The sequence below is a fragment of the Papaver somniferum genome, chromosome 1 (assembly GCF_003573695.1).
Source record: "Papaver somniferum cultivar HN1 chromosome 1, ASM357369v1, whole genome shotgun sequence".
Taxonomy (NCBI): domain Eukaryota; kingdom Viridiplantae; phylum Streptophyta; class Magnoliopsida; order Ranunculales; family Papaveraceae; genus Papaver; species Papaver somniferum.
The window spans coordinates 173557085-173629173 of record NC_039358.1 but is presented as its reverse complement, the minus strand read 5'-3'; the positions used below and the strand labels follow the sequence as shown (position 1 = coordinate 173629173).

The 72089-nt window shown below is 39.0% G+C and overlaps 3 protein-coding genes and 1 long non-coding RNA gene across 7 annotated transcripts; 1 reads left to right on the top strand and 3 right to left on the bottom strand.

Moving 5' to 3' along the window:
* Window positions 1–37119: 37119 nt before the first annotated feature.
* Window positions 37120–38530, bottom strand: LOC113308299. Its single transcript, XR_003339650.1, has 2 exons — window positions 38065–38530; window positions 37120–37764 (listed from the first exon to the last, which is right to left on the bottom strand). It is a non-coding gene; the product is annotated as an uncharacterized LOC113308299 (long non-coding RNA).
* Window positions 38531–39130: 600 nt separating this feature from the next.
* On the bottom strand, window positions 39131–44644 carry LOC113308277 (uncharacterized protein HI_0077-like). 3 transcript variants are annotated; one of them, XM_026556772.1, is made up of 8 exons: window positions 44076–44644; window positions 43671–43912; window positions 43461–43557; window positions 43122–43305; window positions 42941–43022; window positions 42787–42835; window positions 42580–42690; window positions 39131–39354 (listed from the first exon to the last, which is right to left on the bottom strand). In XM_026556772.1, the coding sequence occupies exons 1-7, from the start codon at window positions 44487–44489 to the stop codon at window positions 42628–42630; spliced, it is 1131 nt and encodes a 376-aa protein (XP_026412557.1). In that variant the 5' UTR covers window positions 44490–44644; the 3' UTR covers window positions 39131–39354; window positions 42580–42627. The 3 variants fall into 3 exon arrangements, with proteins under 3 accessions (XP_026412557.1, XP_026412553.1, XP_026412561.1); XM_026556768.1 differs by lacking the exon at window positions 39131–39354 and adding an exon at window positions 39610–40019 and having other exon boundaries at window positions 44076–44643; XM_026556776.1 differs by lacking the exon at window positions 39131–39354 and adding an exon at window positions 39610–40019 and having other exon boundaries at window positions 44082–44639.
* A 119-nt stretch (window positions 44645–44763) lies between these two features.
* On the bottom strand, window positions 44764–50518 carry LOC113308263 (transcription factor GTE4-like). 2 transcript variants are annotated; one of them, XM_026556751.1, is made up of 5 exons: window positions 48090–50518; window positions 47926–47983; window positions 47725–47832; window positions 47526–47596; window positions 44764–45296 (listed from the first exon to the last, which is right to left on the bottom strand). In XM_026556751.1, the coding sequence occupies exons 1-4, from the start codon at window positions 50115–50117 to the stop codon at window positions 47541–47543; spliced, it is 2250 nt and encodes a 749-aa protein (XP_026412536.1). In that variant the 5' UTR covers window positions 50118–50518; the 3' UTR covers window positions 44764–45296; window positions 47526–47540. The 2 variants fall into 2 exon arrangements, with proteins under 2 accessions (XP_026412536.1, XP_026412543.1); XM_026556758.1 differs by lacking the exon at window positions 44764–45296 and adding an exon at window positions 45682–46047.
* Window positions 50519–53300: 2782 nt separating this feature from the next.
* LOC113354249 (proline-rich protein HaeIII subfamily 1-like) lies at window positions 53301–53678 on the top strand. The gene has a single exon (XM_026597650.1). It carries the CDS (start codon window positions 53301–53303, stop codon window positions 53676–53678), a length of 378 nt encoding a protein of 125 aa, XP_026453435.1.
* The last annotated feature ends 18411 nt before the right edge of the window (window positions 53679–72089 follow it).

Below are 72089 nucleotides of genomic sequence, written 5' to 3'. Positions count from 1 at the left end.
ACAATTCAGCACAAAGTTGTTCATATCATCTGAAGTGTTGGTTGCTGCTTGGCAGTTCATACCATCTATTTGGAGATGATTACAACCTAGAAGTTTATAAAATGTTTTGGTAGAGGTAGTTGCAGTACTGGTTGTTCATACTACCTAATAATGAGATGATTGTTACTTCTTCGAGATAATTCATACTATTTGATAGCCATACAGTCCATTAGACAAGAGATGATTATTACCATTCAAGGTAATTCATATCATCTGCCTCGGCTAGTGAGTTAGGCAATGGTGATTATCGTGCGAGGTAACTTATATCATCTGAAAAGGGATGGCTACTGCAAGGCAGTTCATACCATCTACTAGGCCATAATTGGCACCCCCACTACATCTGGATCACCCATCTGATGCAGTGTGTGTTGTCAGGCCCACTGGGGCACCCCACCACCTCGGTGGCTACCCGGAAGACCATTGGCACTGGTCGATGGTGGCTGGTATCCAGAACTACTCTGATAATTCTAACATTTACTTGACCCTTAATCGAATTGGTCCGAAATTTTGAAAGTCTAGTTTCTTGAATGGCGTATCAGTCCGAAATTTTGAAAGTCTAGTTTCTTGAATGGCGTATCGGAGAGTCGGAGCGGGCCAAGCGGGTCGTAACCCAACCCGTTGGAAGCGAAATTCTCTGGTCTGCTACAACCCCTTTGTCTTATTTTTTTCCAAGGAAATTTAATGTGGGAACTTCATGAACCCTAGAAAGTTCTCGTAGGCGGGCTGATGGGATGAAGAAGAAGGTACGCGTAATTCTTCTTTATATCCCTCACTAATGGGCTTGGACCCGTTTATGAACCGCGACCCACAAAAGAAATGTGGGATTTTCTTTGATGTTCACACACCAAGGTTCTGCATCCCAAGAAATCACAATTTGTGAGAGGAGATGGATGCAGTAGAAGGCTCATTAGAATATCCTAGAACAGAAAGATATGTTCAACCCAACTGTACACAAATCAAACCATTTTTTTCCCTATCTCAAGATATGTACAAATGGGGTAGTGTCAGGTTTGTTACCAAGAGGCATGATGTCTAGAGGAATCCTCATGCACCATTTCGCTTGTTACCAAGAGGCATGATGTCTAGAGGAATCCTCATGCACCATTTCTGGTTGATATTTGTGAGCAGTCTCAGTGATATAATCAAAGTAATGATGATAATCAGGGTTGTCAGAGCTTTCTAACTTCCTTTTTATATGACTAGAAAGAAGATTCTTCCGATATCTTGAACTTGTGTCAAAAACATGAGAACCTGATTTGGATGTACTTGTGTTGACAACATGTTCAGTTCGTTTTACATGTAGAAAACTTTTATCGGGTTGATTCTTATTAAACTTAACAGAATTAAGTTTTCTAAGAATCTAAAAACGCTTTCAAAAGCTCTAAATGGATCTTTGTCAATTGATCCATTACGATAGTATTTCTCAAAAAGATTAAGAGTTAATCTCGTGAGAGTCCATATCTTTGAGCGTAACGAACGTTTTCTCAATCTTCTCTTCTTTTTAATTCTTCCTTTAGATTGTCTCTCATCATCTAAGTTTTCCAAGATCTTATATGAAATGAGATTATTATGAGAAACCAGAAGTTTTGTCCATAATAATCTTTGAACAATTTTTAAGGATTTCTGGCGTGCGTTACAGATGTCAAGAGCAAGTTTTCCAAAGAAATTTCCCATAGGGCAATTTTTAAGGATCAAACAAACACAAACTTATCAGGTTTAAAGTGTTTGCCTGCTCTAATACCAATTGAAAAAAACGGGGGTACAACAACCACACCCAATATTTCGCTTAGCAATCTGTATGGACTAACTACAATATACTTTTAAGAGAATCAACTAGACAGTTAGACTCAATCTTAGTAAAAGTATATCAAAGAGTTATATCTCACTTTCTCGATTCAATACTTACTCAAGCAAATCGAAATCTGCGAGTCTAATTGAATATAAGAGAAAACACTTGAACGGTACCAAAGACCAATTTTTAAGGATCAATCAATTTCAATCAACAACCAAAGAATGAATTTCCCAATTGATCTATTCAACGCACAACCTGTGTTATTTCAATTATATAACAAAATATAATGCGGAAAATAAATAACACAGACACCAAAAGTTTTGTTAACGAGGTAACCGCAAATGAAGAAAAACCCCGGGACCTAGTCCAGATTGAACACACACTGTATTAAGCCGATACAGACACTAGCCTACTATAAACTAACTTCGGTCTGGACTGTAGTTGAACCCCAATCAATCTCACACTGATCCAAGGTACAGTTGCGCTCCTTACGTCTCTGATCCCAGCATGATACTAAGCACTTGATTCCCTTATTTGATCTCACCCACAACTAAGAATTGCTACGACCCAAAGTCGAAGACTTTAATAAACAAATCTGTATCACACAGAAAAGTCTACGGTAATAGATAAATCTGGCTCCCACAGAAATACCTACGAGATTTTGTTCCGTCTTTGATAAATCAAGGTGAACAAGAACCAATTTTTAACCCGGAGTTATATTCTCGAAGAACAGCCTAGAATCATCAATCACCTCACAATAATCTTAATCGACTAGCGAAAGAAGATATTGCAGAATCACAAACGATGAGACGAAGATGTTTGTGACTTCTTTTATATCTTGCCTATCGGAGAAATCAATCTCAATCCAATCTTACGATTGTACTTAGTACGATAGAAACAACAAGATCATATCACGCAACTACAAAGAGAATATTTGGGTCTGGCTTCACAATCCCAATGAGTTCTTCAAGTCGTTAACCTACAGGGTCTCGATAGAAACTTAAGGTTAAAGGAGAATCGACTCTAGCTTATACAACTAGTATCTCACAAGAGGTATGAAGATTAGGTTTCCCAGTTGTTAGAGCATAGCTCGGTCAACCTCGCATGCGTTGCTATCTCAAGCATGTTTGTCAATGTTAGTGATCAAAACTATAAGTCTTGATTTCTAGCCTACATAGCTAAGTCTCGGACTAGGATAGAAAAGTGTGGTTGAGCTCAAGGACTTCATGGCGATTCGTCATACAACGACGAAGATCTATACAAGGAACCGTGGAACTTCATCAACAAAAAGGTATGTGGAGACTTGAACTTATCTATCACTCAATAGTCTATCTCTTCTATCTCCTACTTCTTATGAGACAAAAGTCGTATGCTATATAGACTAGATCATACACATTTGATATTTCGAGCCGAGTATATCTCGCCTATCTATATATCGAAACCATGTGTTGGTAAAGCGTTTCGCTTTGATCAAGTTTATCTTCACCTAGTGACGACGGTCATGAAAAGTTTCAATCACTTTGAGAATTGCTCTGACGTGAATCGGTCTGTGAATAACGGCTACATAGCGTCCTCTGAGAATGTCTCAATGATTGAAATAAGAGTTTATATTACATAGCCATGTATTCCTTGAACCGAAGTTTTCGATCTTTGTTGATCAAGAGAAATCGGGAGGATTATGGAATTGGCTTGCCAAGTCCGCGAACCCAGTCCGCAGACTCAGTCCGCGAACTGGTGGAAGTTCTCGACCGAGAATCAAGTGCGCAGTATTCTGCTGGGATCAGAGGCGTAGGAGTGCAACTGTACGTTGGATCGGTGGAAGACTGATTGTGGTTCAACTATAGTCCAGTCCGAAGTTAGTTTGCAGTAGGCTAGTGTCTGTAGCGGCTTAATACAATGTGTATTTAATCTGGACTAGGTCCCAGGGTTTTTCTGCATTTGTGGTTTCCTCGTTAACAAAATTTTTGGTGTATGTGTTATTTCTTTTCCGCATTATATTTTATATAATTGAAATAATACAGGTTGTGTGTTAAGATCATCAACTTCTCTAATCCAACTTTTGGTTGTTGATTGTAGTTGATTGATCCTTGGATATTGATCTTTGGTACCGTCCAAGTTATCTCTCTTTGATAAAGACTCGCAGATTTCTATTTGCTTGAGTAAAGATCAAATCGAGAGATTGAGATATAAACTCTTTGATATATATTTTTATTGATTGAGTCTGACTGTCTATTTGATTCTCATAAAAAGTATATTAGAGTTTGTCCATACAGATTGTTAAGCGAAATATTGGGAGGTGTTGTTAGACCCCCCGCTTTTTCAATTGGTATCAGAGCGGGAAAACACATTATAGACCTCAAAAGTCTGTGTTTGTAGCGATCTGACTAGATGGACTATAAAGTCTTAATTGACGCTTCACCAGGTTTAAAAAACAACCGCAAGAAGAAGTCTGACAAACTGGTATCTCTTTAAAAAGGGTTGGATGAACAAATACGTATCAACCATGATCTTGTTGTAGAAATTGCAATTCTTAAGGGTTTGGTATCTGGAAATACTCCTTTTAAGAAGTTGAGAAAACTCAGTTGTTCCTCTTTCCAGAAAAGTCATAGGTCAGATAGTAATCAACGACAGGAAGTTGAGAAAACTGATATGACAAGGAACCATTCAGACAATCTTCAAAGCATAGGCTCATGTTGTGATCCATCCAATCATATACAACAAGCGTGTATGTCCTTTCAAAAGAGTCTTAACGTTGCAAGTAATCTTTGTAAGAAAGCTAAACAACTGTTTGATTCTCTTAAGGTCCATACAACACTATCAGGAAACTCCAAACCGAGAAGTACTAGTAGTATGGGTGCCTTCGCTTTAAGATATACATCTCCCTTGTACTAGTAGTATGGGAGCCTTCGCTTTAAATCGAGAAGTACTATTAGTATGGGTGCCTTCGCTGTAAGAAGGTTTATTGCTTATGAGTTAATCGATCATCTTGTCGATTCACGACAACGCTACCTAAGTCTATGAGAGGAATATGAATTAAGAAGTTGTAGTTGACTAGTTGGTAAATAAGGTTATACATGCTAAGTGGGTATGGAGGTATATTAATGAAAAACAAGTTTTGTGAAGAACAATAATGAACCAGAATTTTGGTGGTGCGACTAATGCTCTTTTCTAATCATATTAACAGATCTGTGTGTTACAGCTTGTGAACAAGTATATTGAAAGCCAGTGATATTGGGGAAAAGAGGATTTTTTTGTCCTGAAAAAATCACGAGAGCATTCTTTTTTGGCATGACACTTTGCCAGGTAATCATCATTTTCTTAAAATAACTTGTCCAACTCTCTTTAACTTTTCAAAGAAAAAACGGCACTGATGAAGGATATGATTTCTCCTAATGTTGCTTCAGATTTTGGTTTTTTAAGAAACCTGAATAAACAAGAACTATTACAAGTGGCTCAATTTTTTGCGGATAATCGGTGAGCCAATCACAGATAACAAATAAGATATTATGAAACAGAGATACAAAGATAATTTTTTTGTAGCACATACTTTAAAGATGAAAGGCTTTTTATCTTTTCCGAACAAACAACTGTGAAACTCTAAGGTCCCATTAAGGTTTCTTTTTTGGTATGGATAGTTTGTTATAATAAAGACAATGGAGTTGGAAGTGGTCAATACATGGTAAAGGGTGGAATTGGAGACGAAGGGGATCAAGGTGAGACGAATTTTCCAACCAATGTTGTTTGAAGCCGTGAATATCCTCACAAAAACGATTTCTTTCTCATGATAGGATAATGACGACGGATAAACTTCTAAGAATAACATTCCGGTTGCTATATGGTGATGTATATGGAAAGAGCGAAATGCAACAATCTTCAATAAAGAAACTTTGGCGAGTGTCAAATTACAAACGTTCTTTTGGACGAAATCGAACACAAAAATGCTAAGGCTTACGACAAATATGGTGATTTATTTATAGGATTCCTTATACCGGAGTCCGTATTTTTTTTGTTTCTTTTCTTGAGTAGACGAATCCCCTTTTTGTTCCCTTTTTTTTCTTCGGTTGTAATCATTGGATTGAGGTACCCCTCTTAAGTGTCTCTTTTTCAATGAATTTTCTACTTGACGGATCAAAAAAAAAAAGTTTGTTATAATAGAGCTCCAACTCTTTTATAAAGATCCCAAGTGTTTGTTTTTGCATTGTGCTACTTATTCTAAGTTTTGGTCGTACTTCCTAAATAGCTTTAGGATCAAGCGAAGATTGTGAGAAACACCTTATTGGAACGGGGTGTTAAGAAGGGTAAGATCAGATTCCAGAAGGATTTTAGCTTATCGCATTTTTCCATATGGTTGACTTTGTGGAGAGAAAGGAATAACGGGTATGGCTATCCCTCGGGTTACATGATGGCTTTTTAAGAAGCATTAAACAATTGGATCACATTGAATTTATGGAAGTTGCAAGCACCTCACCTGCTGAGCTCGTTATCCCCCGGGTTTCGAATCCCTTAACAGGTTTCATGGTTTCGAAGAAGAAGAAGAAGCCACTTCCCAGTTAGCTCAGAAAGATCCAAAAGCAAGCACCGCAAAGCCGTCTTTGCCCAAACCAATTATTAGGTATTGGTATGAAGTTGAGTATGAAATCTAAAGGTACAGGTATGTTTCCAAATGGTACTCTTTCAAGTTTAAAAAGAAAAAGCCCCTTAAAGCTCCTAACAAAGTATCCGCAGATAAACTCGTGGAGTTTGCTTCCTCATGGGGATTAGAGTTTCCACCTTTGAAGACTAATCGTGAATAAATGTTTAGTGATCTAGACAAAACCATGATGATTTAATTACAGAAGATGTTGACATGTCTGCTAAATGACTTTAGGCATTGGTCCTCATTACGGTCTGCAAGTTGCTCTTTATTTTTTAGGTTTCACAAGTTTTCTTCTTTTGTTGACACTCTTTGTTCTCTTAGAAATTTCTTTGTATTCTTAGAAATCTCTCTGTCACTCTTCTATGGCTTTTCTCTCTTGGTTTTTGTATTCACTCGCACACGGCTTGTGTGCATTTTAATCTATTCTCTTTGATTGATAAAAAAAAGTGCATGTTGTACAATTGGGCTCTTAATTCTATTTTTTTTTCTGATTTTAACTTATCAACTCTAATTTATAATTGGGATGGTGTGGTAAGTACATCCATGATCCATGTAACTTGATTTGCTCAAGTCACCTCTTTTGTGACATATCTTTATGAAAATTGCCCTTTTCTTGTAAAGAAAATAAATAAAAGTCCTGACAACATATAACCTTTTTGCTCTTGAGACTGTTTGGCAGTTCCAAGAGGAAGATATTGATACACCCAGAGTAAACTAACACCAATCTACAAAAATGAGAACTAGTATTCTTATATTTTCTTCAATGACTAAACTGCAACGAGTCGCTGAGAATCAATTGACTTCAACACTTCTTCACCTATCTCCTTGCACCCCATCAATCTCTGAGGAGAAAGAAAAAAATGGAAAAACTTCAAAGCTCTATCAGAATACAAAATAAATAAACTTTGCAGCTTCTCTTCCACATGCATGATCTCCTTGGTTCTTCAACATTACTCAAAATCTTCGTCACTTCCAAGTACTCCAATGATTCCAAAGGTTTTAAGTTCAGCATCATCGTTGTTGAAAATCCATAGCCATAACAATGAGAAAACAAAAGCTCTCAATCATTGTTCCACAATGTCATAGTATTATTACACAACAACAAAGTTCAATTGTATCACAACTTCGACAACAATACCATGGTGATATGTATCACTCCCCCTTAGTAAATACTCCATCTCACATGGAAACCTCCCCCTTACATAATGATCCGAAAACCATATGTATTTGTAGTGTGAACTACACATTAATTCTCCCCCTTTTTGTCAATAAAATTGGCAAAGGTACGAAAACTAGTGGGATCCTAATGAAATTTCCATAGAGACACTTCATTACCAAAAGAAAGTGCATATCAACTTTTTAGATGCAATCATATAGCCGAAACTAAATGCATTCATCAAGGAGTTTATAAAGATACAAGATAACCCCTATAATATTCCACAACCGCACTCCCCACAAAGATTTGGCAATTAAGCACAAGTTCAATTAAGAACTCTCCCCCATAATATGTCATTCCCAAAACAACAACAAGAGCGACCTTACTTTCACAAGAAAAGAAGGATTTCTTTGTACAACAATAAAACTCATAAGAATATGAATTTGTATCCAAAATACTCAATTAAATTAACCACAAGAGAACTCATGATTAATTTAATCAGAAATGCTCAACATAAGAGCACTTACGGAGCCGCACAATATATACATAAGAAATATGGATCAGGGAAGATCAATACTACGGAATAAACAAAGATTCATTCTATCTTTCATCACTATTTGCACAATGACATACAATAGACTTAATATTTGTAAACAAAAGTTTATCCTTTCTTCCATAAGTATTTGCATAATGACATAAAAGGCTTAACTTTTGTTTGTCAAAAGTTCATTCAAGTACGGGACACTCATAGTTCACAGACGCAAACACACTTATCCCATAAAAAATTGCAATATATAAAACCTTAAAGATTAATACTGCAAAAATCATCTTCCAAACCAACTTTAGAATTAAAACAAATAAATCTAAAAACATTGAAGATGAAAATCGTTGGACATAGCTATGTGTAACCACAATAATGGCTATTCCAAACTCTAGTTATTCTTCTTAAAAACACAAGAATAAAATTCTCATAAGAAGATTTACTAGAAAAAATAAAATCAACAAGCTAATGAACAAAGACAGACTCATAAGCCAAAGCCGAACAAGAACAGAAATCACATAGACGTTCCGGAATTCTCACGAGCCTTGAGGTCTTTGAGCTTGTGATTGACAGCATCTACTGCTTTTTCAGAGAAGATATCCTCATTGAGAAGATCTTTAACATGTGTATTTATGAGACCAAGGTCAGAAGTAACCTTTTTCAACTCAGTTCTTAACACATCAAGACTCTTCAAAGTATCAACGAGTTGCAGTTTCGCATCCTTTTCAGCAGAGACCATATCCTCATTCTCAATATCCTGATGTGTATAGGCATAGTAAATGAGGCATTAGGATGATCATCTTCTACAAGGGTTATTTTCTTCCTCCCATTGGACTCGAAACCAATACCTTTATCAAGAAATCCTCTTGCAAAATCACCTGAGTGAGAAGATGAAGACATTCTTGACAAATCACAAAACAACCCAGAGTATGCGTACATGACTCAAGGAATTGGTATTTAAAAGGTTTCTTAGGGAAGGTAACTTTTAGGGTTTCCAAAATTGATTCATGACAGTAACACGTGTATCCGTACGAACACAACTTAACCCAAAAACAAAGGTACGCAAACGGTCGTATTTTTACGACATGACAGAATTTCTGCTATGTGAAAATTATCACAAGATTTTTGGCTCAATAAATTTTATATCTCCGTAGAGAACCAATTTAGAGCAAACAAGTAGCAGACAACATAGTTGCAACGAAAACAAAAGAAGAACAACATCAGACACGACCAATACTTAAGAAAAGTTGTCTGCAGACAATAGTTTAGCTATGGACGATAAGAAAATAGCCCAACTAAACAGAAATTTTTCCAACAATATACCTGAATAACACATCTTACTCAACAGGATTTTTATGAGTAAGTTTTCAGCCCTTGTGATTAATTAGCACAAGTGTGAGCCCTAAGCTCATTAAGTGAAATGTGTTTATGGTTGAGTCTTTTTTTCCTTTCGAATCTATGAAAGAATCCCTTTTGATGTGATAAATTATCATAAAACCTACTGTCATCAAAATATGAGACATAGTTGGAGTTCTTACCAGAAGAATTTTGACTAGAGGCGGTTGACATCCTGTTGACGATTTCTTTATAACCTTCAATTATCACCTTTTGGTTATTTCTCATATCATCATTTTTGCTTCCTTATCCTGACACTATGTTCACATCAAAAGCGACATTATCTTTTTTTTTACAGAAGAAAATTCCTGATCTCTTCTTAGTCTATTTTTGTTGAGACGTCTGTTATGCTTCTGAGCATTTGAGGAACTCATAGAACTGACTTTCCTGGTAGAATACATAGAATGAGTACTGAAACCAATTGGTTTATACATACGAATTTCAGTTACACCTTTGAGGATTAAGTCTAAGGTGTGTTGAAGTCGAACAATGGAATTGTTATTCAACCTAGAGTTTTTTTTTTAACATGCCCTTTTGAATCACAAAAGAGACATACTTTCTGATCATGAGAGTGATTAGAAGGTACCGTCTTAACATCATCGTTTAGAGATTTCTTCCTTCCATGTGATGTGCAACATCCTTGATTAGAAGAGGCTATAGGCACATCTTTTCCAATAGAAGGGAATTCTGGTTTTACTTCTGGAACTGGAACTCTCTCAGTTGTAATAGAAGTTGATAGTATAGAGGATTTTTTGGAACATCCTTGAATTGAGAGTTTACTCAAGCGATGTTCAATTTCCAAAGCATCCTTTTTGAGGCTTGCCTCAAGTAAGATACGTGAAGACTGAACTTCAACATTTTTGGAATTATAATCTCTTACTACACCGAGAAGAACATTGACATTGTTTTTCAACCAATTAAATCTATCAGCTTGGATTCTAACAAGATTTAGAATCAGTTCACTCTCTTCAGCCGTTTCCCTTTCATCAACGGAGATAGACTCTTTTGAAGGGTAATCGGAATAACACATGTCAGTGTCTGTCTATCTCGTTAGAACACTGGGTTCTTCTATATTTGAGATTGACAAATCTTTCTCTTTGATAGACATTGTCGAGACAGAGTTTTTGTTTCTGGTGACGCGTTTGTCAGAGATATTAGTGTCGTCTATATAGTCAGATCACTACAAACACAGACTTATAAGGTATTTAAATGTGTTTGCCTACTCTGATACCAATTGAAAAAGTGGGGGTCTAACAACCTCACCCAATATTTCGCTTAGCAATCTGTATGGACTAAATCCAATATACTTTTAAGAGAATCAACTAGACAGTCAAACACAATCTTAATAAAAAGTATATCAAGGAGTTATATCTCAATTTCTCGATTCAGTACTTACTCAAGCAACCAAAAATCTGCGAGTCTAATTGAATACAAGAGAAATTAACTTGAACGGTACCAAAGACCAATGTTCAAGTATCAATCAATTTCAATCAACAACCAAAGGTTGGATTTACCAATTGATCGATTCAATGCACAACATGTGATATTTCAATTATATAACAAAATATAATGCGGAAAAGAAATAACACAGACACCACAAGTTTTGTTAACGAGGAAACCGCAAATGTAGAAAAACCCCGGGACCTAGTCCAGATTGAACACACACTGTATTAAGCCACTACAGACACTAGCCTACTACAAAATAACTTCGGACTGGACTGTAATTGAACCCAAATCAATCTCACACTGATCCAAGGTACAGTTACGCTCCTTACGTCTCTGATCCCATAAGGATACTACGCACTTGATTCCCTTAGCTGATCTCACCCACAACTAAGAGTTGCTACGACCCAAAGTCGAAGACTTTAATAAACAAATCTGTGTCACACAGAAAAGTCTACAGGAATAGATAAATCTGTCTCCCACAGAAATACCTACGATTTTTTTTCCGTCTTTTAATAAATCAAGGTGAACAGGAAACAATTGATAACCCGGACTTATATTCCCGGAGAACATCCTGGAATTATCAATCACCTCACAATAATCTTAATCGACTTGCGAAACAACATATTGTGGAATCACAAACGATGAGACGAATATGTTTGTGACTACTTTTCTATCTTGCCTATCGGAGAAATTAATCTCAAGCCAATCTTACGATTGTACTCAAATACGATAGAAACAACAAGATCATATCACACAACTACAGAGAAAATAGTTGGGACTGGCTTCACAATCCCAATGAAGTCTTCAAGTCGTTAACCTACAGGGTCTCGGTAGAAACCTAAGGTTAAAGGAGAATCGACTCTAGCTTATACAACTAATATCACATAGGAGGTGTGGTCATTAGGTTTCCCAGTTGCTAGAGTTCTCCTTTATATATTCTTCAAATTATGGTTTGCAATCTAAGTTACCTTGGTAACAAAGCATTCAATATTCACCGTTAGATGAAAACCTGATTAGATTCAATCTAATATCTTTCAACCGTTAGATCGAACTTAGCTTGAAATGCACGTTCGTTTAGGTTTGTGTAACCGTACCTAAACGTGTACCACTAGTTGGTTCAACAATAGTTGACCAAATGGTTAGCCATATGAGCACTTTCATATCAACCATATTCATCTTCACCATAACTAGTTCAAATGACTCAAAATAACTAGTTAGAGAGTTGTTCAATTGCTTAGATCTCATAGAAGTATACAAGACACAATCGAAGCAAAAACGATTTTGATTCACTCGAATCGATTCATGAACTTTATAGCCACGGTTTGCAAATATGCATTCCTTAGTTTAAATAAGTTTAAGTTCACGAATAAACCGATTTTGTAGAAAATAACCCACTCAAGTATGCATACCAGTACGCATACTTAAGTACCCGGATTTAGTTTGTTTTCAGTTCACAAACTCCATCAGAAATTCACGGGACGTGAACTTCCGACAGTATGCGTACAGGTACGCGTACTTTAGTTCCGGTTATCCTGAGTAGCAAAGTACGCATACTTTGGTTCAAGAATTATGGACTTACACAAGTATGAGTTCACATACAATGTTTATATCCATTCATGGTTATATATCCTAAACTCTCATTCAATCATTGAAACATTCTTAGAGGATGTTAAATAGAGGTTACTCACACACTATTCTTCATCAAAGCGATTTTCAAGATATTAAAATAATCAACATAACTTTCGTCACTTGTGTAGATGGTGGATTTTCGACAAGGGCTAAAATCATAAAATCATAATTATACATGCTCTGATGCAGCAATCAGATTAGTATTGAGGCTCATGTCTCTCATCGAAGCATGAAAGCTCATGACGCAAGAACATCTGACTGAGAATACTGTCTCTCGGAGTATATGTAGATGTGTAGTCTCTCAGCTGAGGCAACTGCATATCTCATAAATACTGAGCAATTTTAGTAAATATTTCTATATAGAATCGAACGATTGGACGGCTCCTAGACAGCTTACCTGCTAGTATAGAGCAATAACGTCTTCAGGATGTAACAATGTTTTCCCTGACTATATAAAAGAAATATGGCTTCAACAAGCTCATATTACTCTACTCTCAGATAATTAATGCTCCTAGACAGCATGCCTGCTAGTATAGAGCCATCAATTAATTATCTCTAATCCTTAAATTTATAACTGAATATTTGGAAATATTCTACGTTTTTCATAATATTTCATTACTTCAATTCATGGTTCTTCCCAGCAGAATTCCATGGGTTACTGATAAATATTCAACGTACGGGCATATGAGCCGCTATCGAGTAAGCCCGACCAAAATGGTGCAAGTGTACTCAGCAATAATGCACTAACGAGCACCTGAATGCACGAACGAGCATTCCAAAATACGAAGGAACAATGAACCTATGCAAAATAGGAAGAAAAATAATAATAATAAAATATTAGCTAAGGCGCTAGGGGACTGGGCCCACTAGCCGTCCAGTCGCGCTGTGGCCAGTCCCAAGCCTAATTCTCTATTTTATTATATTTTTATTATTTTTCCTTGATCTCATGAAAATCCCTTCATTTGAACAAATATCCTTTATTTTAAGGAAACTCCTCAGTTTCATGGTGTTTCCTCAGTATCAAGGAAATAATAAAAAACTAAGAAAGGTGTCGCCGGACCAAGCTCACTAGCCGGACGGTCATGTCGTAGTTGTGGCTGGTCCCACACCTTGCATTTCTTATTATTATTTTATTATTATTATTTCCTTCATCCCATGAAATTCCTTGGTTTCATGATATTTCCTTCACATCAAGGAAAATATATAAAATTAGGGAAGACTCACGGGACCAGGCCCTAGCCGGCCTACCATGCCCCAGTCATGGCCGGTCCCACGCGCCCCTTATTTTATTATTATTAATTATCATTGTTTCCTTCATCTCATGGAAACTCCTTCACTTTAAGGAAAACTCATTTATTTCAACAAACTCCTTGATTTCATGGTATTTCCCTAAAATCATGAAAAATAATATAAAATTAGGAAAAGTGATATGGGACCAGGCTTATTGGCCGGCCGGCCATGCCTTGGCCATAGCCGGTCCCACACTTCATGATTCCTTATTTTATTATTATTATTTCCATCATCTGATGGAAATTCCTTAACCTTATGAAACTCCTCAATTTCATGGTATTTCCTTCACATCAAGGAAATTACATAAAATTGGGAAAGGTGTCACGGGACCGGGCTTGCTAGCCGTCCGAACATGCCCTAGATGTGTCCGGTCCCACACCTTGTAATCCCTTATTTTATTATTATTTCCATCATCTTATGGAAATTCCCCAGTTTTAGCAAAAACCCTGAATTCTTCATATTTTCTCAAATGAATACTCAAATTGATCGATGTCGTATGCGTCAAAAATAATTTCACTTTCCTAAAGTATATGATAAGAAAGAGTTCGTTTCCACAGAGAGGCAATTGTAGTTATTATGTATTCAATTTCCTAAAGTAACCAATTGGGGGATTTCTGATTTTTATGTAAACAATAAAAGTAAATCAAAAGCAAAGTAAATTGGAGAAATAATCAATGAGAGAAAGTATTGGTCAAGGAATTCATCTTCAATCTTAAACGAGTGCTTGCATACATGATTAAAATTACAATTTAATCTCTTTTATTATCAAAAGCCTAGAGTATCAAGAGAGCAAGATATTCCATTAATTTCCTAAGTTCATCAACACACACATTAGAGTTGCGTATGTGAATTCTACCTAAAGAATAACCTAAACGCCTTGCGCTAATTAAGTTCAATTCCTAGGAGCATTAAGTTTTGGAAATAGGCTAATAAATGCAATTGTCATACATTGCGCATGACAACTCGTACAATGGTCAAACTCTACATATGATGACGAGAGTGTATCACTACAAACCGTAATCATATCATGCTACTTGTATTCGGGATTATCGCTTGATGAAAAACCCTAAAATAGCTATGGAAAATGATGCAAGTTCAATTAATTGGCCACTTAACTAAACAAACACCTAAATCCTATCACAATACATCAATCATGTGATTATTAAAAACAGTAGAGATTTGAACGATAATCAAGAGAGAAAACTAATGCATTAATCAAGCACAAGTTTTAGAAATAGGACTACATCCTTAACCAATAATGAATAAATTAGCTACAATTAACTATGGAGTTCATCATAATCAATAGTCAAATAAAGAAGATGAAAGCAAAGCAAATCCTAGTAGCGTAAAAAAAAGCGGCTCTCTCCTTAGCTCCAAGAATAATACGTCCTCTCAAAGTTGTAGAAAGACTTCTCTTTTATAGCTCCTTTTGTTCCAAAATTAGGTCCAAGTCTTCAAAGTCCATTAGATAAAAAAATCCACCAAGCCCATATGTGAGAAAAACCCATGTAGAAATTATCCCAAAAATATGTCGCCGGAAAAGTGGCCGGAGAAGTATCTCAGGTGACCGACAAAGTCCACCCGGTCACCGATCAAACGGGTCAACTCGGTCAAAGCCAGACCGAGTCAAAGGCTGAGTCAAACAACTCAGCTGAGTCTGAGTCTAACTGGTCTGACTTGTCAGGCCATAGTCTTGCACAAGCCTTAAGTTGTGCTGCACCATTATTGTGCTGCACCATTATTGTGCTTCACTGTCAGCCATGATGCCCTGCTAATTCCTCTCTTTTCTCAATTTCAGACACAGAAATAATGAGAAGAGAAATTCTGGTTTTTAGGTTTTGTGTTGGAATGGCATTGGTTATAGACACCCAAGGAGTGTAGATAAGGGATACCCAAATAAATCTAGGCACCCTAAAATTTGATATGAGCCATCAAGGAATGACAGCTCATTTTTCTCCATTGTGCTTCCGATAGCGCTTGACTGTGCAACGACGATTCTGCCCTCCTTGCTCTAAGTGAACGCTCTTTTCTTCTCTCAAATATTTCCACCAACAACATTTGTCTCTTCCTTATTCCTCAAATTTACTTCTTCTCTTCAATTTCAATTCATCACTAAAGTTGTCGTGCTTTTCAGACAGATAATTTGCATCACTAAAGTCGACATGCTTTTCAGACAGAGATGAAGAAATAAAGGCAAATAATGAGAAATAGTTCCCCTCCAACAGCAGTTGCACTTGGAATGATACTTTTTCCATGTTTCTTCTTCTTTTGTTCCAAATGACTCCAAAGTACCTAAATACTCAAAAACAAACATAAGATACATAATTTACAAGAAAACTTAGCAAAGAAAGCATAAACATTAGATAAATATTAAGGTGTTTTATACACCTATCAAATTCCCCCACACTTAGACTTTGCTAGTCCTCGAGCAAATCAAACAAAATAATTCTAAAACATACATACAACTCCGTGTCGCTGAGGATATTGTTACTCTTAGCATGAATAACAAGCCTTTGAACCCCTAGGTTTCCCTAGTGGACGAGTTATAGTCTCGTGAAGGTTTACAAGAGGTGTACCTACAAAACCTTTTCTTCCAAATTCCAGCTACTTGTGACAATTTAATGACACTAAACAACTTTTTATTCGATGGCATACAGTCAATGATTATAGGAGGAAGTACCCACTTTCGAATCCAATTAACTCATAAATTAGTAATATAGCTTTATCAGAAAGTTGAACATAACCACAATACTCGGAATCTAATCAACCACAATCACATGAAAAGATTAAGAAGATGGATATAGAAAGTAGATGGTGGCGAACTGTTGACTAAGGTGAACGGTGTTTCCCATATCTGTCTGAAGGTCACTGCCAAAACAAACCTAAAAACCCTATTGGATTGAGCTACTGGTCTGAATACTAATATCAACACAGCTGGCATATACAAGGGAACCAGCGGTCGACAAACTTAATTTTAGATCAATTCACTGGCATATACAAGGTAACCAGCGATCGATTTTATTCAACACAATAATAATATTTTTTCCTTTTCCTTTTTTCCCTTTTTTTTTTTCATTTTTTTTCAATGACATCATGATTGGATCTTGTGGATCCAAGCGCATGTTTCTTGTCAGCAGATTACATGATAGTTCCCTTGGATCCTGCACTCCACACTTGCTTAGGCGACGGAGACAGGGAGAACACACACATATTGCTTTATCCAAGTGTCATATTTATTCCTTTTGGTCAATTGGTCGGTCTCTTTTTTTCTTTTTCTTTTTCTTTTTTTCTTTTTTTGTAGTAACTCAGTCACTCTATTTCATCTTAGCAGTGATAACAATTCGATGTTCGTGCCCCACCAATTCACTTAGAGAAACAATAGATAAATATGGAAAAATAAAAATAGAACGTGATATGGTGACGACTCCGAGATATGATGACAACTAACATATTATGTATTTTTATATTTTGTTCGTTTTCATATGAATAGACTCTACTAATAGGTTCCTCAACTCCTACAACCACGATGTTTCCATTAGTGTAAGGAACGAGTTGCTAGACTTTGGAGTTTATCAAGCAAGTTTTTTTTTTATTTTTTCTATTTTTCTATTTTTCTATTTTTTGCTTTTCTTTTTTTTCCTAAAAGCATCAAATCAACTAACTATACAAACATATAAATGCTCCCCCACACTTAAACTTTACATTGTCCTCAATGTAAATTAAGTCATTCAAAGTAAAGTTCAAGGTGGGAAATTCCGCAATTTATATGCAAAAACAAAGATAAAATGCTTATAAATAAAAAGATAAAGATAAAGATACAAAACCGTTGGGTTGCCTCCCACTTAGCGCTTGGTTTAAAGTCGTCATCCCGACTTTCTGCTTGCTTGATAAGGCTCCTCCAGAGGGAGTACTTCCACAAGGTTAACTCCTTCCACGACTTCCGAAGAGAAGTTCTCATAATATGGTTTCAGCCGGTGCCCATTCACTTTAAGTTCATTTCTTGTAGCTAAACTACGAATTTCCACTGCACCATGAGAAAACACATTAGTCACAATAAAAGGTCCAATCCAACGTGACCTTAATTTACCCGGAAATAATTGCAAGCGAGAATTAAACAAAAGCACTTTCTTCCCAATGCAAAATTGTTTCTTTGTAATCATACTATCATGAAATGCTTTAGTCTTTTCGTTGTAAATCGGTGAGCTTTAAAATGCATCATTGCGAATCTCCTCTAACTCTTGGAGTTGCAACTTCCTTTGCCTTCCAGCACCATCCAACTCCATGTTGCATTACTTAATAGCCCAAAACGCCTTATGCTCAATTTCCACGGGTAAGTGACAAGGTTTACCATACACAAGCCTAAAGGGAGACATCCCAATAGGTGTCTTGTATGCGGTTCTATATGCCCACAAAGCATCATTGAGTCGCATACTCCAATATTTCCTTGTTGGATTCACCGTCTTTTATAGAATGGATTTCACCTCCCGGTTGGAAACCTCGGCTTGTCCATTTGTTTGTGGGTGGTAGGGTGTTGCAATCCTATGTGACACATTGTACTTCTTTAACAAGTTTTGCAAGAACCTATTTTTGAAGTGTGAACCTCCATCGCTAATTATAGCCTTTGGAATTCCAAACCTTGCAAATACATTTGCTTGCACAAAATCTGAAACAACTTTAGAATTATTAGGTGGGGTGGCTTTAGCTTCCACCCATTTCGAGACATAATCCACAACAAGCAAGATATAATAATTCCCACTAGAATTGACAAAAGGGCCCATAAAATCAATTCCCCATATATCAAAAACCTCAACAAATTGAATAATAGTTTGTGGCATTTGATTTTGGGCACCTAGATTGCCCGTTCTTTGGCACCTATCACATGTGATACAAAATGCATGCGCATCCTTAAACAAAGTTGGCCAAAAGAAACCACATTCTAGTACCTTGAGAGCGGTTCTCTTGCTCCCAAAGTGTCCTCCACAAGCATATGAGTGGCAAAAAGACAAGATAGAATTAAATTCTAATTCGGGAACGCACCTTCTTATTACTTGGTCACTACAATGTTTCCATAAGTATGGATCATCCCATATGTATTGGTTTCCTAACTTCTTAAGTTTTGTCCCTCTCAGCACGAGACAAGTTTTTTGGGATTTGTTTAGAAACTAAGTGATTAACAATATCAGCGTACCATGGTTCTCCAAAGGCAATTGAGAATAGTTGCTCATCCGGGAAACTTTCACGCAATGGGATAGCTTCCTTGTCTACAGCAAGACGACTCAAATGATCCGCAACGGTTTTCTCAATTACTTTCTTGTCTTTGATCTCTATATCAAATTCTTGCAAGAGCAAAATCCATCGTATAAGCCTCGGTTTCGCCTCTTTCTTCATTAGCAAGTACCTAACTGTTGCATGATCAGAAAAGACAACAACTTTTGTACCAATTAGATAAGAGTGAAACTTTTCCAAAGGAAAAACAATAGCTAACAACTCTTTTTCAGTGGTTGTGTAGTTTTGTTGGGCTTCATTGAGTGTCCTAGAAGCATAATAAATGGCATGAGGTATCTTCCCCACACGCTGCCCAAGCACCGCACCAACCGCATAATCACTTGCATCGCATATGAGCTCAAAAGGCTTGCTCCAATCCGGTGGTTTAATGATAGGGGTTGAAATCAAAAGCTATTTCAAACGATTGACTGCCGCCACACACTTTTCATCAAAGTTAAAAACCACATCTTTTTGCAATAAATTCAAAAGTGGTGATGCTATCTTGGAAAATTCCTTGATGAATCTACGATAAAAACCTGCATGACCAAGAAAAGAGCGTATCTCCCTCACCGTAATGGGAGGGTTTAGAGCACGAATAAGGTCTATCTTAGATTTATCGACTTGCAAGCCTTTAGAAAATATTATATGGCCTAAAACTATGCCATGAGTTACCATGAAATGGCACTTCTCCCAATTTAGCACAAGATTTGTTTCAACACATCGTTCAAGGATTAATGATAAATTGTGCAAGCAAAGGTCAAATGAATCACCAAAGACACTAAAGTCATCCATGAAGACTTCGATTATGTTTTCAACATATTCTGAAAAAATACTTACCATACACCTTTGGAAGGTAGCTGGAGCATTGCATAATCCAAAAGGCATCCTTCTATAAGCAAAAGTACCGAAAGGACAAGGGAAAGTGGTTTTCTCTTGATCCTCCGGCGCTATCACAATCTGATTATAACCTGAATATCCATCAAGGAAGCAATAGTAAGAATGTCCAGCTAAACGTTCAAGCATTTAATCAATAAAAGGTAATAGAAAGTGATCATTCCTAGTGGTGGCATTAAATTTTCTATAATCAATACAAACCCTCCAACCGGTTTGCACACGAGTTGGGAAAAGTTCATTCTTATCATTCTCCACCACCGTCACACCTGATTTCTTTGGTACTACTTGTACCAGGCTTACCCACTTGCTATCGGATATGGGGTAGATAACACCCACATCCAAAAGCTTGAGTATCTCCTTTTTCACAACTTCCATCATGGGAGGGTTCAAACGACGTTGCGCTTCCCTTGTAGGCTTTGCATCATCCTCCAAACGAATCTTGTGCATACAAACGGCAGGGCTTATACCCTTGATATCGGCAATTGTCCATCCTATGGCCGTCTTGTACGTCCTTAGCACCCTTAGAAGTTTTTGCTCCTGTAATTCACTAAGCTCATTAGAAACAATCACAGGTAAGTCTTCCTTGTCACCCAAATATAAGTACTTTAAATGACTTGGAAGAGGTTTCAATTCTAACTTTGGAAATTTAACAATAGAAGGCACAAGTTTTTCATCATTGCAAGGTAAAGAAGCATATGAAATATTCTTAAGTGCAGATTTTTACGGTAATGAGTCAAGAGAACCAATGGTTTATTTAATCTCATCACCGTACTCCAAACCATTATCAATGGGTGTAGTGAGCACGGTTTCCAAAGTATCAACACCATTCAACTCAAACATTTGTTGCGCCAATGTATCCATCACATCAATGGAGAAACAAGAGTGGACATCACTAGGATATCTCATCGTCTCGAAAATGTTGAAACGTATTATTTATCCATCAAACTTCATAGTTAGCGTTCCCTTGTCAACATCGATAATGGTTTTCGCCGTTTTCATGAAGGGACGCCCAAGTAGCAATGGAATAGATGAGTCCGATGAACCTTCATCCATTTCTAACACGCAAAAGTCAGCTGGAAATACTAGTTGATTAACCTGCACAAGAACATCCTCAACAATACCCATTGGGTAAATATTAGAGCGATCGGCTAATTGCAATACAATTACATCCTTTTTAAGAGACCCAAGATCGAGTGAGTTATACATAGATGCAGGCATAACATTAACGGATGCACCTAAGTCCAACATAGCTTTGTTAAATGTGGTGTTACCAATTGTGACTGGAATGTCAAAGCTACCGGGATCCTTGCATTTCAGTGGGAGTTTGTGTTATAAGATTTCTGAAGCATTCTCCCCCACACTTAGCACTTCATTACCTTTGAGCCTTTTCTTATTGGTACACAAGTCCTTCAACACCTTTGCATACTTTGGAACTTGCTTGATTGCATCTATGAGTGGTATGTTCACATGGATCTTCTTGAGAACGTCTAAAATCTCCTTTTCTAGTTCCGCCTTCTTGGAATTTGCAAATCTACGAGGAAAAGGTATAGGAGGAACATAAGTAGAAACCGGAGTTTTAGAGTTATAAATAGGTACCTCAGAAGTTTGGGGAGAGTCCTCATTTTTCTCCTTCAAAACAGGTTCCTTTGGTGTTTCCACCTTGCCCGAATCAGTAACTTCGGATTGCACAAGTTGTGTACCACTTCTCAAAGTAATTGCATTTACACCCTCTTTTGGGTTGATAGGTTGATAAGGGAGTTTCCCACCATTTTGTGCCTTCAACTGGTTCAACTCAATAGCCATAGAACCAACTTGAGTTTGCAACTCCTTAACCGTACTCTCCGTTCTTTGCATAAAATATTTCAACAACTCTTCCATACTTGACCCCTGATTTTGAGGTTGTTGTTGTTGTTGTGGAAATTGTTGTTGCTGAAATTGTTGTTGTTGTGGTTGAAATCCACTCGGACGGTTGAAAGTAGGTTGTTGAACCGCTCCTTGCTTGTTCGCATAGATAAAATTAGGGTGATCTCTCCATCCCGGATTGTAAGTGTTGGAGTAGGGATCATACCGTCTTTGTTGATTTGGAAAGACCGCATTAGCTTGTTCATTGGCGTCTTCATACCCTTGAAGAGAACTTGGTATCACCGCGGCTGCAACTTGTTGCATCATTGCTGTCATGTTACCCATTTGTTGACGAAGTTCCTCGACCTCTCTCACTTCATTTACTCTCCTAAGAAGCACATCCGATCCACGACTTGAAAATTGTTGCGAGTTCGCTGCCATGTTCTCAATCAACTCTCTAGCTTGTGCCACCGTTTTGTTCACTAGTGCACCACCACATGCAGCGTCAAGAAGATTCCTATCACTTGTTTGGAGTCCTTCAAAGAAGTATTGGATTATCATAGCGTCACTGAATTGGTGGTGAGGACAGCTTGCCACCAATCTCTTGTATCGTTCCCAACATTCATATAAAGATTCTCCCACATTTTGCTTCATTCCGCAAATCTCCTTGCAAATTTGAGTAGCCTTTGATGCTGGAAAATATCTCTCTAAAAAGAGTTTCTTCAACCCATTCCATGTTGTGACACTTCCGGAGGGCAAGTAATACAACCAATCCTTAGCACTATCCGCCAAAGAGAATCGGAAAACTTTCAACATTGCACCATCCGCATCAGAATCCGCTGGAAGCATGGCCATGACAATGATGTGGAAGTCCATAAGATTCTTGTTTGGGTCTTCATTCACTATGCCATGGAACTTTGGTAATTCTCTAAGCAACCTCGGCTTGATCTCAAAAGTAGAGTTTGTTTGAATACACCATTGCCGTGTATCCGGCTTGTGAGAAGCCAAGTCCTTGAGTGTACGATTTGCATCACCCATTGCTTCTTCTTCTTCTTCTTCAAAAGGTGGTTCTTGTTCAACCTGAACCTCTTGTTCTTCTTCTAGTTGTAACTCTTCTTCCACTTCTAACTCTTGTTCTCCGTCGTGTCTTGATTTGGTTGGAGTATTGTGCCTCTTCGAGTAGCTATCCTGTACCTTGGATAGTTCCAATCTTTAGAAGCCAGGGATTAGGTACCTGAAAAACAATTCTCACAAACAAGTAAGAAAAACTAAACAAGAAACAAAAAGCAAATACGGAAGCATAAATTATGATAAGAAACTAAAAAATTAACAACTAGCAGTATGCCTCCCCGGCAGCGGCGCCAAAATTTGATTGTTGTCGTATGCGTCAAAAATGATTTCACTTTCCTAAAGTATATGATAAGAAAGAGTTCGTTTCCAAAGAGAGGCAATTGTAGTTATTATGTATCCAATTTCCTAAAGAGGCCATTTGGGGGATTTCTGATTTTTATGTAAACAATAAAAGTAAATCAAAAGCAAAGTAAATTGGAGAAATAATCAATCAGAGAAAGTATTGATCAAGGAATTCATCTTCAATCTTAAACGAGTGCTTGCATACATGATTAGAATTACAATTTAATCTCTTTTAATATCAAACTCCTAGAGTATCAAGAGAGCAAGATATTCCATTAATTTCCTAAGTTCATCAACACACACATTAAAGATGGGTATGTGAATTCTACCTAAAGAATAACCTAACGCCTTGCACTAATTAAGTTCAACTCCTAGGAGCATTAAGTTTTGGAAATAGGCTAATCAATGCAATCGTCATACATTGCGCATGAAAACTCGGACAATGGTTAAACTCTACATATGATGACGAGAGTGTATCACTACAAACCGTAATCATATCATGCTACTTGTATTCGGGATTATCGCTTGATGAAAAACCCTAAAATAGCTACGGAAAAGGATGCAAGTTCAATTAATTGGACACTTAACTAAACAAACACCTACATCCTATCACAATACATCAATCCTGTGATTATTAAAAACAGTAGAGATTTGAACGATAATCAAGAGAGAAAACTAATGCATTAATCAAGCACAAGTTTTAGAAATAGGACTACATCCTTAACCAATAATGAATAAATTAGCTACAATTAACTATGGAGTTCATCATAATCAATAGTCAAATAAAGAAGATGAAAGCAAAGCAAACCCTAGTAGCGTAAACAAAAGAGGCTCTCTCCTGAGCTCCAAGAATAATACGTCTTCTCAAAGTTGTAGAAAGACTTCTCTTTTATAGCTCCTTTTGTTCCAAAATTAGGTCCAAGTCTTCAAAGTCCATTAGATAAAAAAATCCACCAAGCCCATATGTGAGAAAAACCCATGTAGAAATTATCCCAAAAATATGTCGCCAGAAAAATGGGCCCACCGCCGGAAGTTGGCCGAAAAAGTGGTCGGAGAAATATCTCAGGTGACCGGCAAAGTCCACCCGGTCACCGGTCAAACGGGTCAACTCGGTCAAAGCCAGACCGAGTCAGAGGCTGAGTCAAACAACTCAGCTGAGTCTGAGTCTAACTGGTCTGACTTGTCAGGCCATAGTCTTGCACAAGCCTTAAGTTGTGTTGCACCATCATTGTGCTTCACTGCCAGCCATGATGCCCTGTTAATTCCTCTCTTTTCTCAATTTCGGACACAGAAATAATGAGAAGAGAAATTCCGGTTTTTAGGTTTTGTGTTGGAATGGCATTGGTTACAGCCACCCAGGGAGAGTAGATAAGGGATACCCAAATAACTCTAGGCACCCGAAAAGTTGATATGAGCCATCAAGGAATGACAGCTCATTTTTCTCCAGTGCGCTTCCGATAGCGCTTGCCTGTGCAACGACGATTCTGCCCTCCTTTCTCTAAGTGAACGCTCTTTTCTTCTCTCAAATATTTCCACCAACAACATTTGTCTCTTCCTTATTCCTCAAATTTACTTCTTCTCTTCAATTTCCATTCATCACTAAAGTTGTCGTGCTTTTCAGACAGATAATTTGCATCACTAAAGCCGACATGCTTTTCAGACAGAGATGAAGAAATAAAAGCAAATAATGAGAAATAGTTCGCCTCCAACAGCAGTTGCACTTGGAATGATACTTTTGCCATGTTTCTTCTTTTTTTGTTCCAAATGACTCCAAAGTACCTAAATACTCAAAAACAAACATAAGATACATAATTTACAAGAAATCTTAGCAAAGAAAGCATAAACATTAGATAAATATTAAGGTGTTTTAGACACCTATCACAAATGCACGCCAGAAAATATCAAAATTCTCAGGACTGAGACACGAATACTTTGGTGACATGAGCATATTACCTTGACCGACCAAGGTTGGCTCTTTGGCTTGCAAGAGGCCAGTCGCACACTTTTTCTTCATTTGACCTAATTTGTTCACATTAGGTTCAAACTCTTCCAAACAATTTGGAATTTCATAAAACGATCGTCGGTCGGTCCCATGACCAACCAGGGCCCGTTTAATGACCCCTTGGTCGGTCCTTCATCTCTTCATAATTTATTAGGTTTTATCGCCTAAGGTTCAGACGAACATTATTTAATGAATGATTAAACCAGCATTTAATCATCTTTTCACCAATTGGTCTTCAAGAGACTTTGGTATTTTGCTCACTAGAGCATCTGGGCATTACATGGTCGACTCATCATCCCATGTAGCCGGTCCCTCCTTCACTTCGTGGTTGATTTTCAATAAATCATCAATTGATCAGCAATTGATCGAAATTAGGGTTTTTGAATACAAGGTTCATAATTCCAGATTCAAACGCTAATTATTTTACGTTGATCCCCTGATCAACATTTTAATTAATTATATTCGGTTCAGTTGTCAGTATTCTAAATTAATATTTTATTTAGTTCTGTTACCAATAATTCATCAAACGAACAACATTCGCTCAAATGAGCAATATTTGCTCAGACTAAGGAATATTGGTTCAACTATCAATATTCAACAATCCATCGAATGAGCAATATTTTTTCACCTCAACTATCAACATTTATTCGATAATTATACCTCTGTCTCAACAGACACGTTCAATTCATGAGTTTCAGAACATTTGTTCAACTCAGCAATACAAAGACTCATCGTCTCATCAAGTCAGCAACTGACTAACTAAAATCACGAGATATCAATCGTGTTACATGGGGGGATATTAACTAGGGTTTTGGTCTGGTTTTCTACGGCACGTGTGTTTATACATACGATGAGAATGTGAGCAAGTTGTGCAATCAGTTGGAGGAGTTAGCAAAGTAGTGGATGGAAAATCAACCAAGTCTCCGCACGATGAGCAACTGTTTTGACACGATTTCCACTTCGCCACTCTTTGACTCCATCAACTGTCACACTTCATGGGATCAAGGTGTTTACAATTCTAGCAATATAAATAAGTCTCTGAATCATGATTGAAACAACAAACAATTTTCATAAAAACAAGAGCACACGAACTCATCGTTTGAAGAAATTACTCTCAACAGAGCAAATTCAATCAATCAGAACTTATCTTATTCTTCACGCAGAATACAAAACACACCTACAATCTTTGATCACCATTGATCTCACACATTTGTCAGCATCCCTCTTACAGATCGACCCATCCTCTCTTGTGACTGAATTGACTCTGGAACGACCATTGTCTTGGTTTAGGACGGAGTCCTACAGATTGATATCTCGAATTCAAAGCACTCCCTCTTGCACTGCATCTGTGTGAGGTTAGAAAGTTCGCTCGGTTCAAGGATTTTCCTCCGCACGGTCGTCTCCCCAATTCCTTAAAAACCAGCAACTCGTTTTTCCCCATCTACATATTGGCGACCACAGTAGGAGATCATTCTCTCGGTTGCAATCTCAACTTTCACAAAGATGGTCGGTCTTAGGTCTGGGTTAGTTACTAATTCGGGTTCAACACCCGACCCTAATATCGCAAGCTTTAGTGGTACCGCCAATACCACTCCTCCGGCGCAACGTGCCACTACTACTCCTCCAAACACTGGTGCTACAGTGATCACTCCTGCCAATGCTGCAAGTAATGTTACTGGCACTATCAACAATCCACCTCCTAGCGAATCTCCCGAAGAAACCAGAGGAAATCATCCTACCATAGTTGATCTCATGAAGGTTCAGACTGAAATGGCTGCAACGCAGAAAGAGTTGTGTGCTTATCTCAAAACTCTCATGGACAAGCCTGCGTCTGAACAAACTCAGCCTCAACGCGAGAAAGGAAAAGATAAAGAAACATCTTCAACCGCTGATCCTGAAATCTCTTCAATCCATGTTGTAGATGATGAAGAAGTCCGCAAAGCTACAGACGATCCACCCGCAAAGGAACCTGCAAGTTTCATCACTCGAGAGGACCTGGGGCGCTTTTTAGAAGATCGAGGAAAAGACAAGACATCATATGTCCACCGTCACCAACCTCCATACCCTGCTGCTACATAAAGGATTCCTCTAGAAAAAGGTTACACCTCTCCGACGTTCACTCTTTATAATGGAACGAGCAATGTTCGAGAACATGTTTCTCGGTTTCTGTAATTATTGGGTGAACATGGGCATAACCATGTCGTCCGTTTGAAGGAAATATCAAAGTCTCTGACAGTCAGAGCATACACATGATACAAAAACATCGCACCAGGAAGTATCACCAGTTGGGGAGAAATGATCAATGCATTCTACATGAAATACTTCTTCATCTCAGAGCAGATTACTCTCTCTGATTTAGGAAGAATGTCTCAGAAGAATATTGAACATCCGAAGGACTATGTAAAAAGGTTTAGAATCCAGGCTTTGGATTGTCATGGCCCAAATGTCACTGAGCAGCAACTGGTGGACTTGTGCATTAACGGAATGATCCCGGTCTATAGAGCCTTACTGAAAAATCTCTAATTCCATACTTTCTCAGAGCTTCATGAAGTAGCCAAACGATCAGCGACTACTGCACCTGCTTTACTGGAAAGTGCAAAGTATGCAAAGGTCGAGGAACCTTGTAGTAGCCGACGCCTGGTCAACAATCAGTACAACCTCAACAAATGTTGTCGCTGAAAGGAATGAAAGGAAAGCCGAAACACAACATCATAGCGCTTCCCGAACATCCCAGGCTCCTCTGAAGGCGCAAAGAAAAGATAACCAATTCTGAAATGCACAAATCTCGATTCGTCATCAACGAACGGGGAAATGATCAAACGGGGACTCAAACTTCCCTCTACCAACTGAAGAAGTGATCGAGTTACTTGAAGTATGGGTTCTAGATGATGCAATCAAATTGTTGTTCATCAAAGAGAGTCAACTGAAGAAAAATGGAGAATCGCAGGTACTGTCACCTTCATAGATTCATCAATCGTCCAACAAGTAACTGCAATATTTTGAAGTACATCTTCAAAGAGAAGATTGATCCATAATAACTTCAACTGGGGACTGAAGGAGTACACAAGAATCCTCTCCCAATCAGAACCTTTACACTCTCTGAACAACCAGTCAAAGAAGCAGTTCAATCATTGATCGAGCATATCTATGAAATTGCTTCATCTGTGTAAGGCACAAAGGAAATACATGTTCACAACACCGTATTACATTGTGTCAGACATCTTTCTATCCCGGAAATACTCCTTGAACCCTCATCCACAGACAAGGAGATGCACGACTGGGGACTGCTTACCACGGTCCATCTCAGAGGAAATGAATTCGGAAGAATGTTGATCGATGAAGACACCGCCATCAACATAATTCCACTGAAAACCCACAGAGCCGTTCATGATCCCATTTCAATCAGAGACCTTGAAGGAACGCTCGGAAATACTTATGGCTACATCACTCTCAAAGTGAACATAAATTCAACCTGGACAGAAATCAAGTTTCACATAATCATGAAGATCCAGGATATGACATGTTCTTCAAACGAGCGTGGATCCACGCTGAAAAGATAGCTACTAACAAAGCGCCTTTGGTTGCACATCTCTCCAATGAAGAAAGTTCTGATCCAGAAGATTTGGTGGACATTCTATCAACAGAGCACTTGGGGGAATTTCGAACTTTGACGGGGTTGAAGCAAGAACCTGCATAGACATTCATCAGGAGGTTCCACACTCAGGCAAGTCTCATTTCTTCCATGTCTATGTCGTTTTTCCTCACATGCTATCCTAGCATGAGGACTCAATTCTGCTAGCAACTCTACAAGACGTTATGAATGGAAGCTTCACTGCTTTAGTATTTTACCAAGTGGCTGAATCTGACATTTATCTGAATCGAGCATTGAGACATTCGACAAAGAACACTTTGGGCGTTTCTCCATAGGCTTGCAGGAGTGTCCATGTGTCCCACAAAATCAGAAAGCTCTGATGTCTGCACAAGTGTTGAATCCCACTACCGCAACGACAGGAATGCTGAATCAGAAGATGCTCAGGGCCGAAATGATCAAACCTAAGACATTCGATGCTTAAGGAATATACGCTTCAACGCTCAAACATCTAAGAAGCCATCAAATTGTACTCCCAATCAAAGAGTACACCTTCAATAATGGCACATCTGGCTTCAGCACAAATATCTCGACGATGACACGCTGATTCAACAACAACACGATCAAAGTGTAACTAAACTGCAATCGACAAATCTTCATTATCCCATGATAAGACTTTTGAAGCGGATGCAACATCATTCATACATGGATGGAACTAACTCCTTCAACATACACTGGGAAACCTGAGGTGATTCCGTGAAACTTCATCAACGGGATTTCTTTAATCACAAGACCCTACACGATTGAGGAACTTCCCCTCTTCACCAATCACATCCAGTATGAAGACTGCTGCTGCTATCTACCGCAACAACGTCGACTCACTGACGAATCCAGTTCATGGTAAAGTCATGCTTTCAGGATCATTCATGTTGAACTCTCAGTACACCTTCATCTTAGGCACGCTCATCTCAGTTCGTTAATGTAAAAGGCTCACTTGATGGAGGAGCAAAGATTATATCTATAATCATGGTTCTAGCCTTTTCGGTCTTTGGAGCAACTTCAACCATGGTATCAACATCAACAATAATCTCTAGAGGAACACCATCCATGATATCAGCATCGACAAGGATATCTAGAGCGTAATCATTCATGACCTCAGCATCTACAACGGTCTTATGAGCAACATCCCGCTTCATCAACTATCTATTCTCTGAAGCATTACTCGATGGATCGTATTTCTTCGAGCCCTAACGATTCATATCAAGATGTGTAGACATGAAAAATGTTAACATGAACATCTTCCCAAAGCTTGCACGACAGACGGGCACAAGCCAAAGTCTTCTACAAGATGTTTTCATCGCCTCTACAAAGGAGATACAACACATTTCAGACCATGGGTTTACAAAAACGTACCAATGGGTGAGTAATGGGACAATGCTTCCTCAACAAAATATGTTCTTATATGTCTCTTCTACAACATACCAAAAGGGCGCATCAATCGGACATACGAGCTGAAAGATATGGCCTTTACTGCTAGGTCTATACGGGATTACAAATTACAAATGTGCATGCTTGGTTGGGTGACGTACATAACTCCAAATTGAGTGATTCTTTTCTCATATGATAACTCAGTCTCTTAGCTTCAAAAGTTGGGGTCAAGCACCAAATTCCAACCTCGTATGAAGTTCCTACAGTTTCCAGAGCATACAACATGCAAGCAGAAATTCGTGGACGGGATTCATAACCTCTACAGTCGATCGATGTGCACCAGGTCTTTCCACTAAGTCCTTCATCAAGGTACCTCCAACTTCGACCACCTAGGTATTTACATCAATTTTCTACCTGGGTCCTCTATCTAGGTCTTGCCAGAAGAAGGGAAAACGAAAAGGAGAGATTTAACAAAATACCGAGGACTGACGGTCCACTGATCATGACGATCAATTTCACAGTCCAAGACTCATGGAGATGGGATCTAGAGTGCTAATCATTCATGGTAAAAGGAATGTTACCGCCGGGACATGCAACCATGGTTATTACATCACACCTCTTGAGAGCAACCTCAGTTATGGTCCCGTGACCAGGGTTTCAAAAGTGATGTTTCTACGACTAACAGAAACAAGATAGCACTGCAAGCACCATGCTCATGTATCAATCAAGGGTTCCTGATCTCAAATGAATCGATGGCATTGAAATCCTTCATCGATCGTTTAAGGCACAAGCAAATGGTATAAAGACACAACATGGGTGTTTTGTAACAAGCTCGTCTGAGACGATTTTACATTGTCCTTCGCAAAGCAGCAAGCTGGGAGAAATTGGTGAAGAATCTATGGATGGGTCGTATACCATTCTCTTCGAATGGATGTTCTCTACAACATATCCAAAATTAACATTAATTGGATGAACGAACAAAACGATGTGGCCGAGACATCAAACTACATGACAGCTTAAAATTTTCTGAAGACTTCCTGGAAGTTTACTGTTTCATCGATTTCGGCCCCTAAACATGCTCAAAACTCAACAATCTTCTTTTCTAAAGCTTGGAAATTTCCTGGGCATGAGAAAACATGGGTAGATCGCGAAATTCCGACATCGGACGAAGATTCTACAACATTTTTGCTAGAAGACCTAACTTCTGAATTTTCTGATGACGAATTATGACGAAATTCTTCATTCATCCACATCTGAATCGGGAGCTACACCATCAACGCAAAGCCGAACTTCATATTCAGCTGATAATCTCATAAGTCGGCGGTGCTTCTGCTGATGAGATATGAGCTTTTCATCTTCAGCTCTTTTCTTGTGTGATACTTCATCACGTCCCTGCTTTCCCTCCGCATCTGCTAATGCCAATAAAGCATATATCTTAGCACGGACGATTCTCAGATGATCGAGAGACATATAATGTGTCATCTTTTCAGCGTCTCTGAAAGGTTGATTCACCTCGACATGAGCATCTGCGGAAGTCTTCATCTTTGACTTCGTAGAGCGTTCCGGAAGAGCCAGAAGAGTGGTTGTAACCAGAAGTCACCACTATCTGAGGCGAAAGACAACAAACGCGTAACAAAAATGGTAACAATCCAACGCTTACTTATTTACAATTTCACTAGCTGTAGCGATTATAACGTCAGAATTTCGAAAACTTGCTCGTTCCTTCAAACCTGCAAAGACGAGGAAAATTCATTATTCAAAATCATGACTTGATTTTCATAAAACTGTGAACAACCCACGTGAATTTTAACATCCACTGGTTTTTCAAAAACTGGACAAACATCCATTCTACAATTGTGAAAACTCACATACAGACATTATTTCACCATGTATAATCGTCTACTTTCAACAGTTGTTCAAAATCAAAACATTGATTTTACAAAAAAAATGTTTTAACGTGAAACTCACGTAAATTTTCTCCATTCGAGAGTATATTTTCAAAAAATTGTGAAAGCTTACATATCGAAAACAAATTTTTTCATGAAAGCTCATAGAATTTTTTTTTACTAACAGACGCACGTCTATTCAAAAAAAATTCTCACGTACAAGCATCCACCTTTGAAACGAGAGTTTGTTAAAATCTCACATATTTAAAAAAAAAAATCTCTCTTTCATTAGGGATTATTGTTAGTCTCTTAAACTAACGATCGAACGAACGTTCGTTCCTAAAACAAGGGTTTTTACGAAACTCACGTCTATACATGCATATGTATATATAATTTTAACATGAACGACTCATGAACAAGTTATCAACTTCTGAAAAAGAAATTAAAAAAAAAAAAGCGGTGCTACACCAATTTATGCTCGTTAGACGATGCTCTATCATGCTACTGGGATCTTCGTTCAAGCCATGGTTCGCTCGCACAATCGAAAATCTGGTAACATCTTATCTTACGACTAAGTTCAATTACTTATTTCGTTTATAACTAGAAAATCACCATCCAGTGCTGACTGAGGAACATGACTGTCCCTCACTAAGCAGGGGACTTAATGTAGATGGTGGATTTTCGACAAGGGATAAAATCGTAAAACCATAATTATACATGCTCCTGATCCAGCAATCAGATGAGTATTGAGGCTCATGTCTCTCATCGAAGCATGAAAGCTCATGCCGCAAGAACCTCTGACTGAGAATACTATCTCTCAGAATATATGTAGATGTGTAGTCTCTCAGCTGAGGCAACGGCATATCTCATAAATACTGAGCAATTTCTGTAAAGATTTATACATAGAATCGAACGATTGGACGTCTCCTAGACAGCTTACCTGCTAGTATAGAGCAATAACGTCTTCAGGATGTAACAATGTTTTCCCTGACTATATAAAAGAAATATGACGCTTCAACAAGCTCGTATTACTCTACTCTCAGATAATTAATGCTCCTAGACAACAATCAATTAATTATATCTAATCCTTAAATTCATTAACTGAATATTAGGAAATATTCAACGTTTTTCATAATATTTCATTACTTCAATTCGTGGTTTTTCCCAACAGAATTCCATGGGATAGTGATAAATATTCAACGTACGGGCATATGAGCCGCTATCGAGTAAGCCCGACCAAAATGGTGCAAGTGTACTCAGCAATAATGCACTAACGAGCACCTGAATGCACGAACGAGCATTCCAAAATACGAAGGAACGATGAACCTATGCAAAATAGGAAGAAAAATAATAATAATAAAATATTAGCTAAGACGTTAGGGGACTGGGCCCACTGGACGACCAGTCACGTCGTGTCCAGTCCTACGCCTAATTCTCTATTTTATTATTTTTCCTTGATCTCATGAAAATCCCTTCATTTGAACAAATATCCTTCATTTTGAGGAAACTCCTCAGTTTTGGTGTTTCCTCCGTATCAAGGAAATAATAAAAAATTAGGAAAGGTGTCGCGGGACCAAGCTCACTAGCCGGTCGGTCATGCCCTAGTTGTGGCCGGTCCCACACCTTGCAATATTATTTTATTATTATTATTTCCTTTATCCCATGAAATTCCTTGGTTTCATGATATTTCCTTCACATCAAGGAAAAGATATAAAATTAGGGAAGACTCACGGGACCGGGCCCTAGCCGGCCGACCATGCCCTAGTCGTGGCCGGTCCCACACGCCCCTTATTTTATTATTATTAATTATCATTGTTTCCTTCATCTCATGGAAACTCCTTCACTTTAAGAAAAACTCCTTTATTTCAACAAACTCCTTGATTTCATGGTATTTCCCTAAAATCATGAAAAATAATATAAAATTAGGAAAAGTGCTATGGGACCGGGCTTATTGGCCGGCCAGCCATGCCTTGGCCGTAGCCGGTCCCACACTTCATGATTCCTTATTTTATTGTTATTATTTCCATCATCTCATGCAAATTCCTTAACCTTATGAAACTCCTCGATTTCATGGTATTTCCTTCACATCAAGGAAATTACATAAAATTGGGAAAGGTGTCACGGGACCGGGCTTGCTAGCCGTCCGGCCATGCCCTAGCCGTGGCCGGTCCCACACCTTGTAATCCCTTATTTTATTATTATTTCCATCATCTCATGGAAATTTCTTAGTTTCAGCAAAAACCCTGAATTCTTCATATTTTCTCAAATGAATGCTCAAATGCACACCAGAAAATATCAAAATTCTCAGGACTGAGACACGAATACTTTGGTGACATAAGCATATTACCTTGACCGACCAAGGTTGTCTCTTTGGCTTGCAAGAGGCCAGTCCCACACTTTTTCTTCATTTGACCTAATTTGTTCACATTAGGTTCAAACTCTTCCAAACAATTTGGAATTTCATAAAACGATCGTCAGTCGGTCCCATGACCAACCAGGGCCGATTTCATGACCCCTTGGTCGGTCCTTCATCTCTTCATAATTTATTGGGTTTTATCACCTAAGGTTCAGACGAACATTATTTAATGAATGATTAAACCAGCATTTAATCATCCTTTCACCAATTGGTCTTCAAGAGACTTTGGTATTTTTCTCACTAGAGCATCTGGGCGTTACATGGTCGACTCATCACCCATGTAACCGGTCCCTCCTTCACTCCGTGGTTGATTTTCAATAAATCATCAATTGATCAGCAATTGATCGAAATTAGGGTTTTCGAATCCAAGGTTCATAATTCCAGATTCAAACACTAATAATTTTACGTTGATCCCCTGATCAACATTTTAATTAATTATACTCGGTTCAGTTGCCAGTATTCTAAATTAATATTTTATTTAGTTCGGTTACCAATAATTCATCAAACGAACAACATTCGCTCAAATGAGCAATATTTGCTCAGACTAAGGAATATTGGTTCAACTATCAATATTCAACAATCCATCGAATGAGCAATATTTGTTCACCTCAACTATCAACATTTATTCGATAATTATACCTCTGTCTCAACAGACACGTTCAATTCATGAGTTTCAGAACATTTGTTCAACTCAGCAATACAAAGACTCATCGTCTCATCAAGTCAGCAACTGACTAACTAAAATCACGAGATATCAATCGTGTTACATGGGGGATATTAACTAGGGTTTTGGTCTGGTTGTCTACGGCACGTGTGTTCATACATACGATGAGAATGTGAGCAAGTCGTGCAATCAGTTGGAGGAGTTAGCAAAGTAGTGGATGGAAAATCAACCAAGTCTCCGCACGATGAACAACTGTTTTGACACGATTTCCACTTCGCCACTCTTTGACTCCATCAACTGTCACACTTCATGGGATCAAGGTGTTTACAATTCTAGCAATATAAATAAGTCTCTGAATCATGATTGAAACAACAAACAATTTTCATAAAAACAAGAGCACACGAACTCATCGTCTGAAGAAATTACTCTCAACAGAGCAAATTCAATCAATCAGAACTTATCTTATTCTTCACGCAGAATACACAACACACCTACAATCTTTGATCACCATTGATCTCACACATTTCTCAGCTTTCCTCCTACAGATCGACCCATCCTCTCTTGTGACCGAATTGACTCTGGAACGGCCATTGTCTTGGTTTAGGTCGGAGTCCTACAGATTGATCTCTCGAATTCAAAGCACTCCCTCTTGAAGTGCATCTGTGTGAGGTTAGACAGTTCGCTCGGTTCAAGGAGTTTCCTCCGCGCGATCGTCTCCCCAATTCCTTAAAAACCAGCAACTCGTTTTTCCCCATCTACAACTTGTAAAGATGAACTTGGCCAAAGCGAAAGCTTGCCAACACATATTTCAAGAAATAGATAAGCGAGATAAACTCGGCTCGAAATAGCAAATGTGTATAATCGAAGTTTATATAGCAATACGACTTTTGTCTCAAGATAGGAGATATAGTAGATAGACTTTTGAGTGATAGATAAGTTCAAGTCTCCACATACCTTTTAGTCGATGAAGTTCCACCAGTTCCTTGAGTAGTTCTTCGTCTTTGTATGATGAACATTGTGGAGTCTAGAGCTCAACTACACTTTCTATGCTAGTCCGAGACTTAGCTATAAGTAGACTAGAAATCTTGACTTATAATTTTGGAAACTAAACTTGACAAACAAGCTTAAGATAGCAACGCTTGCAAGCTCGACCGAGCAGTGCTCTAACAAAAGTTGTGTTGTTTAATTTATTGAAGAAGAAATTTACCGAAAGTGGTTTAGATTTAACCAAGTGTCTGTCTCATGGCTTCCACAGAATTCTTAAGCAATTTCATTCAGCAGTCAGCCATATGCACTATAAAGATGTGGATTTCATGCACAGTAACGTACTCCATACATATAAGATAAATTGACGAGCAGTAGAAATATAAGACTTGAAACAAATAAACTAGCAGTATTCTGAAAAGGCCATGGGCTTTGTGGAGAGGACAACTAGGACAAGTAGTATGTGGCGGTGAATTCCTTTCTAGTGATCACTAGCTAACCACATTGCTCCAAATAATATCACACTAGCAGTCTGCGAGGTATCTTGCTAATTAGCTTGGTGTTGTTGGAACTTGGGATTAACGATATAAGGACAAGTAGTATGTGGCATTGAATTTCAGGTAGTGAATATGAAATGTAACCGAGCATGTGGTGGTTCATGATGCAGCTTGGGATCTAACTGAAACTCGAAGTTAAGCAATTGAGACATCTGTATAACTGTTGAAGGTACCCAATACATTGTTAATAAGAAAGTTTAAAAAAAAAAATCCCATAAAGTTGGAATACATAACTGTTAATCAAAACAACTCATATGTTTGAAAACAAAGATTAAAATAATTAAATAGAGGTTCAAGATAAAGCTGCAGTTATTACAAAGATTAAAATGGCAAGGACTCTCATCCTCACAGATCAAATGAAAAAGTGAAACAGGAGTTCATTCATCATCTGATGTCTGCAAGTTGGCTTGCAGGTCAATCCAGAATCATCTGATGGATTCATCAAGAAACTCTCAAGTCATTATATTATTTGGAGATGTCTCATCCTTTACATACCCGAAATTCAAAGAGGACACACTAATTAACCAAGATATATACATGAACCAATTGTCAACTGGATTTAGCTAAGGTGCCAGTTCACCATGATCTGTGTTCTATTTACATACATACATGGGAAAGAGTATTACGAGCATATTTACAATCCAACAAAATAGGAGCAGTTTACCATTTAACACCTGACATAGTACTGAAAACATAACATACGGTGTGAAACTCAATCCGAAATCACACATACGGTTTGGAAACCAAAGCGTATACAAACTCAGTTACCAAACATATAACCTATGGTGTGGATTTTTTTTCAAAATACAGATACGGTTTGAATACCAAACCGTACACAAACTCAGTTACAACTACGGTGTGGAATTATCCATATCCAGTGGGGAATCTAGGTAATTTTTCCTACAGTTTTAAAACCACACTGTAAGCAGACGCAGATGAACATCCGGTATGGAAACTGAAGCTACGGTGGGGAATCTTAAATTGACCTACGGTTTGAAAACCAGAACAAATGATGTAGCAGTTAAAGATACGGTTTGGTTTTTTGAAGATTTCAAACCTTACGTAGCCTACGGTATGAAAAATAAGAACTCCAAACCGTAGGTCGCTACGGAAATATTTTTTTTGAAAATCCTAATTCAATCCAATCTACCTACTCATGCAATAAAAACCAATGAAATAAGATGGGTTTTTGATTTTTACCTTATTGAAGTCATTTCGGGTGGATTAAATGGTGTCTCAACTCTTTGATTGTTCAATTCATCATCTTCATCGGATTGAGCATTTGGTCTTGCACGTGATGGATTAACTGGTTTTCGATTCTTGTTTCTCTTAGGATCATCAGTACGTCCCATAATCTTTATAGAAGTTTTAATCGACGATGAATAATTTTGATAATCAACAATTAATGAAAAAAGAAGTGATGGAAAGCGATGGGGGAGAAGAAGAGGGTGAGAAGCGATGGAGGTGAAGGAATATAATGAAACTGATTTTGGTTTTTTTGGTTTATGTTTAGGTATCTACGGGATGGAGAGTATTTTAGTATATTTGAATATGATTTAGGTCCCTTGATCATCTTTTAGGACACTAGAATCTTTAGGAACCCTCAAAACTTGGAACCCCTGTAATAGGTTTCTTTTAATAACTGTGTTGTAGCGTGTCGAAGCCAAATGATTGATCTATTTTATAAAAATTAGACTTTCCATGTGTCTATCTCCGCAGTTTGAGGACTAGATGGCTTTTGACAAGAACGGACCCCCCCTATGCACTTTTACATGAATCCATATACTGCCAAGTAACATTTTTTCTGCTATTTGCTAAAAAGTTTCATCCAATCGTAGTTTTGTGTTCCGAGTCTGCTCTTTCCCCTTGAACATCTCACGAAATCTGATGGCGTAAAAAAAATCTGAAGAACACTCATAGATGTCGGCATGGTTTTCATTACTAAGACAATGCTGACAGTTCATCAATTCTTCAAAATGATGAACACCTAAAGCTATCGGCAAGGCCTCCATCACTGTTGGACGGTCACAAAAAAATGAGAATTCATGTCAACTGTGTTGTAACCTATAAAATCATAATTTGGAGAAGATTGAAGGGGATACCAAAATATAACCGCCAGTATCCCCCAAATGCGAATTTTTCACCAACACTAGTCTCTACATAAATATTAGTTCATCTTTAATCAATGAAAACATATTTTGAGGAGTTTTGCATATTCCTAGCAAGAGATGATGAATTATTATTTGAAATTTACGGAAACTTTAATTATTATTTTTCTGGAAGATGGATACAATGGTAAATTAAGAATCCAGAGGGTAAAATTGTTAAACTACCACATGGCACTTACTTTGGATGGTAATAGCCTGTTTCGCAAATTAGCTGTCAGTCATATACAACAGCGTTCTTAGAATAGTGAACCTCTGATGGGACTCCTATATATGGTGTGGGACATAACAATACCTGCATCCCGTGTATAGCCAACCAATCGGCCTAACATAAAAAGGATTCGGGATTCAGCGCCGGTATAAAAATAATACTATATATAACAGGAGTTAGCAACATAACAGTGAACCACTGAAGCTAAAATGAAGACCTTTAGTTCACTTGTAAAGGCAATGCAGGATGCTGCAGATATCTGCAATAAACCAAATGCCTAAATATCTTCATGCAAAGAGATGTAAGAAAATAACAAACTCTATCATATTTGCAGTTTCAAGAAACTAAATGACAATTTAAGCTACAATAGAAGCCAAAACCCTGTAACTGATCATACCAAAGCTAACTTAAATTGGTATCCATTATTTGTACATGTTCATCATTTTGATTACTATATATACCCCCAACCTCTCCTTCATTAAGCACACAACAAAATCAAGTAGTAAACATCCAAACACAAACACATCTATACTACTTAAGAAAGTTACGATAAAGAAAATGATGAAGGTATTTGTATGTGTTGTTGTCGTTCTAGCCATGGTTCAATTGATTGTTCAACCAAGCCAAGACTTTACCTGCACCGACGTTGATAAGTCCCTTGTGCAATGCATGCCATACTTAGTTGGCAGTGCCGCCCAGCCAGTTACAGCATGTTGTAATGGAGTTAAGCAAATCAAAGGGATGGCAACTACCACCGATGAAAAGCGCCAAGCTTGCAGCTGTGTTAAAGATGCAGCTAATAAGTACCAGAACATAAAGGAAGATTCAGCTAGTGGACTCCCTACCAAGTGTGGTGTTCCACTCTCTTACCCTATCTCCAAAAACATTGATTGCAGCACGTAAGTCAAAGACCTAATCAGCTAGTTTAAATATCCTACCTACTTTTACACAAAAAATCAGGAGAGGAATGTCTCCATATTTTTGATAATGTCAGATGCACTAGTTCGATAGAGTCCAAGTATTTTACCATCATTTTTTGTGTTTACAAGATTTTACTATACATGACATGTTATGCTAAATACCCTATGAATTTGCAGAATCAATTAAAGTCACTGATGCTTTGCTGGAAAATAAAGGGAGACAAGAATCTGATGCCCCTGCAACAGTGTCCATCCAGATAATCTAATTATGTAGCCAATGTTGTTTTCCTTTTCCTATTATAAGGTATGGTTTTGTATGTGATTACTTTGTAATGGAGTTATGGTCTGCCTGAATCAACCTCCATAAAATGTTATAAATAAAGAATATTAGTTGCTATGTTATTGTGGTGTGTAGACACTGAAGTCTGAACCAGTGTAGTCAATATCGGCCGTATCGGCCGATATATCGGGGATATTTCGGATATCGGTCTTGGAGCAGTAGGATAAGCATTGTATCGGCGATATGATATCTTGGCGATAATATCGTCCGATATCGGCCGATATATCGGGATATTTCGTGATCCTATTTTTCTTGATGAGCATGATGAAAATGATGAATGGTTGGATCCACAGAACTTGGAAGACTTGGCGGTAGAAGGTGATAATGTAACTTTGGATGATTTGCAAGATATTCTTGGTGAAGAAAGTCGGTCAGTTGGTAGTAGAGGTGCATGTAGCTCTCGAAGTAAGTCTACTTACCCAACCGACTCTGAGTATGATGGATATGATACTGATCAATTGATGCTAGACACAGATTATGGACTACTTGATGGAGCTAATGGAGTTGCAGAAGATGATGATATCAATAGTGGCTCGTATGATTTTGAATAAGACTGTAATATCCTTGTTTAATTACCATTTTAGGTAGTAAACTTTAAAGTTGTTGAAGTTACTCTCCTGTTTTTGGTTTGAACTTTTAACTTGTTTAATTACCATTTTAGGCAGTAAACTTTTAAGTTGTTGAAGTTACACTCCTGTTTCTAGTTAGAACTTGTTTATTTATCATTTTAGGTAGTGAACTTTAAAGTTATTGAAGTTACTCTTGTGTTTTTTGATAAAACGGATGGTAGCTATAAAATTATAGTCTCTAAATTTGGAACCGATATTATACCGATATTTGAATGATAATATCCCCGATATAAAGTCGTACCAGTGTATCGGTCCTGGCCGAGATAAACCGATATCCGATATTAACTACATTGGTCTGAACACATGTTTCTACTATTCTCAAAAGCTTCAATCGTCATCACCTATAAAGCACCGGTAGGGGTTTGGGGATTCAGGTGATTCATCGATTCACAAAATCTTTGGATGCGGGTCCGGGGGATTATACACTTAAATAAATATATATAAAAAATATTAAATTCAGAATCTAATAACCCTTGGAAGTAAAATAAAATGCAACAAACAAACTGTGAGCATAAACAAGAAGTGTTCCCTAATTCCTACTAGCTCTAAGTTCATTAAACCAATTGTATTTTCACTTTGACTAATATGCATAGACTCAGTCAAGTTCTCCTCAAGTTCTACAGACTAAGAACAATATATGGGGCAATGTAATCTTTCTATGTACTAAAAATTCTTTAAATTTACCAATATAGCAACTTGACAAGTAGTAAACATAAATTAACTATAACTTCTTAACCTCAAATGGATCTCTTAAAGTCTCCCCAAAGAATTCCCAGTATCCCTTGGGTTTTCCATACTTAAAAAAGCAATAAACTGCCACATTCAGATTTGGGTGTGAAACCCAAGAATTCCCGAGGGTATTCTATTCAAAACGGATGCGGTCCGTTGCTGTCTGATTACAAACTGTTAGACTCGAATGGGTTGATCCTGGTAACTACAACAACGATTAAGCTGCACACTTATCATCATAATTATCAGCACTAGTACATAGAACATTCAGAGTCAAATTTTACGCGGCTTTTGACTTGATAAACCAATCTCCTCTATTTGGAGTTGTCCACAATCGGGAATGGGTCAGTTAAGAACACTTGAAAGTGCTGCTTTACTTTTTCTTCGCTCTAACCTTTTCTTATTGAATAGGCAGCTTACATAATCTTCTGTTTCATTAGTTAGAAACAGCTGGCCAAATCACTAATTTAGAAAATAAGGATTCAACATCTGCAACTGGCACAAACATGGCGAACCAATCCAAGTCCATGGATTCCTAATAACTATGATGAGGATAGTGTTTGTTCAAGTTATAGGTGAACAACATTGAGCAGCTAAGATTCTGAGATATCAATCTGAGCTCGTATAGCAGAGATGTGAACTCTAACTCAAACTCTAGACTTTAATTCCTAGTGCTAGGATAAAATATGAACGATGCAATGAGAAAGATCTTTCAGATTACCTTAGAGGAGGCTCAAGGGATTTGACACCAGGGCTGTATTCAATACGTTTAACTATTCAAACTTGAATTCTCTTTCTCCATAGATATGATGCACGCAAGCCTATCATGAACCTGTAACAATAGTTTTACAAGGCCCACTGTGAAATGAAATTCAAGAAGAGAGCCCTTTAAGGATTTGTAGCAAACAAGTATCCAAAGTAGGCATACCTCTGAAAGTTGTTTGCTCTTATCCAGCCACTCTTTAGAATCATCGTACCTAGGCACGCAGATGTGGAACCCAGAAAATTCAGTCACTCAAATAAAAGATATTCTAAAGTTTGGCAGAACAAAATTCTTTCGGAGGATTTCAGTAAATTCTCACCAATGACGAGGGAGTCCAGCTTCTTCTCGAGCTGAATAATTGAAGGGGCCCTTCACCTCCACATTGTACTCTTTTAGTAAGTCTAGGAGACAAAACTGGATACGGTCACTAATGCGTAACATATATATATCAACCAAAATTCATTTATTTGACAACTAGTATCCAGTAGAAGGTTCTTCACCTTTAAAGGTTACACAAGGTACACGACCTAATCTTTGGCACACCGAAATAAACCAGAAAACACCAACAGCTACATGTGCAACTTCCTCGTCGGCAATCCTAGACACAATGTTCGATGTCCTACAATCTCCAAAGCCAATTAACTTCTGCACAAGCCGCGGCCCAGCATCAAGCCCTCTAGCCTCCTGATAAGTAATATAAACAAATGAAGTAACTCTAGTAAGCACCCTTATAAAAAAAACAAATATAATTTCTACTGAAAGCGAAAGAAGTTGCAGAGAATAGCTGACCCAACTTATTCTAGATAAATTAACAAAATGGCTAGAACAAGAAGATTTACTTGAACTAGAGGAATTACTGCAAGACGTGCTGCAACATCTCCAGATGATTTCTCACACTCCCTCCAAAGCAAATTATGTGCAGGCATATCTCCATAGCTATCAGCGTACAGTTGAAAACAAAACCCTTCTTGTTCAACAGCAACTTATATCACCTTGAATACATCACTCAATCAAATGAAAATCAACACAATCAATACTTTCTTTCTCACCTAACACCAAGTTCAGCTAATCTCTGTGAACACCAACTAAAATGCCGACTCTCGTCATCAGCAACATGTGCAAAATCAGCAAAGAACTCATCTCCAAGAACATCGCTATACTGAGAAAACCGAACAACTGTATCCCATGCCAGATCAATAGCATTTAGCTCCACATGAGCAAGGTTATGCAGCATATAAGCATTAAGTGGCAAACCTGACTTCTTGGGAGCTGGAACTTCCTTGGGAGAAACCTGCACTCATTTAAAAATAAATTTAGCAACAAGCTTACTCAACACCAGCCCGGCCTCAAAATAACCAAAAAATCGTTTTATAACAAACTAAACTTGGGTAATTGAGAAGATTAGCACCAACAAATCAAAAACTGAGATAACCATGGATGTTAAAGAGACAGACGAGAACCAGATTAGGTTTTGGGGGCCGAGCAGGACGATCAGGAGGAGTAGAAACGCCTATTGGGAGATTCTCACGGCGCCATCTCGTGTAAGCGAGGTGCGACAGCTTACATTTAGTGAGAGGGTCACTTGTAGAGAGAACTAGGGTTCCTAATTCAGAAAGGGAAGAAGCAGAAGCAATTACATCATCGTCAACAGATTGACTTAGCGGTGATTGTTCTGGACCATTGGAACCCCATGTCCGGTTGTTGTTAAGAGAACTTTCTCTCCAGCTTTGGAGTCCTGTCCATGGCTGATACTCAATTGACGAAGAGGATGAAGAACACAGGGCATTTGCTTTCACGGAACGCAGTAAAGGATAATTAAAGCACAAAGCGCATCTCACTGGAGGCGAGAACATTTGTTTGAGACTCATTTTTTCGGGATTACCTCTGAAACAGTGAGGTTCTAAGTTTTTCTTTTTATCACTGTAAATAGAGACCTAATTCAGTGATGAGCCTGGAGCTGAGAACAGACCCGGCGCAAACACTTCTCAAAACCCAGAAATTTGATACCGGTGTAGTCCCGGGTCTACCATAAGGTTTGGTTATACAAGGCTGCTAATAGGGCTACCGGTTTGGTTTAATAGGAGAGTATCAAATCCAAATCATCCGTCTTATATGGGATTTCGAAAACCGGTACCAGTAATGTTGTAGTTGGATATCCCTTGCATATATACATCATGCAGTTAAGAAAGGTACACTGAAGAGACGAAATCTAACCATATAAAGTTGTATAAACAAGACACTCCCACACGTGGCTTTTTAGATTCCGAATCTCTAATCTACAAATGGCTCTTAACAATTAAGATCTTGCCATCTTTAGGTGATTTTTTTCAGACAATAGAATAGATGGCTAAGAGAGAAAAGGGGAGAGTTTTGAGTAGAGCAGTAGTTAGGTTAACAATGTACAGAGTTGCTACTACACCAAAAACACATCGACCTCACCTAATCTAAATGATATACCCCACCACCACAAAGATCACACGTCCATGTGAATTTCAGGGAGAGCCATAAATAAGTCTTCCGGATAAGCAGAGTTTCAGCAGCAGATCTTCCTTCCTCTGCAGCAGGATGATGACAGCTCGCACACATCTTGGCTCTTGCAAAACCAAGGTCATATTCGGACCATCAAGCGTCCCAAAAAATTTCAACCACTTCCATATTTCCCATTATGAAAGACCCTGCAAACGCCGAAACATTTTAATCAAGCATATACAATACCCTTGTGCGTAAGCAAGTGATCATTGTTACAAAAATAATTCTACAATCACAGGAAAACAACACCATATCTAGAAGTAGTTGACAACTGCCAAAATGGGTTGCCAAACAAAGCTGAAAACAGCTACATAGCTTATGTGCCAGAAGTAAACCAATTCATTCTCAAACATCCCTTCCCAACAAAAAATATCTAGAAGTAGTTGACAACTGCCAAAATGGGTTGCCAAACAAAGCTGAATACAGCTACATAGCTTATGTGCCAGAAGTAAACCAATTCATTCTCAAACATCCCTTCCCAACAAAAACATGATACCCTAGCATCTGCAGTCTAGGTTCTCAAGTCAAGAATGCAATAATAGGAGAACATTACGATACTTTAAAGTAGTTCACAAACAGCCGATACGGCTCGCCAAAAAAATAACTGAAGACACCATCACACACCACTGCAGCTGTGTTTGCACAACATGCTAATGACAGCCTATTTGTCAAGTTAACTAATACCCGAAGTCCTAATTTTTTGATACCTGCCAAGACAATGTTCAACTTGGTGCTGTCATTACATCTGTTCACATACTAAACAAAAATATTTACAACTCTCACAAGCCTCTAAAGCTACAAACAGAAATATTTACAACTCTCACAAACCCTGAAGCTAGCAACTAGTTTCCAGGTCATATCTTATCTACAGTACCACGGAGAACGATGTGTTTCCTCCTGCAGTGATAACAATCAAATCTTCAGGTGAGGAAATTAAGAAAGTCATGTTGAAGCAGGAGATTTTTGTAAATCATTACATCTAGCTTCAATGAACTATTAAGTCTGAAGATAATCCGGGAACTAATCTTTCCTGAAAAACATCTGGGAACTACTAGTTCACTTGTTTGATATAGCACTGGTAAGCAGCTTTCGGACTATTCAGTCTACTGTTCATTTTAAAAATCTTACTCTGTCATCCTACCAAAAATTGTGTCCTGTTTTTCTTTCAGAATTGTTCTACTCGAGAGGACAATACACTAAGTGCCTTTTCACAAATTCAAAAATTCCGCATTTGGAAACCTACAACCTTATCATGAGAAAAATATTCATAGAACATTCACCATGTGCCGAGCCAATAATAAGCTTAGAACGAAGCGCACAAGTTACAAAATCTCACAAAACCACTTACAGCCTTCTTGTAACTGTAGTACATACATCTTTAGCATAAACCACACAGGGTCCTACTTCACCTCGCATGAATTTCATAACCCAAAATACCACATAACCCACCATTTTTCCCCAGTGTCGCATCCCAAACACGCGTCAGGGAGTTTCAACCACCACAACCACGCGAATGAACAGGCTAGTGAGTTTGTGAATCCAAATCCCCACCCCAGCCCCTCCATGTGCATACCACACCATTCAAAACAAAACCACAACCGATCCACACCACGTGAAGTTCCCACCATCACCTTCACCGGTAAGCAGTAGACATGACAAATTACACGTTTACTTGACCACCTATACTATAGTCTTAAAATACTCAATTTACTTAATACAAACAAGATAAGATGTATAAGATGTGATATGCACATTAAAAAGATTTATCTCTTGAACAAAACAGATATCATGCAGAAAACAAAAAAATCTAACTGGTACAAGACTAAAAAAAAACTCTTTGAAGTCAACTACTTCAATCTTCATATCTTAACTACATGGCATGCAGACAATTAGGGCTTTAATTCACTATGCCTGCTAGGCCAGTATCAAGTACAAAATAGCTCAAATAATAAGATAAGAACAGTTTTCGATTAGCATATCAGTCACTGGGAGCATCTAGCTGGGATGTGCACAAAAGACGTCTAACTTGATGCAAACCTAAATGAATCACATACATACATAATCAAATCCAACGAAAACGGACATACAAGTCAGAAATACATATTATTGCTGCCCAATCTCTATGCTATAATACAAATTCATCGTGAGCAACTCAAGCTGTGAACCACACTTGCAAAACCATGGGTCATTAAGAAAGAAGAGAATCACTGGAACCTTCTTAGAGGCTTCGCATTGATATTATCATGGGGAAAAGAACATAACAAATAGTTCACAAAAGTTGGCTGAAGCAACACACTAATGTACACTAATCAAATTTGGAAGAAAAAACCAACTTGAGTATTCCAAATTCAAGAAGAAAAAACAAAATTCCCTACCTGTGTTAAAACCATTCAAGTTTTAGGAGAATGTCCACCTTCTGATGCAGATGAACTTCCACTATCAGAGTCTGTTTGCACACCACAAAGTAATTTCAATCAGAAACTTATAACCAACCACAAAACAACAGTTAATTGCAACGTTAATTGCATCAGAATGTACAATATACAATAAGAAGATCAGAAGTCATGATTATACCACTTGAAGATGATCCAGAGTCGCTGCTAGAGCTAGTAGAACTACTTGACCTGTTGCCATCATCACCCTGTTTTTCACCCTGCATATGTGAAGCCATATTTCTTTCCTCTGCATAAAAAAAAACAGAAATCAGCCAACCATTATAATTTAGTCAAGTTGTTAGAGCACGAAGAATGCAACTAATCATTAAAGTATTGTAACCTGTTCTAGCTTCCTTGGGTGCCTCCACTGAAGCAGGCGCTGGAGCAGGAGATATGTCCTGTAACAGTCAAAACGAGTCATTAACCATGCAACATATCCCAAAGCCATGTATAAGAAGATAGTAGAACAGGCGTTCATTTAACATATATGAATCAGCATCTTACCATTTTTGTGGCCCTACGCTGAGCTTCTTCTCTCGCTTGAATAGCAAGTTCAGCTTTTCTCTTATTTTTGCTCAAACTCTTCTTATAATTTGTAATGAACCTATCTAGTTCCCACAGAGTTTCTGCATCAACACTATCAATGTCCACTTCAATCTCATCATCATGTTGGTTCAGTGATGAATTTCTCTTTTTGATGATCTGAACTATGTTATCGAGCTTCGCTGAGGGTAAATTCTGAAGATGTGTGCTGAGCTTTTGTTTCTCTTCAAACGTCATGTTTCGCTTATTAGGATCTTTTGCCTTAGGCTTCTTCAGAACAGGAGTTCTACCCATGGGAGCACTATCTGAAGGCTTCAACTTAGAATCAGCAAAAGGATGATGTGTAATTGACTCCGACCTATCAAGAGTTCTTCCCATTTCAGTAGAGAAAGGAGGATAAGGGGTTCTCTTTGATGTTGGGGTCGGAAGACCCATTTCATAATCAATTTGATACCTTGCTTCAGGATTAAATTCAGTCTCTAACACTGCCCACCTTTCTTCAAATATCTGCAACAGCTGCTCCGCCATAAAGTGCACATCCTGCCCTTTAGGGTTATAGATCATGGCATTACTAAACGTCAATCTCACATCCTCTGCAAATTCCCTGGGAGACTTATACCGGTTCGTGTTCAGCTTAGATTTCACAGTGCCCAAGTCCATTGGGTGCTTGATTATAAGGTAATAATCATGAAGCCCAAGCTTCTTAACATCCACAGGACTGTTGAACACCCATCCGTGCTTGTGTTTCATCAATCTCGAAAGCAAACTCGAACAGCTTCTGAAAGCCTGACTGGAATATTTGTCGATCCCAAACCCATGAGATCCTCCATCCCCACTTCCATGATGTTTCTTTCCACCACCAGATTTTGACTTTCTGCTCTCTGAAGGAGGAAATTTATCCTTTGCAAGAAGAAATTCTGAATTTCGGTAATACTGATTAGCTTTCGGCGTCCTCTTCTCCACAATATCAGCAACCCCGGTATGAGTATTCTCAAAAACTGATACACTGAGCAATGGCCTAAACCCCTGGTGAACTCCCACTGAACCAGCCTCAGATATTGTTCTCTTCACACCACCACCATTATCTAGGGAAACATTGGCAGACATACGCGAGTTAATATAACCACCAACACCAGAAATTGTTCTCTTCGCACCACCACCATTATCTAGGGCAACATTAGCAGACATCTGCGAGTTACTATAATCACCAACACCAATTTGTGGGTTACTATAATCACCAATATCAATATGCGGGTTACTATAACCGCCAACACCAACCTGTGCCCCCTTAGCTTCAAGTCTCTTCTTCAAACTCCGAACTTGTTCAAGTTCCCCATTGAGTTTCCTCCGCAGGTCTCTAATCTCAAGTTTCGAACTTGAAGATAGATTAATGGTGACTCGGTCATTATCAACACTTGCGGTGGGAGATGACCTAACAATACCGTTACTCACAATTGCAGTTCCTGTGGTGGGGACGCTTCCGTTTCCTAAGATGGGTTCACGTTCATCTGGAATAACCTCAGTTTGCTTGTGATTAAGACTCGATGAATCATCTGAAGCCGCATATAAACGAGTGACAATCTGTTCAGGCTGCTCTCCCTGCTCTAGCTGTTCTTCATGCTCTTTCTGGTGTTGCTGTTTTTGCTGCTCTTGGTTTTCTTGTTGCTCTAGCTGATTTTGCTCTTCTTGCTGATTTTTGTGTTCTTGTTGATTCTCTTGCTCCTGCTGAAATTGCTGTTCTTTCTGATCGTGCTGTTGTGGTGGTTGTTGTTGTGATGGTTCCTGCAGCTGCTTCTGCTGTGGTTGTTGTTGCTGTTGAGAAGAGTTCCCTTCTTGTGTAACTACTAGGGTTTGATGAGGAGGAGGAACAGTTGTTTTAACCCCTTTATGATGAAATTTTCTGGTGTAAACTTTACTTTCTGCTGCCCATCTATGCTTCTCTCTAGTAGATCCATCTTCGCCTCCTCCGACCAAAGGCCCGGAAGCCATACATAAAAGTGAAAAACCCTAATTCTATATCAGATCTATAAAATCAAACACAAGAACATAGGAAAGATCCTAACTTCTTACCACTAATTTCAAACAAAGGTTTCAGTCCAAAAACCCTAGATTTAAAAACCCCCAAATCTATAAAACAAAATTAAAAAAAAATTGGCGATCTAGAACGAGAAAGATTCAATCTTGAAAACCTAGACCTGTCGAAGAACAGAAAACCCTAAAAACGGCGACACGGGATTATTATCGGATACGTTTAAAGAGAAGTTGGTGTTTGATTTTCTCACCTTTGTTTTCTCTCTCTTCTTCTTCAAACAAAAATAGATATCAGAAACTCTTTTGTTTTCTCTCTCCTGACTGCCTTGTTTCGTCACTTCGTCTTCTTATCTCGTGTTTCTATCCTACGCCATAAGTTTGCAAAGGAAAGTTGAGAGTTTTGATCCGAAGGAAACTAACCTACGCCGACTTACTAGTCTACAAATTCTACGCTACACCAGGTTTTCGTTAGAGAGTATTACGTCACCACAGTAGTTTATTTAATCATACCAGTCACAACTCCACGTGGGTTATTTTGACTCGTGTAAGTTTGACCGGCCTACTTTTTAGTTTGCAAATCTACGGAGACGAAATCTAGCCGTCTGATTTTAGTAAACCGTTATGGTCACGAGAGTGCGCCAGGAGCCAAGATTTGATATACATCCATTATTATATCTAGCCAAGTGTGCCAATTAAAGCCTTTGTACTTCACGTGTATCCACCGCAAACTCTTGAGCATGAAGGGGGATGACAGCCTTGTTGGGTGAGTGCTTCTCGGTAGAAGTTACATGCCCACCATTTCACGACTTTCATTATTTTTTTATTTTTTTTTTGGGATAATGCCCGGTAATAATCTGTGTTCAATGAATCAGCTTCGATATAAGTATTCAGTCTTGCATGCTTACACCAAAGCATGCGTATGTTTTCATTCTGAAGGCCTTACGAAATGGAAGTATATTTTCTTTTCTCTCTATTATTTTATGCTCTCATGAGCATAAAAGGTTTGTCATGTATTAATGTACTTAAACAAACTCAACAAGATTAGCATTACAGTGAACGCAATGACGTAAGGCAACATATCCCATTTTATTGCACGAATCAGGCCAAAATTGTCTGCAACTGTTCGCACAGACTATGAACAACCACATGTCCATAGGTAGTTTCCCTAACCGCCAACATGCTTTTCAACTGCGGCATTTTGTGTTATCAAGCAAATTTATGTCATATTTGAGCTTGGTGGTTAATCTTTGCCAAACTCGGTTATAAAGCCACTTTATAACCGTCTCAAGCCAACTCCTTACTCTCGCATGCTTGTGATGCTCGTAACCAACTTATAACCGCTCCAATAGGCCATTGCATCATTATGCCCCATCATTGCGTTGTTTCTGAATAGGCCATGCTTCACACACTCTTGGATGCTACCAACTATCATGAATACATGCCAAAGTTCCTTCCAATAGTTTGGATAACTTTGGCTTACAAGACGTAAGCTTTACTTGCATCACTTTGCCGAGGAACTTGTGAACACATAAATTACGATAAATCCACGTGTTCACAAACAATGTTCGCATACACTCTATATCATAAATTATGCATTGTATGCGTAAGGGGAGGTGATTATATCGATTCATCGACTTAGAGCCTTCGGGCTCGTCACTGTCTAGTCGTATATTATCACTTATAATGCTCATATAATAGAGTAAATAGAGATTGAAGTATAAATGTAAAGTGCATGATGTAAAACGCTGAATGTAAAGTGCTGAAATGTAAATAAGACAAATATTTATGTGGTTCAGCACTAAGGCCTACATCCACGGGGTTGGTGTTTCACTATGTATTGAGTGGTTACAAAGATAGTTGAATGACTTTAAAGTGTACACAGGTCAGCGGAAGTAAGGGATTTACTTACTCTTCATATTTCTCTCTCCTATTTTCTCCTCTAATTGCTATGAATTGGTCGACCCCTTCTCTCTTAGTGGAGATGGGTATATATAGGGTTACAACGTGGGGTCCACTTCTGAAGGTCGTTATAATCTTATCGTCTTGTGCTTTGTGTCAATACCGCAGATATCTTCGTCTTCTACGATGCCCCCAGCGTTCCATGCTTGATGACGAAGAGTTGTCATCGTGTCTTCCATAGGTTGTTCGACACATATACTACTCAGGGCGTTTAGTGCGGGTGGTTGGGTCGTCTGTACGCGCCAGACAGACGTCCTCTGCTCCTGTCATATCCGTGTCAGTCGGATTAACCCCAGCCGTTGATCTTGGATCTTTCTTGAGATGGGATAAAGTAAGCCTTTGGATGATGTTCAGTGCTTTGCAATGGCATTATATTTCGGTACTCCTCGATTCTTCGCCATTGGATCTGTTGGATGAGGGCCTTGCCCTGAGGAGACACGTCTCTTGGCTGTATGCGCGTGGCATCACACCTTGATGCCCCGGATTGTATGTCTTCCACGTGTTTCTCCATAGACACGTGGCGGATGATGAAATATGTACACACAATTTTCCCCTTTTCTTCTGACTTGGGTGTTAGTTTAAGTTAGAGGAAAAATGTCACATATTCCTCATCTCTCTCCTAATAACTTCCCCTAGATAATAGGGCACGTTTCCCACTCCTTGCAATAACTGCTCCTTGGGTAAATGAACGATCATTGTCTTCTTCAAGGCTTATAAGTAGGAAAGAGAATGTGAAAATTTTTAGAAATAAATTTCATTCCCTCCCTGTCAGTCCTTCATGCTTCTTCTTCTAAGGTTTTTGTTCTTCATTCTTGTTCTTTAGCCATTAATTGTTGCTGCCCTTATATTGAATACGACCTGCTCTTGATTTTTCTGCGCTCATCTGTCGTTGTGGTTCGTTGTCTTCTTGGTTGCGCTCTTATTTGAAAATCTCTCACATACAGGTAAGAGATTTCTCTTTGATTTTGATCTTGATTACTTTGTTCATCTTCTGCTACTGTAGTCTTTAGCTTTGTGATGAAGAACACATATGCAAAAGCATATATGCTTGCCCCTGTTCTTCATTACAAAGCGCATAAGCCCGAGGGCGGCCAAGATGAACTGACGATTTCTCGGTTTTTTTTTATCTTTAGTTGTTCCTTTGTAACAACTTCTAACTTGTTTTTGTGCTTCTTCGCAGATATGACCGATCGTCCGTGGGTTCCTTATCAGACTCCGCCGGCTAGTCCGCGTAGATCTCCTCCACGCAGAGACCCTGATATATCTCCACCCGGGGGAGGCTCCTCTAGGCCTTCACATGCAGATCCTCGTGCTCAAAGGGTCTCATCTTCCTCTGGTCAGAAGGCTTCGTCTACCAAGAAAGGAGATCCACCGAAGGGTCCTCCTGGCTCTAGGTATGCGGTTATCCGCACCTCTTATCATTCGCATGACGATTCTAAATGTACGCAGGCTCCCCCTCCTCGTATAGAAGCGTTGGATGTTCCGCCTCTTCGTTCTATGGCTCCACCTTCAATGCCCCAACAAAATCCTTTGCCTCCTCCTCCAGCGGTTCCTGATTAATATTTTTGATTGGTTGTAGTTTGAGTAGGATTCGTTTCAGACTTGTGAAGAAAATGGAATTTTTAGATTTAATAAAAATATATATATACAGAAATATTAACAATGGGTGCGAGAGGTAACCAAGACACTAGATTCCACTATTATGCAAAATTGAATGATAAATATTTCAAAACTCTATTCAATTCTTAAGTCCTCTTTTATCTTTAATTCACTATCAATCATACAGATTCTCAAACATTATTTGTAAACCTTAAGCATAGATTATCAAGAGATTAAACCAAGCATAACCTATCAAACTGAATAACAAATAATTAAGACAATCATTCAAATAATTTAAAACTCTGCAAAAGCAGCGATTAGGTGAATTATATAATTAAATGAAATAGTTACCCATTTATGTTGCGTGAATAGCTTCCTCCATTGCCTTGGTTACGAGGGAATTAGCTCATCATAGTAAAAATGCTCTCAAAATAATTTATTATGGCTCAAAAATGGTTTACAAATGATGAGAATATGAGAAATACAATAAAACCGGGTTTGTAACAATTATATTTGTTACAAACCAGAGAACTACGACCCTCAGTGACAAAATAAGACTACTGCGGCTGTGTCGCAAACGCTGTAGCAAATAAGTCTGCCTGATGTACGACCCACAGGTGTGAGTCGTTATTACTGTAGAAAAACGACTGCTGGTGCAGGTCTGTTCTTCGTGTTCTTCATGTTCATCATCAGCAGCAGCAGCAGAAACCGAGTTTGGGAAAACTCGAATTTCTTCTTCTCTGGCTCTCCTCAGCCCCCCAGACTCTCGACACCCCTTCTACGAGTCCCCAGCACTCTATATATACTCCACAGGATCAAGAAGTCTCGCTATAACTCGAGATAATTCTCTCTTAACTCGGTTTGATGAAAAAATATTCTGGGAATATTTTCTTCCCTGATTTAGCTTCTCACACGTAGATTTCCATCCTGGTCACTCTATAAATGTTTACACACGACCCACAATGTTGCTAGAGCCCTCATGCATGAGCAGAACACGCTCAAATCTTCTCTAATCCCGTGTCCAACCCGTGTTTCCCTGTTTTGCATTCCGTGAATTATCCAACTAATTCTGGCCAAATTTGATCGAACCAAAAGCCCAAAACGTGTTTGCTAGGACATATCACAACTTCCTACCAAAAATCAGCCATTGAATCGCCCTAGAACACGTTCAAAATTTGCTTCAACAATTACACATGTGAAGAACTATTTTTCCCGCCAAAACTCGGTTCAAATGGGGAAGAAACTGGTATCCCCCTATCCAAAGTAGGGGTGCGAATAGCAGATGCCTTGGGGGTGACCTGGGGGTGCCCCTTAGTAATTAGGTTACCCCTTTTCCAAAAGCGAGAGTCCGAATAACACTTGTCCTCTGGGTGCCAAAATCAACTTTTCGAGCTGAATTTTCCAAAAATGTTTATTTCCTAAAAATACATAAAAACACAATATTAGTACAAAAATAGAGTTCCAACAATACGGACATTGAGGACAAATTAGACACAAAAATGTGTCTATCAAATACCCCCGAACTTATTATTTGCTAGTCCTCGAGCAAAACTAATAAAAAATAAATAAAACCGAGTTAATCTCGGGAGGATTTACCAGAGGTGTGCCCACAAAACCATTACTACAGACCCTAGCTTATCTATGCAGAACCTTGGAAGGCACTAAAGAATCTCCTTGATTGGCATACTTATTGACTATAGGAGGAAGTACCCTGAAATTCCAATTGTTGTACACGAGTTTGCACTCAAGCATACTAAAATTCATATAAAGTGACAGAACTCTACTCAGATAGTTGCACTATGGACATCATATTCGGAGTCAAACTAATCATAAGGATAGAAAAAGGAGATGGAAATAGAAAAATGTAGATGGTTTTGATGTTAACCAAATGATCGATGTTTCACATATCTGTCTGAAGGCCACTGCCAGAATGAACCTATCCTAATGGACTGAGATACCGGTCTGACTAATATCAACACAACTGGCATATACAAGGGAACCAGTGGTCAATAACTTAAATCTAGATCAACAAACTGGCAAATACAAGGGAACCAGCAGTTGACTAACAGAACAATAACCATTTTTTTTAACTTAACGACATGAATAGATCTTTTTGATCCAAGCGCATGCTTCTTGTCGGCAGATTACACGATATTTCCCACGGGTCCTGCATTCCACGCTTGCTTATGCGACGGAAACAGGGAGAACACACGCATATTTCTATCCAAGTGTTAATACTTACTCCGATTGGTCTAACTTGCCCGGTCTTTTTTTTTTTTTTTTAGTAACTCAGTCACTCTAATTCACCCTAACAGTGGTAACAACTTGAATCGTGTGCCCCACCTAATCACTTAGAGAAACATAGTTTAAAATGAAAAAATAAAATAAAAAAAGAAATGAAAAGGACTCAACGAGATATGGTGCAACTATCATGTCATTTCTAACACCTGAGCTCTATGCTTTTATGAATAGACTCTATAGATGTTTCCATCTAATCAGATTGGTTCATCGACTCCTACAACCAAGATGCTTCCATCCACTTAGATTAGTTAGTGTCATCCTGAATACGCATAAATCTCTAGGCTCTGGAGCGTATTTATTTATTGCAACTAAAAGATTTTCCCATACCCCCAGACTTAAATCTAACATTGTCGCTGTTGATTTCAAAGTTGATGTAATTTCAAAGTTTTGGCGCCGCCGACGCGGATTTGTGTTTAGGTAGCATTTTTAGATTTTTTTATTATTATTTTCATTTGTTCCTTTTTACGTTTGTTTGAATGTGTCTTTGATTTGCAGGTTTGAAGTTGGATACTAAGGACTTGGAACAAAGCTTAAAGCTAAAAGAAAAGAAAAAAAGAAGACAAATAATTTTTATTTTTTTTAGGATTTAGTTTTATTATTTTTTTAATTTTTAATTTTTAATTTTTTTTTTAGAATTGTATTAGGAAATTTTTGTAATATTTTTGCACTTTACTTTGGACTTGGACTGTGACGTTGGACATTTTTAAGTTATTTTTACCCTACGGAAGGGTACCTTAAATACAAACTGTGTGCAGGGAAGGACGACGATTACGATATCGTCTCGGCCCCTCGGGTTCGTACATGACATAGGAGTCGTGGCCCGAGTCGACTTCAACGGTTCATCCCCGTCTGGTACGGGAGGTAAGTCCATCGAAACACTCGCGAATCTCCTGTAAGCGAGTTACTGTATTCCTTAAGGTGATTCATTGATTGAGGACGAATTTGGACTGTTTTTAAATTCCTAGTAAAGGGCAAGGCCTGGCCAATACAAGATAAGGGTTCAGATTTCATCACCGCTCCCTTCTTTCCTGCCTTAGGAAAACGAAACCTAACGCGAACCTAAGCCTAAAATTTTGACTAGAACGAGACCTATAGGGTAACGAGCTTAATAGGACAGTCATTCGAAAAATATTGGTTACTCTTTTAGCATACTTCAAAGTTCATGATGGTCTCTGTGAGTTGAATGCGTGACTGCGCCGCCTTGTGATAGCGGTGAGGCCTTGGGTATCAAAGCTCCACTGAGCTTCCCTCGCCTCAATTCAACTTACTTTGACTCGGATTGACTCCAGAGGGGTTTGCTTAAATTGTAACGAATTCCCTTTCGAAGGATTAGAAGTTGGTCTAGAAACAATCTAAGTGGAGCCATCATGCTTTTTGTTTGCTAGAATTCAATAGGTTTGTTGTGGTGGAGTCAGCCTTGTTTTTGTTTGCATAGAACTTCCCTTCCCTTTTAGGGCTTTTCTTTTTAGTTTTGTTTTTCTAGTGTATGCCCGAGGTAGAACGGGCTTGGAAAAGAAACACTCTAGGTAAAACCTAGTAGTTCTTCTTGTGAAGGCGGGGAGCTCGAAGACTCTTCTTTAGAGAGCCCCGTTTTTGGAAACTTCAGTTTTGAGAATCTGCGTCTTTGTGAAGAAAGTTCTCCTAGTCCTTTGGTAGTGCCAAAAATGACAACTTTAAAAGCTTTATTGAACCCAACTAGGACCTCTCGTCCGTCTTTTATCAAGTTAGCTGAAACCGAGGCAAATTATGAACTCAAACCTGGGACTTTACAGATGCTCCCAACCTTTTTAGGAAAAAAGAATGAGAACCCCTATTTTCATGTTAGGGAATTTGAGGAAGTATGTAGTACTATGAAAATTAAAAACCTTAGTGATGATGCACTGAAACTTAGGTTATTCCCCTTTTCCTTAAAAGATAAAGCCAAATATTGGCTGTATAGTTTGGATTCTGAGTCAATTGAAACCTATGAACAACTTACATCTGCCTTTATACATAAGTTTTTCCCAAGGCACAAAACATCGTCTATTAGGACACAAATTTGTACTTTTGCTCAACAAGATGGAGAATCTTTATATAGGTATTTAGAAAGGTTCAATGACTTAATTTCTCAATGTCCTCATCATGGGATAGAGAAGGTTAGGTTAGTTCAGATCCTCTAAGAGGGTTTAGACTATTCAACAACGACCATGGTTGAGTCCTTATGCACAGGTGGGTTTGAGAATAAAACTGTTGATGAGGCGATGACATTTTTGAATGAAATCGCCAATAAGACCCAACAATGGGAAAATAATAGGGAAACCCAGAAAACAATTCTTCTAAGTAGAGGAAATGCCAATAGGGTAGAAGGATCCTATGAGTCAGATGCTAAAATAACAGCCATAGCCAAAAGGTTAGAAGCGTTGGAATTAGGTCATTCTAGTGGTACTAGTGGTAGAATAGAGCCTTTTTGGGAAGACCATACTGTTGAAGAGCAAGCCAATGCTCTTTATAACAACACTAGATTCGATAACCGTCAGAAGTTTGACCCTTATTCAGAAACCTATAACCCTGGCTGGAGAAACCATCCCAACCTTTCTTGGTCTAAGGGCCAGAATCAAGGTCAGTCTAGTAACTCTCAAGCTCCCCCAGGTTTTGGCTATCCTAAGAATCCTTCAGCCCCGACACAGTTTCAGAACCCTTCGGATAAGAAGATTATGAGTTTAGAAGAGTCTCTTGCTTTGTTAACTCGTAACACTACGCAGTTTCAGCAATCTGTTGCTCAAGGTATAGAAGAAAATAAGAGAATAGGTCAAGCTAACTCTCAGGCTATTTCCGAGTTGAAAACCCAGGTTAATCATATAAATGAGTCTTTGAGGGAAAAAGGTAAGTTTCCTAGTCAAACTCAACCCAATCCTAAAGCAGAGAACTCGTACAATCATGTGAACTCTATTACAACCCTTAGGAGTGGAAAGAAAGTTGACAATAAGGTTGCCATGCCTGATAGTGAACATGCTGTAGTTCACCCTTATGAGCCAGAAAATGAGGAGATTGATAAAGTCTCCAAAGAGACCAATGAGGGTCCTGATGAGCCCCGCTTTTTTCCCAGAGCCCCTTTCCCCCAGCTGCTAGTTCCGACTAAGAGGGAGTCCAACTTTAATGATATATTGGAGGTTTTTAAGCAGGTTAATATCAACCTTCCATTATTAGATGCAATTAGGCAGATTCCCTCTTATGCCAAGTTCCTTAAGGACTTGTGTACGCGAAAGCGTAAGCTCAGTGTCCAGAATAAAGCCTTCATAGCTAGTCATGTGAGTTCTATTATTCAGAATACCACTATTCCTAAGTATAAAGACCCAGGGTCCCCTACCATTGCTTGTACAATAGGTAAGTACCGTGTTGAGAAAGCGTTGCTTGACTTAGGAGCCAGTGTGAACTTACTGCCATACCATGTGTACCTCAAGCTAGGACTTGGTGAGATGAAACCTACACAGATGACACTTCAGTTAGCTGATAGGTCCGTTAAAATTCCTCGTGGTGTGATCGAGGATGTTCTCATAGAGGTCGACAAGTTTATATATCCGGTGGATTTTGTTATCCTAGATACTCAACCTATCCCTGACCCAGAGAACCAAATACCAGTGATTTTAGGTCGCCCGTTTTTAGCTACATACGATGCGATCATTAACTGTCGAAATGGTATTATGAATTTGTCTTTTGTTAATATGACTATTGAATCGTGATAGTTGCACCATATCTCGTTGAGACCTTTTCATTTATTTTTTTATTTTATTTTTTCATTTTAAACTATGTTTCTCTAAGTGATTAGGTGGGGTACACGATTCAAGTTGTTACCACTGCTAGGGTGAATTAGAGTGACTGAGTTTATGAATAGACTCTATAGATGTTTCCATCTAATCAGATTGGTTCCTCAACTCCTACAACCAAGATGCTTCCATCCACTTAGATTAGTTAGTGCCATCCTGAATACGCATAAATCTCTAGGCTCTGGAGTGTATTTATTCATTGCAACTAAAAGATTTTCCCATACCCCCAGACTTAAATCTAACATTGTCCTCAATGTTCTAAAGATGAAACTAAAAGCATGAACAAGGAGAAACTGTTACCATTTGAAGCGAAAGAGTTAAGGAAAGATATTACCGTGTTGCATGAGCATGGGATACCTCCCAAGAAGTGCTAAGTTTAAAGTCTTTAGCCAGACTAAGCAAGGATTAGTCACCACGTAGAATCATATAGTAGTAGCCGGAATAACTGTGGGTCATCTGGATCAAAAAGTGTTACCCACAAGAAGAGGAAACTGCAACAGACCAAGAAGATACCGAACATACCCTTGCTTAAGACAACTACATCTAGTTGTGGTTCAGGTTCAGGCTCTATAAAAGGGTCTAAATAAAATGTTTTCATCGGTTGGATTTCCTCAAAGCTAAGATCCGGTTCAGGTATTAGAGTCTGGAAAAACTCAACTAAGAACTTAGAAGCACATAACAACAACCTGAATAATTGGGGATCCTCTAAGTCAATTAGATTTGACTCACAAAGTTGACCATAATAATGGTCATCCTTAAGAAAATGTGTCGACCCTAATATCCTAAAGTAATTAGGTTTAGTCTCAAAACTTAATATCCGACACATCTGAAAATCATATGTTCCCACAATTGGAAGAAAAGTTTTTGGTGGGAAAACAAAGTCAATCTTGGTATCAAAGCCTAGGTTAACCACATCAACCATAGGATGGGTTTCTAACAACTGAGCTCTCCTATGGACACAACTAGGTTCAGGAAAAAGTGTATGAAGATAATCTTGTAAGATGGCTGAGGCACAAATTTCAAGTCCCGACTGAGGGATCTTTGTAAGAGCTAAAGGTATGGCACAAGGGGAATGATAATCACCCCCAAACTTAGATTTTTGGGTATCTCTAGATAGACTAGCTACAATTTCATTAATTTCTAGATCGTTGGAATCCTGAAAATAGTCAATTGCTTCTTCTAGGTTATACTCAAGTGACGCATCCTCACTCATATTTAATAGCTCTACGAGTTCATTTTATTCGTCTAAGACTATTGTTTCTAAGTCGCTAGACTCTAAAACAGCATTTTCGGAATAAACCCGTTCCTCTAAAGCATTATCGGCTTCGCAATCAAAAGGAAAAACTACATCGTCTAAAACGGTGGTATCCCTAATCAAATCATCGTTCTTTTGAATAGGTGAATAATCATAAAAATTATTTGGATTTGAACTAGAATCATTATAAAGCTTAATTGGATTAATAGATTCCTGATCACTATGCCTACACATTTAAGATTCTTCATTACTACTATCCTCATCATAATAGTACGAAGATGATTGAACCTCATCAAAACAAGTAGTGCTACCAATTCTAACCTTGTTATCTTGATTATGTAAATAACTATCTTCATTCTCAAGGGCATTATTGGATACACTATATTGGCAGTTCAAGTAATTTCGAGCAATTCTTTCGTTTGTCTCAGCTATCCGCTTGAGGTGGTCTTCTAAATAAGGTTCACTCATTATTGTAGTTCTTTCGTCTATAATTATACTATTCATCTCAGCTAACTTACGCGTCGACTCAGCTAACTTCCTAAGGGACTCTTCTAAAGGAGAAATAGGAACAGAGGGATCATAAAAAAGACTACTTTTCAATAGTTTGATTGTATCCTCCAGAGACGAAGAACTAGTACTATAATCTTCTTGCTCGTAAGACTGATGCATGTGTGGATAGTAATTGGGCTCACCAGGGTATGACCCATATCCTTCCAAAGGATGGCGTTCCCAACCACTATTCCCAACATGGTCATAAAAAGGATGATGTCCATATTCAAATTCAGGTCGATAATCATTGTATTGGCTTCTATCATACCAGTTCGACATTCTTAATTGCAAGGGAATTCTACACAATCACAAACAAGGCTGACTCGACCAAATCAAACCTATAAAATCTAGCAAACAACAAGCATGATGGCTCCACTTAGATTGTTTCTAGACCAGCTTCTAATCCTTCGAAAGGGAATTCGTTACAATTTAAGCAAACCCCTCTGGAATCAATCCGAGTCAAAGTAAGTTGAATTGAGGCGAGGGAAGCTCAGTGGAGCTTTGATACCCAAAGCCTCACCGGTATTACAAGGCGGCGCAGTCACGCATTCAACTTACAGAAACCATTAAGAACTTTGAAGTATGCTTAAAAGAGTAACCAATATTTTTCGAAAGATTTTCCTACCAAGCTTGTTACCCTATCAGTCTCGTTCTAATCAAATTTTAAGCTTGGGTTCGCGTTAGGTTTTGTTTACCTAAGGCGGGTAAGAAGGGAGCGGTGATGAAATACGAACCCTTATCTTGTATTGGCCAGGCCTTGCCCTTTACTAGGAATTTAAAAACAGTCCAAATTCGTCCTCAATCAATGAATCACCTTAAGGAATACAGTAACTCGCTTACAGGAGATTCGCGAGTGTTTCGATGGACTTACCTCCCGTACCAGACGGGGGATGAACCGTTGAAGTCGACTCGGGCCACGACTCCTATGTCATGTATGAACCCGAGGGGCCGAGACGGTATAGTAATCGTCGTCCTTCCCTGCACACAGTTTATATATAATTTTTTTTTATATAACCCTACCGTAGGGTTTAAAATTAAAATAAATTGTCCAAAGTCCAGTCCAATGAAAAGAAATACAAAAATAATAATAATAATTACAAAAAAAAATGGAAAGTCTCTTAAAAAAATAAAAAAATAAAATAAATCTCTCTCTTTTTTCTTTATTTTTTTGATTTGTCTTTTTTCCTTCTCTTTTAGCTTTAAGCTTTGATTCCAAGGTCTTTAGTATCCAACTTCAAACCTGTAATACAAAGACACAACCAAAGAGACGTAAAAAGAACAAATGGAATAATAAAAAAATAAAAACCTAAAAAAATTCTACCCAAGCACAAATCCGCGTCGGCGGCGCCAAAATGATTAATATTTTTGATTGGTTGTAGTTTTAGTAGTATTCGTTTCAGACTTGTGAAGGAAATGGAATTTTTAGATTTAATAAAAATATATATACAAAAATATTAACAAAGGGTGCGAGAGGTAACCAAGACACTAGATTCCACTATTATGCAAAATTGAATGATAAATATTTCAAAACTCTATTCAATTCTTAAGTCCTCTTTTATCTTTAATTCACTATCAATCATACAGATTCTCAAACATTATTTGTAAACCTTAAGCATAGATTATCAAGAGATTAAACCAAGCATAACCTATCAAACTGAATAACAAATAATTAAGACAATCATTGAAATAATTTAAAACTCTGCAAAAGCAGCGATTAGGTGAATTATATAATTAAATGAAATAGTTACCCATTTATGTTGCGTGAATAGCTTCCTCCATTGCCTTGGTTACGAGGGAATTAGCTCATCATAGTAAAAATGCTCTCAAAATAATTTATTATGGCTCAAAAATGGTTTACAAATAATGAGAATATGAGAAATACAATAAAACTGGGTTTGTAACAATTATATTTGTTACAAACCAGAGAACTACGACCCTCAGTGACAAAATAAGACTGCTGCGGCTGTGTCACAAACGCTGTAGCAAATAAGTATGCCTGATGTACGACCCACAGGTGTGAGTCGTTATTACTGTATAAAAACGACTGCTGGTGCAGGTCCGTTCTTCGTGTTCTTCATGTTCATCATCATCATCAGCAGCAGCAGCAGCAGAAACCGAGTTTGGGAAAACTCGAATTTCTTCTTCTCTGGCTCTCCTCAGCCCCCCAGACTCTCGACACCCCTTCTATGAGTCCCCAGCACTCTATATATACTCCACAGGATCAAGAAGTCTCGCTATAACTCGAGATAATTCTCTCTTAACTCGGTTTGATGAAAAAATATTCTGGGAATATTTTCTTCCCTGATTTAGCTTCTCACGCGTAGATTTCCATCCTGGTCACTCTAGAAATGTTTACACACGACCCACAATGTTGCTAGAGCCCTCATGCATGAGCAGAACACGCTCAAATCTTCTCCAATCCCGTGTCCAACCCGTGTTTCCCTGTTTTGCATTCCGTGAATTATCCAGCTAATTCTGGCCAAATTTGATCGAACCAAAAGCCCAAAACGTGTTTGCTAGGACATATCACAACTTCCTACCAAAAATCATCCATTGAATCGCCCTAGAACACGTTCAAAATTTGCTTCAACAATTACGCAGGTGAAAAACTATTTTTCCCGCCAAAACTCGGTCCAAATGGGGAAGAAACTGGTAGCCCCCTATCCAGAGTAGGGGTGCGAATAGAAGCTTCCTTGGGGGTGACCTGGGGGTGCCCCTTAGTAATTAGGTTACCTCTTATCCAAAAGCGAGAGTCCGAATAACACTTGTCCTCTGGGTGCCAAAATCAACTTTTCGAGCCGAATTTTCCAAAAATGTTTATTTCCTAAAAATACATAAAAACACAATATTAGTACAAAAATAGAGTTCCAACAATACGGACATTGAGGAAAAATTAGACATAAAAATGTGTCTATCAGTTCCTTCCAAAGGTAAATCCTCCAAGGGTACTGTGTCGAAGGTTGACCCACCCAAGAGTCTTCCTTCCAAAAGGAAGGCTTCAGACTTGAGTCCTCCGAAGAATCCTACGCCAGATCCCGTTGACGAGGAAGACGCTTCCCCAGTAATACGAAGCGTTTCAGTTGGTAAGAAGAAGGTCACATTTAAGCATATTTATTTTGAGTTGTTTAAGGAGAAACATGAGCTCCAAGCCTTCGATATCTGATTCTACGCTCCCGACGATGATATCACCTATGAACTCATCTCGAATTATCAGTTCGATGAATTTCATCTGCTGACTACAGTAGGAGCCTTCGAGGCGGGTCTTATGTTGCCTCTGTATAAGTCGGGTGACTCTTTTTATTACGACGTGTTGGCTGGTCGTGAAGGTTCTTCTACAAATACCCATAGTCGTTCTGTATCACAATTGACTGAGAATTATCTTCGTGTGCTGAAGGAAAGTTATCTTCGGAGTAAGGGAGAAACAATGATGACCTGCTACGTCCCTGATCCCGCTGAGAGAGAGTGGTATATCCCCCAAAATTTCAATAATTCCTTCGGGATTATATCAACAGCCGGAACCGTAAACCATGGAGTTTTGGTCTTCGTAATATTTTTGCTCCTCGTGGTGAGATTCGTCTTTTAAGTGAGGTGAGCGATGCTAAGCTGAAGTATGTTCCTGGTACGGAGGGGTCTGTTAACAAGAGACTTTTTCCTTACCGTGAGAGGATCAAGCGTGATCATAATTATGAGTGGCATGCCACCGTTATTGAGGTTGTAGTCCCTTGGGCTTATGGTTGGATTCCTGGTCCGCATGGATGGCGTCCTACTGCTAATAGCGAACCTCGTGAAACTGCCCCTGCTCGTTATGGGGGTTTCTGTCCTTGGCGTTTGAACTTTGCAGGCATGAATTTTTCTTATGCCCTCGACGTTGTTGATGGAGACGTTGTTGATGGAGACGAGGAGGAGAGTTCCGGTGCTACCCTTCCCTCGAAGAGTAATGCAACTGCCAAGGTATGGCTTCTTCTTATACTTTCCCCTTTTTTCCTTATTTCGAAAAGTTTAAATTTTTTCAAGTAAAGGAGAAAATAATCTTTTGATGTAATTCTTTATTGCTTTGTAGGTGACGAAGAAGAAGAAGATTGGTCCTAAGAAATCTTCTACTGTTGTAGCTGATGAGACTGAGGTCCATGAGGAGGTCACCAGCCCCGTGAACGAAGAATCTTCCGAGGATGAAGAAATGTCCAATGGGGAGGAACGCATTGATACTACCGCTGGTGGCACTGGTGACGAAGAACTTTCCCCTGGTGGCAATAACACTGGTGATAATCTGCGTGAAGCCCGAGAGTATGCTTCGTCTTTAGAAGCTAGAATAAATCTTCTGGAGGAAGAATTACGACAGGCTCGTTCCTCTCAGGGCCCCGAAAATAGAGATTATATGCAGCGTCTTGCCAAAGAGAGTGACGATGCCAGGGCTGAGGCCGCTGCCCTTAGCAAGGCCCTAGCTGCGTTTCGGGCTGATGTAGCCCACCATGCTGAGTATGAGAGAAATATCGAAGTAAATATGTACAAACTCAACAAGGGATTAGAGGAGATAAATAACGAAGTCAATCATCTTCGTCACTTGGATTCAATGAAGCAGGTAGAATTAGATGCAAGTCAATTTGCTCTTACCAACCTTCAGATGGATTATAAGAAAATATCCGATGAATATGACTTTCTTGATGAGGCTCGAGACGCGGCTGTTAACGAATATGAAGAGGCTTCAGCTAATGTCGAAGATATAGCCTCGTTTCATCGAGTGTGATCTTATAATTTCATCGTTCTAACCCCTTGGTGTTTCTAATTTTCAGAGCTCGAGGGACAGCTTCGCGCTGCAAATGACAAACTTGAAAAGGCTCAATCTGCCCTAGTGCAGCACGAAGGACAAGCTACCTACTACAAGGGCCTAGTTGCGTCTCGTGATGAAGCAGCTAATGTCGCCTCCAAAGAGGTGAGCCGTCTATCCTCTTCGTTATCACAAGCCGAGATGAAGACTACCATCATTGCATATAAGGCTCGTTGTCAGTTGTCCGAGGAGACTAACAAGGTTTTGGACAAGATTGAGTGTGATCTTAAGACCGAACATGGCCTCGTCAAGAGTTATCCTCGTCGTCCTCAGCCCGCGCCTTTGTCTGGTTCTTCGGGGCCTTCTTCAGGTGGGAGTGTACCTTCGTCTCAGAGGAAGAACCCTGCTGGCGGAGCTGAATCGTCCAAGTAGATTTTTCTACTAGTCATAGAAAGTTGATCTTTGTTGATTATATAGCTTCGGATCATTTTTTGATGTATCTCTTGCTCTTATTTATTTTGCTGAACTTGTAATCAACTTTCATGGAATGGGTCATCATTTAGGTATACCTGCTGTATCAGTTTACTTTTTATTTTAAATACTGCGTTGAGTTAAATTGGAAACACTTACTGCATTTAAAAAAGATTCGAGTGTTTGAGTGCGATGCCGAAGGTATGTACCTTCGTGATCGTCTTGAGACCTGTCACCCCGCTGGATAATCCTGGGCCAGAGGATTCCCAGACGGTGGGGGTCGGGGCAGCGTTCTAGGATATGGGATGTTTATTTTAAAATATTTACATACACCCATTTCGTTGACCCGCTGCCTTAAGATTGGTTGGGTATCTCTTTCTGCTGGATGCCTTCCCCATGGTCCTACACTTATAGACACTGATAGGGGAGTCCCGAGAGATTGTAGGTAACTACTTTCCCCAATTGTGAAAACTTGTGTGTATAGGCGTGGTGTTCTTGTGATGCGTTATATTTACAAGCGTTCATCTTGCTGACACGCTGACACTTGTGTTGTACTTGTGTTATTTTCTTGAATATGAATTCTTGCCAAAAGTTTGTTTGATTGATGAGTTGAGGTCTGCTATTCCTCGTCCAGAGATAGAAACATGTCGATCGAATGCGTCGTCTTCTTCTTCTGGTATTCTTCACGCAGATGCAGATCCGCGCTGCTTTCTATGGATGGTATGGCTTGAGATATTTTGCATTCCATGGGTGTCTGAGGACTTCTCCTTTTAGGTTGCGCATGTAGTATGATCCATTCCCTATGATATCGTGTATGACAAAAGGTCCTCCCCATGTTGGTGCTAACTTGCCCCACTTTTTTCTCGTTGGTATTTGGGTATGGTTCTCAGCACATACTGTCCTTCTATAAAATTTCTAAGCTTAACCCTCTTATTGTACTCCCTTGCTAGCTTTCTTTGATAGTTCTCCATTTTTTGCAGCGCTGCCTCTCTCCTTTCCTCGAGATCATCAAGTCTTTCCAGCATCATATCCGTTGTGAGGTTCTTTTCCCATGCTTCGGTCTTCGTAGTTGTCATGATGATCTTTGTAGAGATGATAGCTTCGACTCCATAGGTGAGCAAGAATGGGGACTCTCCTGTGGATGATCTTCGGGTTGTTATGTATGCCCACAGAACGTTGTGTAGCTGCTCACACCATCGTCCCTTATGCTCGTCTAGTTTTTTCTTGAGAATAAGAGCAAGGGTCTTGTTTGTGGCTTCTGCCTGGCCGTTGCTTTGAAGGTATATTGGTGTTGACTTGTTCTTTCGAATTTTGAAAGTATCTAAGAGCAAGTCAATGTTTTTACTCTGTAGCTGCTTTTCATTGTCGGAGACAATTTCTGCTGGTATGCCAAACCTGCAAATAATGTTTTGAAATATGAATGTGAAAACATCTGAGTCACGGATCCTTGCCAGAGCCTTAACTTCTACCCATTTGCTAAAATAGTCCGTGGCCACTATCAAGAATCTTCTTTTCCCTGATCCTTCGATCAGAGGACCCACAATGTCTATGTCCCATTTTGAGAATGGCCACGGACTATCCACCGAGTTCAGCATCGTTGCGGGTGTGTGGATTCTTTTGGCAAAACGTTGGCATTCTTTGCATCTTCTTGGCATTCTTGCAGCGTCTCTTATCATTGTTGGCCAGTAATACCCTTGGGTTTTTGCCTTGTCCGCTAGAGATCTCATTCCACTGTGATTCCTTGCGTCCCCGCGATGTATATCTTTTAGAATCAGGTGGCCTTCGGATCTAAATAGGCACCGTAGTAAAGGTCCGAAGAAGGATTTCTTGTATAAGATCCCTTCTCTTAAGTCGTACCTTCCTGCCTTTGATTGTATTTTCCTAGCCTGTTTTAGGTCCGCTAGTAGTGTTCCTTCTTTGAGAAAAAGGCGGATCTCAGATCTCCAGTCCTCTTCTTTGCTGGAGTCTTCATCTTCGTCTGCTCTTGCCATGATATCATCCTCTTGGAAGTCATCGGCGATGTATTCCCCTGCAATATCTTCTCCCACGTTGCCCCCTTGGTTTGCAGCGCAGAATTCTCGGGAAGCGACTGAGGGCTCGTAAACCCTAGTTATTTTGATTGCCTTGACATCCTCGTTCTTTAACATCGATGACACATAGGCCAAGGCATCTGCGTGCATGAGTTCCTTTCTACCTAGGTGTCGGAACTTAATGTTTGGTATCTGAGATGTCAGTGTCTGGACTAAGGCCATGTACGCTGACAGGGTTTCGTCATAAACATTGTATTCCAGCCCTATTTGTCGGATGACCAGTTGTGAATCACTTGTTAGGCGCATCTCGATTATACCCATATCTATTATCAGACGAAGAGCGTGCACTCCAGCTTCATATTCAACTAAGTTGTTGGTATGCCCATGGAATTCCAACCTGAAGGCATGTATGATCCTGTCTCCCGTGGGAGTGGTGATCACGATGCCTATACCTGCGCCTTCTCTGACCCATCGACGAAGACTTCCCATCGTCTTGGGTTTGTTGGTTCGATAATGTCGACGGGATCCTTACCTCCGTCAATCTCTGGTAACCTTGTTGCCTTGAGTCCATCAATGAAGACCTCTTCGTCATCCTCCAACGGTAGATCTGCTAGGAAATCCGCTAAGACTTGTGACTTTTGGGAATGCTGGAGTTCATGGATGATGTTGAATTGGTCGAGATGTGTGTTCCATTTTGCAATTCTCCCTACCTTCCCTGCACTTTTGAGGACTGCTTCTAGTGGGGCTTTGCATGGGACGCGGATGTAGTGGGTCAAGAAGTAGGTCCTTAGCTTTAAGGTTTCCCATACTAACGCCAAGATAAGTTGTTCAATCTTCGTGTAATTTCTTTCTGCTGTGTTGAGGGGTTTGCTGACGTAGTAGACGGGCTGTTCTATCTTTGTGTTGGTTTTGACCAGAATTGCGCTGACTGCATCCTCTGTTGCTGCTATGTATAGGGCCAAAACCTCGTCGGGATCAGGTTTTTGCAAGATGGGGATCTCAGCCAGGTAATCCTTGATTTTTTGAAAAGCTTCCTCACATTCTGCCATCCATTCGAACTTGCTCCATTTTTTGAGAATGTTAAATAAATTTTTGCACCTGTCTGAAGATCTGGATATGAATCTTCCCAGTGCAGCTAGTGAACCATTGAGTTTTTGAACCTCTTTTAGGTTCCTTGGGGATGGCATTCCCACGATGGCTTGAATCTTAGCAGGGTCTACTTCGATGCCCCTCTTTGTCACCAGATATCCGAGGAACTTTCCTGAGGTGACGCCGAAAGTACATTTCTTTGGGTTCACTTTCATGTTGTGTTTCCTCATTGCTTGGAAGATATCCCTCAGATCTTGGTGCTGATCCTTGCGCAGCTTGCTCTTGACGAGCATATCGTCTACATAAACTTCCAAGGTGTTCCCGATTCATGGTCTGAAAATAGCATCCACCATTCTTTGATATGTTTCCCCTGCATTTCGAAGTCCGAAGGGCATTCTTACGTAACAGTAGAGGCCATGCGGGGTATAAAACGATGTATGTTGTTGATCTTCCTCTGCTAGGAACAATTGGTTGTACCCAGAGTACCCGTCCATAAATGACATCTCTTCATATCCTTCGACTGCTTCGACCAGTTGGTCGATGCTTGGTAGCGTATAATTGTCTTTAGGGCATGCTTTATTGAGGTTGGTGAAATCAATGCATATTCTAACCCCGCCATTCTTTTTTGGTACGATTACCATGTTCGAAATCCATGTTGGATATTTGACTTCTTTGATGAATCCTTCTACTAGTAACTTACGGAGTTCCGCTTCGACTGCTTTGTGGTATTCTGGTGCTACTTCCCGCACCTTCTGCCTGAATGGTGGTGTGTCGGGCTTTATACGAAGTTCATGATGGATTAGCTTCAGATCGATTCCTGGAATGTCATCTAGCTTCCATGCGAAGATATATGCGTATTCCCTGAGTAGTTTGATCAAGGATTCCTCTCTCTCCTTATCCATAAGAGTTCCAATTTTGATCATCCTTGGAGTTTCTTATGTCCCTATGTTGACTTCTTTCACTGCTTCCACGGGTGTAAACGTGGGCTTTGGCTCCCCTAGGAGAGGAACATTCTTTAATTGCTATTTGGTAGGCTCTTCGTCTTCTTTTGTGGCAGAGGTACTCGCCTCTGCGTTTCCAACCGTATTCTCCTTTGAAAGGCTTCTGCCAGAGATTTCTTCCAGATAGGTGTCGATCACTTTCTCTTTCGCAGCTTCTTTGTTTTGATCAAGGGGAAGTTTTGCTGCTCATCATGTTCTTTATTAAGCTGGTTCTGCAAAGTTTGACATTCTCGCGCAGTGACATGGTCTCCTTTTATTTCTATTATCCCTTGGGGAGTTGGAAGCCTAAGGTATTGGTGACAGGTAGCCGCCACTCCTTTGAGTTTGTGTACCCACCTTCGGCCAATTATGGCATTATAGGGTGATGGTGCATCCACCACACTGAACCGGGTGTCGACCTTCATTGGCCCTGCGTCTACTTGCAAGACAATGTCTCCTAAAGGCTTCGTGGATGCTCCGTTGAAACCATAGATAGTGTAGTACGAAGATAACAGTTGTTCATCGTTGAGTTCCATTCATTTGAATGTATCATAGAATAAAACATTGACTGAGATTCCTCCATCGATGAGGATCTTCTTGATGTTGCACCCTGCTACTGGCAGCATGAGAACTAGAGGGTCGTTGTGGTCCTCCATATCTTCTTCGACGTCGTCCGCGTCGAAAACCATTGGTGCATCCATCCATTTTTCGTGTTCATCCACTTCTTCCCCGTCGATTTTGTACAGCTCACAATAGTCTTCAAACTACTTTCTCAATCTTTTACCTATCTGGGCAGTTAGGGATGTCCCTCTGGTCTCAGAACATGAGATGGTGTTAAGGGTGCGGTTTCCTTCAGGTAGCTGAACCTGCTTGCTTCGTTTAGCCTTGTCTTCGGTGCTAGTCCTCTGTACGTACTGTTTAAGATCTCCTGCGTCAATCAACTTTTGAATCATTATCTTGAGAGTCTTGCATTTTTATGTTTGGTGACCATTGAAACAGTGATATTCACAGTATTCTCTCGACTTTTCTGATCATGGGGGATGCTTTCCCTTGGACCATGGCCAATCGAGGTTTTCCCGACCCTTGATTTCCTTCAGGATGCGTGAATAACTGGTATTTATCTTTGTGT

Coding starts and splice junctions, on each gene's coding strand:
- LOC113308277 (XM_026556772.1), bottom strand. CDS start 44,489: ATGAGTCTCAAACAAATGTTCTCGCCTCCAGTGAGATGCGCTTTGTGC. Junction 43,558..43,670: donor TTAGCTGAACTTGGTGTTAG/GTGAGAAAGAAA, acceptor GTACGCTGATAG/CTATGGAGATATGCCTGCAC. Junction 43,306..43,460: donor CAGTAATTCCTCTAGTTCAA/GTAAATCTTCTT, acceptor ATTACTTATCAG/GAGGCTAGAGGGCTTGATGC.
- LOC113308263 (XM_026556751.1), bottom strand. CDS start 50,117: ATGGCTTCCGGGCCTTTGGTCGGAGGAGGCGAAGATGGATCTACTAGA. Junction 47,833..47,925: donor ACCCAAGGAAGCTAGAACAG/GTTACAATACTT, acceptor TTTTTTATGCAG/AGGAAAGAAATATGGCTTCA. Junction 47,597..47,724: donor CTCTGGATCATCTTCAAGTG/GTATAATCATGA, acceptor GTGTGCAAACAG/ACTCTGATAGTGGAAGTTCA.
- LOC113354249 (XM_026597650.1), top strand. CDS start 53,301: ATGACCGATCGTCCGTGGGTTCCTTATCAGACTCCGCCGGCTAGTCCG.